Raw genomic sequence first — 72,089 nt, 5'->3', positions numbered from 1 at the left:
CCTTAGTTGTCTCTATTAGGGTATTTTTGTGTTCATAAGTAATTCCATTCTCACCTTCTGCTTTATTCAGAACACCTGGAACCTGTATTACAATTTGCTATTTCTTTTTATTCTAAATCAGATTCAAGAACAACATTTACACACCTCATATAGCCAGCTGGATACCAGTTTTCTATTTACCTTTTATCACATCAAGACACATCCCTTTGCAGAGAGGAAATTTAAACTCAAACAGTCCCTTTTCTTTCTACAATTATCTTCTCTGTACATGAGAACAGGGCACTGTACAGAAAGGGTATTTACAAAAATGTTGTAATTCAGACACTACAGTACATGCTTCTGGTGCTTGTGTGCACCCTTAAGACTGTTCCCAGTAGAATAGAGAGAAAATAATCTTAATTTATGTGGTATATGCAGAGTCCAATTATTATAGCAAGAAAGAAATCCCCTGCCTGCCATGTGTGGACCCTTCACATCATTTCAGTCTATGACAAACATTCAGTCCTTTGTTCTCTTGAGCAGGCCTGTGTGTTCATCACTAAGCCTAAGCACTTTATATAACTGGCTTAGCTATAAATAGATTTAGGTCTGAGCCATTGCTTATAAAGATACTGCTTCTATTTGTTCTTCATTCTTGCTTGGATCTTTATCATCGTGGTCTGGGAGCTGCCACATTATTTAGAGCGTGTATACAATCTGATTTCTTTTCTACGTTTTCCATGGCTCACATGGCTCTAGGATATATTTTTCAATGTACATTTAAGGAGCTGCTGAATCCAAGTTTTCCAATACTTCCACTTTGTTATTTCTATTAATAAATTAGAAATAACACTGGCTGATATGATATGCAAGTTATCTGGGACTACTAACAGATTGCATACTCTGACCCAGAGAAAGTCATAATCATGTATATTGTTCGACATGCTCTGAGTTGTTAAAAATTTTAACCTAATCAATAGTCCTTCCTGTGAGGCTTGGTCCTGTGAACTCTTCATTGCCTTTTGCACAATTAATTGCAGTGGATGACTCAACCTCAACAAAAGAACCAACTGGAATGTGAAGATTAATCATATCACAAGACCACCTGGTTATACTTCATCTGACAGCCAATACAGCTAGGCGTAGGATAATTAGGTTCTTCAAATCAGAGGAGCTTTTACATCTTTTTCCCCTGTTGTCTTGCTCTTCAGTATGTTTCTACTCTCTCTAGTTTAGATGTAAATTGTTTAAAGCAAAACAAAATTAAAAACTAAGTAAATATAGCTCTACTGGCAAAAAATGCCATACAAACAGTCATGGAGTCTAGAGCTCTCTGTTCACTGACAAATAGAAGTCTTTCCCTCAAGGGGAAAGGAAAAAGATGTGGGGTAAAAGTTGTAAAAGCCTTAGTCTCTCCTCTGGACCAATGTGCCCTGCTCAAAGAAGAAACGCAAATGGGCTCTAACTATAATTACCAAACAATAAGCCTACCACAAAACACTGTTATTAAAACAAACAAATAGGGAGAGGAAGATTGTAGAGATACTACTAAGCAAGCAGCACCAGACCTTAGGGAAAAGCTGGTCAGAGAAAACCAGAAAATAACAGATGGTGAAATTGCTGCAAGCCTAAGTGCCAGGGAAAGTCGTGGCCGCATCAGCTGTGATGGGGAAAGTTAGGCAAATAGGTGAGAAGCAAAAAGAAAAAAGAGTTCCTTTTCCTGTCTCGTTTAAGATATGTCTAATTTAAGAATGCTGGGGCACATCCACAAAGACAGTAAAAAATTCAGTCGTACCACTACCGACTGAAAACAATCTGAGCCAGTGACCTAGGGATGACTGCCTTACATTTCCCACTGCCAGTCTCCTGAGCTAAAGAGTCTTTCATGTCTGCTTTCTAGCATTGGTCAGTTTTCACACAGTGTTTTAGATTTTTTTCTATTATTTTTTTCTAGGATAAGGTCTTGTTTTCTGTAAAGTTAAGTTTATTCCATTTTCCTAGTACTTACAGTCTCTTGTGCAGCTTAATTTTAATTTCTTTTCATAGTTATTCCCATTGTTGATTGTGATTTCTTTCACTGCAAGTAGCATGAAATGTCCATATAGCTTTCTAGCTTCTCCTTTCTAATGGGCAAAGAAGCTTAACTAGAACAGCAAATATAACTCTGTTCAACCAAAATTCTTTGAACACAGTGAATCATTCAGGAAATGTTATGAACGTCATTTATTTTCTGGAATTATTTACACCAAACTAAATAGGGCTGATTTGTGAACCCCCAAGGCTACATACACTATCTTAATGAACATTTCATATGATAAAGGAAGGAGACATCTACTCTTCTATTCTTATTTCTCCCTTATTTCAGTCTGTCGTTGTTTAATTATTTGGTTTTTTTAGAAACATTTCCCCTAACACTCAGGCCATCTTAAGAAAACTAGCAGCAAGGGAAGGGTTACTTCTGATATTGTTCTTAGAATAACATTTACGAAAGCAGCATATGCCCTCTGCCCTCTACCCAGAGGATTTCATCCATGTTAGATACTGCATACTGCCAAGAAACCATGAAACAGCTGACAGCAACCCTGAGAGAACAAAAAATCTTTTTTACTAAATTGCACAGTACTTCAGTACTGGAACAGTAGTAGCTAAATTCTGAGTTAATTTAAAATCTGTATGATATATATCATCACCTCAAGCAGCGCCACATAGTTATGTTAGGTTCCACAGTGGCAGTATCATCAGTGGGTTACCCTCCAGTCACAGGCATAAGAATTACTTCAATAATTATTTTTTCAGCAATATACCCTACACACTTTTTGTGACAAAGGGATATTTGCCAAAGGAATGCTTTCAAGATATAATTCATGCAAGCTACATGAGTGAAAAAAAATGCCCCTTACATCTGGCTTACCAGAATTAGGGGAGCATAGCTGCCGATTAGTCAATGAAGCATATTTGGTCTCACTTTGAATGCCTCAGATTCATCTTATTCCTTTCCTATATGCATTCATTTGAAATGGACTGGCCATAAATCATCCTTGATGCCACAGAGCTCTATCTGCACTCATTCTAGATAGCACAAAAACGTGTTTAGAAAAAAAGTTTATTGGGATATGCAATAATAGTGGCCACACAGCCATTTCAGTATCTGCAGTGACTGCTGCCTTCAGGCTAGGACAGTCAGCAGAACCCAGACCATGGGCAGGATCCTGCTGAATAATATTTCATCAACCTAGGGCTTATTCTTTATACTAGGAATGAGATTTGGAGCCTGAATACTTATTTTGGTGATGCTGCCTTTACAATGTAGTTTTGTGTCTGAAGGCATTATAAGTAAAGTAGGTCACAAACCACTGATGACTTTCAGGATTGCCTTTATCTCCTGTACTAACTTCAGTTTTGCATTAAAAGAAAAAAAAAAAAAAAAGAAAAAGAAGTAGAAGAATCTAGGAAATGCATTCATGAATGTTTATTTACACTCTTCTTCAGTATTACAGATTATTTTATTCCTAAAGAAAATTCAGGTATAGCAAAGGGATAATTACTTGTAGCAATGAGCGTCCCAGCAAGTATTTAACTATCTAATACCAACAGGTGCATATTTAGTTTGTGGAAGGATATGTATGTTTATTTTTAGGCTAATTAAAAAATTACATGCGGCATTTACAATTCAGCTCCTACTGACAATGTTTAATTAACTCCCAATAATCAATTTATTTTATTCTATGACACTCCATCATCTGTGTATTTTGAATATGGCACTGACACTCTTCATATATCCCAGCATTAACTCATGTTTTCCATTTTATTGCTGCCAAATTTGATGCAATTGTTAGAGCTCCAGTTATAGCTCTTCAAAGCAAGAGGGCTAAGAATATTATTTAAAACACAGCTAGAGGTCACCGTCCAGATACATGCACCTTTGTTTTGAATTAGGACATGTACTTGAGGGGAGATAGGGTGGGAAAGTGGGGGGAGGAACTGCTTCACCTACCTACTTACATCAAGGAGCTTAATGGCTTCTTATAACTAACCACAGAGAAAGACACTGACAATACCCTTAGTCTCAAACAGCCTTAGCTCGATCAGGAACAATACAGTACAAAAGATTTTGAAACGCTTTCCTTTGAAAGTTGTCTGAAATGAATGGAAAGGGTTATAAACATACTGATATTTAGGGCAACTTTGCAAAGGAACTGAAATCCAGCCTTTAAATTATGCTCACTATTTTCTGAATGTAAGCCTTTGTTCCCTCTATCTACACATATAAGGTGAGGTTTTCAGCATAAATCCATGCTGCAAACAACATTAGTTACTAAAGAAACTCATGCTCCTAAATTCTTCAGTACACTTTGAAAATCCCACTCTCACTCAGCAGCACCCTCAAAAGTTAGAATGTTTACAAATACCTAGAAAGATTTCTGCATGCAGAGATGACTTCTGGTGAACCAAAAACAATTAAGAGAGCAAAAACAGAGACGCAAATTTAGAAGTTGTTTGACTAGTTTACCTTTTGTGACTGCACTGTATTTTCTGGGGCTGCTGATCATTAAACCATATGATGATTGGAATAGTTTCAAAAGCATAAGAGCTTATCACCAACTTCTACACCTTTGAGTATTCCATGAGTTTATCCCCATCTCACAGGGATCAGTTTCATATCAGTTCTGAACTTCGGCACTATTTCTCTCTAATTGCAGGATGAAGGGAAGTGCAGACCCCTTGAGGTAACAAAGCTGGAAGGAGCCGAAATTGGTGTTGATACTAGTTTGGGTAAACCATTTGTTTTTAAATGTGTACCTCAAAGTAGAAACAGAATTTTCTACTTCTGTGCAACTTCCAACCAAGAAATGAAGAGGTGGGTGGTCTTTCATTTTACAGGGTCAGTTTTATTATTCTGGTCTGGGGAGAGGTCATCTGATTTTTTGGAGGATGTTCACAATACCTGCCTTGATCTGTAGAAAGAAAGCCCAATCTGTCAGCTAGTCTGAAAAGATGGTGTTTCTAATTTTCATCTGCAGAATTTTCAAATATTATTTTTCAGCTTCATAGGTTTTTTTAATGAGAATTTTTTTTCATAAAGTCTTTAATATATGTGCTTTGCTTAAGATCCTCCTGAATTCTTGATTTATCTCCAGGAAAAAATCTTCGCCCATATTATCATGCCTTCTCCCCCACTGCTGTATTCAAATGGAATTGTAAATCTTTCTGTGGATATAAACTTTCTTATCAACCATTTCACATGAATGATCTCTCTTCTGCCCAGCAAGGACAATGCTAGTAATAAATACAGCCCCACCTTCTACCTCCTTGCATTTTAAAATGCAAGCATGCCGCAAAAGCATATTTGTTCTGCTAAGAGGCAATGAGCTTGGGTTTGACTCAGTTAGACTCAAAAAATATTCTTTTTGCATTTCCCAAAGCCTGAGAAAACAAAGAGACTAAAATTACTGAAAACACAAGTAAATACTTTCTAGGCTTCAATTTCAAAATGCACTAAAATCTAATCTTATTTTCCTTTTTGTTTTATTGTGAATTATCAAAAATATAAAGCTATTAAGTGGGATGACATTTGGTATTCATCCACTCATCTTTTTATAACATCATATTACTTAACATAGCACCCACCATTGTAATATCAGAACATTTTCCACTTCCAAAGTCTATACCAGCCATAGCACAAAAAGAATAACTTTGCCAACAAATAGCTTGTTTTATTCTGTAGTCTCCAATCTCAGGATCCGTTAAGTTTCCCACAAATTCCTTATCTACATTATAACAAGGACACAAGAAAAGTGATCATTTAGCCTGACATGTTGAACGATAGTCAAAATCTATAGATTCTCTTGTCTGCAATATTGCCTTAATGTACTACAGTGTGTTACACAGCAAGCTTTGAGACTTATTTTTCTGTGAGTTAGCAATGTTTATTTAGATGTAATCCACTGCTTTTGTACCTTGCTTTTGAAGCCTTTAATGTGTCCTGAAATTAGATGCTGTCTGTGTCAGCAAGAGTTAAAAGAGGCAGTGAAGCACATTTATTCTGCTCTACCAAACTAAGCTATTCTCATTTTTTGTAATATTATAGGTGGCTGGAGGCTATGGATAAAGCAGTGCATCCTGTCCATCAGGTAATTTTTTATTTATATGAAAAACAGGTGTTAGCAGATTGTGCAGAAGACTGAGAGACAGTAGGTATACTTGTACGTGGCCAAGTGCAGTCAGCAACATGGAAGCTGCATATGTTTGTTCTGGGCTGCTGGGACATGAATCTGCTCCAATCTAAAAGCCATATACAGACATTATTGTGACTCAGCAGATATGCCTTGCTGCCATGTAGTGGAACGAATCTAAATGGTCCCTCTCCAGATATCAGCAGCTTTATGCTGGTTCAGAAACATCACCTAAAATGAGAGTAGAGGAAAGGGAGACAAGACTCTTACAACCACATGTTCTGCCCTAGGTAATACTATTTGGAGTAAAGGGAGAAAAGGGCTGTATCTTCTTAAGTATTCCCTGCAAGTCTGCCTAGGTTGCGAGCTTTTTACAATAGAATATTAGACAGGGGAGGGGGAGGGGGTTGCTGAGTTCTTTTCTGTATTTTCAGAGACGAAGAAAGATAAGATAGCTGATAAACTTTGACTTCTCCCTCTATCTCTTTATAAAGCTATACTTTCTCCTACAGCTGGGAGAAACAGCCATCATTGATCTTGAGCTTCTACAGAGAGACCTTGCTCAGCCCAACATAATTTAGGATGAATAGTCCCTGGCTGAACCCTGAACTGGGAACTGCAAAGCTAATTTTAGTACTTCCCAGGTTGGAAGCATAAGGGTCAAAGCTACCCTAGGCTGCCCTTTCCTGGCCCCATGATTCTTATTCTTTCTTCCTATAGGCAGATCACCTTTATAAAAATATGCTGTTGACCTGTAAAATCTTTTTTTAAAAAGGTTTAGCTACTGAACCAGTTTGGTTTTTAGCAGAAAGAATGTGGCTGAAATGCAGATGAAATAAAATCATCAATAAAAAAATAAGAAAATTACAAGGTACAAATTATAACCTGCATTAAGGCATTTCCTCCTTCTCTCAACACAGGGTGCATGAGTGGCTCCTTCAGCAGTGTGCTTTAGTCATGAATTTCCAAACAGTTAAAGGAGGTGTTTATTTTTACTTTAATTCATTTTCCACTGAAATAAAATTGATCAAACACATATTTCCTTTGGCTTCAGCTTTCAGATGAACCTGTAAGTGCAAAACCAAATTTGTTTCCAAGTAGATTCTACCTGGCAGCATTTCTTAAAAGAATACAAAGGAATCCACAAATTTGAAAACAGCAAAAATCTAACAATTTAAAGTGTGTACCCTAGCCAAAAGAAGCAAAAAATAGCCTGAGCCAAAAGGGCAGATAAAGGCGTACATACACAAAAGAAAACACATCAGAAGAGTCATTCTGTAGTGTAACATGCAAAAAATCACTTGTTGGATAAAATGTTCCAACATTATACACACAGAAAAGTCTCTCATGCATTCACCCATTAACAACACAGTAAGCTGGCTCCTTTCTGTGCTACTGCATCTTATTTTTGACCGCTTTGCCTTTTTTAATTGTCTTTGAGCAAACAATATACTTTTCTGAAAGAGATGTTTGATTTAATATTTCATTTTCATTGCCTAATCTCTGTTCTTAATGTACACTCTATCTGTTGCTTCCTTCTAACTGGACTTTCCATTCAGTCGAATAGAAAAAGCTTGTATTTTCCCTCTTTTTTGTTTGCTTTACTGTTTGCAACTGACTTTTTGCAATAGCTAGTGTGTTACAGTAGGGCTCACAACACAATGGTACAACAGACCAATATACTGACACTATGACATCTTAATGAATCTACAAGGATAACTATATTACGAATATACCTAGTATTACTGAAGTCCACTTCTGTATTTTGTTGCAATAAGTCTCAGCAGGTTTCCCATTCATAACAAAGAATACAGATATCTATATTGTACCAGGTGATTTTTCCATCACCGCCTTGTCAAGGGTACTAAAGAAGTATCATAAATAAATACAAAAGAAAACTCCTGTGGAAGCAATCAGGACGCTATTAATATTGCACACATTCTTCCCATGGATTTCAAATGACAATGACACCAGTTGATGTACAATTCAAAATATATATTGCAGATAAGCAAAGCACGCTAGGAGAGGCTGGGTTCCTAAGGCTTCTCAGATTTAAAGAAAAGGAAGAAACGCTTTAATCCCACATTAGCAACTTGGTCTTATTAAACAACAGTTTATTTTTTCCTGACTTTCTTTTTAGATTCTCTTATCATACAAATAGCCTATACAATGGCAGTGTGCCATGGGTTAAGCTTTTTCTTCACCTGCAAATGTCAGTAGGATAATTCCAGTAACAAGACAGACTCTGCTTTCCAGAAGGGGATGGGAAGGCATTCATAAACATTTTCTGTGTGGTAGTGCTTCCATCCAAGTCTGACTGCTGTATTCTGGCTTCAGACACCACTACACTTCCTCTGAAACCCAGAGGGTAGTTGGGGAACCTTGTTTTGCCAGATTACACACTGCAAAGGCTGCTGAAGTCAGGCCATCAGCAAGACAATTTTTTAAAAAAGCTTCCTTATACAGCTTTGAAATAATCCTGTTTCTATCAGCAGAACTTGTACTGAAAAACAAAATAGATGCAGAAAAGCCAAGTTATTATTTTAAGAAGAAAGTGGAAGTTGGTTACTATTGCTGTCAAATATAGGTTTTTCTAATTGCATTTTCAGTGTTGACTTTTCAAATTATTTTCACAACAAAGCTAATCTCCTAGCAGGGGACTAGAGCTTGTGTCTTTTCATACTAGCAGGTCCTCCTTAATTTCTTACCAGAACTTTCATTACATGCTTACTTTACAGAACCATGTGTGGGTAGATGTCACACTGCACAACACTACACTTCCACCGTTGGCTATCAAAAACCCAGAGTGCCTGGGCCTCCTCCACCAGCTGGACAGAAGTAAAGACATCTGGATTCAGCACTACTGCATTCTGAAAGATGGCTGTTTGTACTTTTATGCCACACTCCGCTCTACACCTGCCCAAGGTAGGGACAGCTGCTGGATTTTAATTGATTGTTAAAGCAGAAATGTTTCAATGCAGTTTCCAAATAGAACTTTTACCATTAATAAGTGTTGTTTATCAGCAAACTCACTCTGTTCTCTGAAAGCAAGTGAAGGAAGACCAGACTTAGTCTCTTTTCATAAAATAGCCCCCTCATTCCCCCTCCCCCCATCTTCTTTCCTTTTCCTCCCATGGTCTGATATCTTTTTTCTCTGATGGAGCTAATCAGGGTCTGTTCATATTACCTGAGGAGCAAGTGTCAGAGGCAAGAGGCACCCTTCCAAAGCACTTCACAGAGGCTTGAGCCAGTCCCACAGATGGCAGCCTGATGAAAGCTGTCGACTCCTGCATATTAGGTACAATCCTTGGAGGAAGAGACATCATAAACTCGGACCAGTTTCTTGCTGCTACCAGGTTTTCACATGGCCTTGGCAAAGATAGTCCACCCACCGACAGGCAAAATTTCCCTACACCAGCAGACACTGGTACTCCAGGGTGTGACCACTGTCATCTGCAGCTAAAGCTGCCATCTAGCAGCTCACCCTGTACCAGAAGAGGGTGTCTGGGCACTCTCTGAAGGCAGCAACATGAGGCTACAGGGGTCAACTGCAAGTAGAGGAGCTGAGTTTCAGGCACTGAGGAGAGCCTGCAAGCACACCTCTATGAAACTTGGTATTTAAAAAAAAAACAACAAAAAGAGTTGCCCCAGGGAGAGGGCATGGGTCAAGACCTGCAAATGCACTCTCCCTGTGCTAGGGAAGCTGGCAGTCAGAAGAATCAGAAAGAAAATGCTGTTGTACTTTTGCTTATTAGTCAGCTTTTGGATCGAAAGGGAAAACTGTTTTCTTAGAGTTTATGCTATTTGCCATATGATCAGGCAAGAGGCATTCTGCTTTATAGTCTACACTATTTACATGACACTTTTCATCTGCCAAAGGCCATACATATGCAATGACCAGTGATTTCCTCTCTACATGAAACTGGCTTGCCCAGAGCTAGGCAATGTAGACAGGCAAAAATTGAGTATTATGTGTTTATGACACCCAAGCCTATGCTCATACTGCTGAATATGTCACTTTGGTGTTTAAATATTCTCTACATTAAAATTCTGGTATACGGTAGTGTTTTCTCTCTTGTTCTTGCAGCTATTATTTTTTCCAATTTCACTACATATTCTCACTCCCTCATACCATTCTCAATGCTATAGCATTAATTTGATGCTCTTGTCACTAAATGTGAGAGCCAAAAATTAATACAGACCCTGAAGACAATAACAGGAACATTCAGCTGCAGTTAATCAGCTCTGTGGGCCTTTTTGGCTATTCACCACCTATGTATAAAATGAATATATACATGGTTGCAGTGAAGTGACGCCTGGGGGGAAAAAAAAACCACAGCTAAAATGAAAATTAAAATGAAAATGTTATGAAGACCAAATTCTGTTCAATCACAGCTGGCTAGCGTGTCCTGCAATGATGTTCCAGTTACTAATGGCAGCAAGGGCAAAAAATGCTACACTAGGATTTTTTAAAATGTTGAAATTAGTATCCCTTTAGTTTTTAAAGGAAAGAACATGAAAATCAAAAGATAAAAAAAGTATTTTGCCACTTCTTATTTAATGAAAAGCTAAATAAAACTATACTGCTGATCATTTGCTGGACAGGAGGCATGTTTTACGCTATTTTCAAATCAATTTCAGAAAAAAAAAACCCTGACCTTTCGCATTTTTAAATACTTAACATGTAAATTCTGTACAAATCTGTCAAAACACCCAACACAAGGCATCTGAAATCCCAGCTTGCAAGAATTGTTGGTATGCTTGTAATTGGCCGTAATTTCATAAATGGTATCTGCAATATATATGATGCATGCTATTTTTATTCTGTCCAGGTGGTCTTTACCTACAGGGGTATATGGTGAGTGAACAGCCTCTGGGCTCCAAGAGATCTGTAATTGAACTTAAGCCTCCATCTGAAGAATTTAAAACTTTCTACTTATGTGCAGAGAACGTAAATGAAAACAAAAGGTAAACTAAACCTTTTTTTTATTTTCAATTTTATTTGCCAGGCTTTAGGAAAGCAGGAACATGGTAACTTGGGAAGATCTAGTGGCAACTTTTCATTCTGTTTTCACTTGTTCCCTCAAATCTCCCTTTAACTGTAGCTTTAGTCAAACTAGAGTACAACATGCTGGCACACATGAGTCATCCGTTCTGCTATTGTCAGTGTTGGAACTACAGCAAGGCTAGCTTGCAGAGGTTCAGAAAGAAAGCTGGATAAGGTGCCTTTCACAATCATGTGTGGGTGACTACACTAAACAGAAAAGCTATGGTACCTCTCATTACTGATAATGGAAAACGTATCCTCCTCATTCCCAAGATTTATTTACTTCCAGCAATGACAATTAGAACTAAAAAAGAAAATTGGCCTATGAAATCATTGAGCCAAATTCCATGGCTGTCAATGAGAGTTCTTCTTGTCTAAAACGTACTGATTACAGGATTTGGGTTTTAATTTCATTAATAAAGGACAAGGCTTTTCAGTATATTGGAAATTGGTGTTAAGATCTGTTGCTGTTATAGTCAGCTCCTCCATCTCCTGTGTCTCTCCAATCCACTTACTGCCAGCACACATAGTAACACAGCTGTACAAACACCATTTATAAAGGATGTGTTTCACAGAATATAAAAATGCATGCATAACACTCGATCAGAGACAGTTGTTAGTCTTTCATTTCTTCTAGGTGGATTACAGCTTTGAAAGCTTCAATTAATAAATGGTTACCCCTACACCAGGCAATCCAAGATTTCATGAACAGACCACTGGAGGAGACAAGAATGTGAGAAGAAAGCTCTTTTTTTTCCCTCTCAGTTTCTGTTTTCCATTTAAAATTCCATGCTATGTTTTATGATTCATCTGAAAAGATGCTCTAGCAGCAGGTAATCTTTAGCATTGCTATACATTCACAACTTTTGTAAGCATTAGTAAATAAACATAAAGCAATGTTGTCTTCTTTGTGGCTGTCTTTATTTTGTGTTTCAACTTCAACCCAGACCACGCATAAAGTCTGTTTTACAGTACTGAACTGATATCATTTATCTGATGCAGACAAAAGAGGAAGTACTGTAATTCAACACATATTTTGTATTCCCTTAGTGTTTTATATCTGTGCCCCAATTTTTGCAAATGCAGCCTTTGCAAAGACTTTGCTTTCCCATCCAGAAGTTTCATAAGTAGGTTTGCCTTTAAGTTTCTAGATGGTGCAGGGATTAACACTGGAACAGGCTGAGCTGTCTGAAGGTCTAGCAGCTACAGACCAGTACAGCATGCCTAGGGAAATTTAATAAATTTGTATGATTTAGATTAATACTTCTGTTCTTGTACATTCTATCTTAACATAAATTTTAATTTTAAAACTGTTTTGATTTGGCCATCTGCCATCACCACACAGCACATTTGTGGAGAAAAATCAATTTAAGAATCAAAGACACGTTTTCCTCCTAACTTAGCAGTAAGAGACATCACCATAAATCTTCATCAGGGATATCAGGGTTAGACATCTGTGGTTATTACAGCTGGTCATATACATAGTGTCTGACATTAATCTCTAACATTAACATAATTCCTCCCATGAATAAATCAGGATATTCTGTTTCCAAGCTTCCCAAAATACTAATTCAAGAAAAATAACACAGGTTAGTTCCATTTATTTATTGAAGCCACATGATAACTAAATATCTCATCCTAAAACATTTACAATTTAATGCTGCAGCAAAGTAGAGAAAGGAAAAGAATATGCACCCAATACAGGCAAAAGAATTGCCAGTTTGTGAGATTTTATTACAAAGCCTGTGATACTTGGTCTTCTTGTCATGGTCCTTAGACCCTGAAATCATTTGGACACACCAAAACCGAAACTACTTGCTTGCTTTGGTTATTAGCCTGGAAAATATCAATTGCAATGCCATAAAAAGCTAAAAAATAAGTGGTGCTCCCCTAGCCACCATAAATGTATTTTTTAGGAGACAGATTTATTAGCTATAGATGCTTGAAGCAAAGAAAGCTCTTACACAGTCCAAATGGTTTGCTACAATGATTTGAGTGATTTAATTCAAAAATAAGAAAGGTTAGTTAAACGGTGCATTTTTCTGCAAATAGGCACCCAACCTGAAATATGTTAGCACACTTGCTTTGCATAAATCTGTGCTCTGAGGTATTGTATTTGAAAACAAGCAGTCATCTCAGTCATATTCTACATTTACTGTTAGTGTTTTGAAATGTTCATGTTCAGAAATGAAATTCACACTTCTGCTACAACTCTGAGAACAAGTAAAGAAGTAGGTATAAATTACTTCTTTTTCTTACTCTTTTCCACATTGGAGAAAATAACACATGGGTCAAATACAAATGCTGTCGTCTTGAGACTAATAACAGTTAACATTTCTTAAGGAACAGTTATCCAATTCAGAGTAACAATTCAGAGCTAGGAAGCATCAAAACAAGCAATAGGTAAAACAAACGCAAACAATATGCAACAGAACAAATGTGCTTCCCATTATTAAAAAACCCACATAAATATTTAAATGAATAGAGTGTGTCCATGAGAGGATTAGTCACCCATGATAATTTCCTTATGCAGGCTCTGAACTGACATCCCTCTGAGACCCAGTTGTTCCTTCAGTTGTTACTAGCTTTCTCAGCACATTTTTGCCTTTAACAAGTGCACTTGAAGCCATCCTCAAACAGAATCACATGATCACCAAATATCTTGTTTTTATAAACCTATGACACATATGATAATATATGTGGCACAAAGAAGAGACAGCAATGAAAGATTCAGCATTCTCAATAGCAAGGTGCAAGAAGAAATGAGCTGTTCAACGTGAGTAAAAGGTCCATGATATGGTCTTGTCTTTTCTTACTAAATTTTCATCATTATAAAGTGCTTCATAAATTAGAATCATTTTTCCCCATACTTGCAATGATTTCCAAAGTATATTAGTGTTACAGTAGCAATATTTGCCTTACTCAGCGTTGTAAGTAACAAATACAAAAACTTAAGAATGTACATACTTCCTCCCATTTGGTGCAAGTCAAAAATGTATCCAAAATTCCTCAAGTGTACACCTGTAATAAATAGAATCAAATCTTATTTCTGTTGTAAAACTATTTATTTACACAGCAGACTTCTTGAGGCTCTTTGTTTAACTGGGTAATATATCAGCAGAGTTTATTGAAATCTTTCTGTTTGATAGACCCAATGATGTCTTTTTCTTCTATGATCTTATACTTCCAAAATCAAATAAAATACTAAGATGTAGTAAACTTACCGTTTCTAAAATGACCATAAACTTGGAAAAATCACAAAATTACGAATTTTATATATATATAAAACTCCTATCAGGCTTTGGAATCATCTAGGTTTTAACCCAGGAAAATTGAGGAAAAGCCAAAGGCAAGCTTGCTACATTCCTCTGAGCGAAGGCTGGTTCCTTTCTATTCTTATGAGAAGAGATCAGAGTAGCCTATAGGCTCCTCATTTTCCTGTGAAGCAGCTATGGTCCCCAAGGAGGCAGGTTGTCATCCAGCCACTCTTGTAACACACTTCATCTCTTCCTGATATTACCAGGACCAAAAAGACTTTGAAAAATATATTGAGGTTTTTCCTCCATATTTATCAATCGCATGAAAATTGTCAGCAGAGAAATTAGCAAGATCTCAATCCTAGTTATGATAACTGATTTTATTGTTATTCTTAACTGGTATTCACACCACTTATTGGACAATACTTCTATTGTAAGATATAGTTCACTTAGCTTGGCATACATATGACTATAGGACAAACATTAGTCATGATCATAAAGTCAGCCATGCCTTTAAAAAAAAAATATTTAAGTGGGCTTGTTAACACTACATCATTTCCATAACACAGCTAGATGGTATTTTTTATAACGAAGGACTAACGCGTCTCTTGTCTTTAGTGAATGGCCGTTTCTTTAGTCATGCAACAATATCTCCTGAAGGTAGGAGAGAGAGAAACAAAAGGATACCCAGCTTGTTCACTTTACCCTTCACTATCCTGAACAGCTAATCTAAATACCTTTATACTTGAGGAAATGTAATTACCATGCACCAAGTGTAGAGAAAAGCTATGAAGATGTTTTGAGTAAGGTTTTTGACGAAGAAAGTGAAAAACCCTAGATCTCTTGGGCAGGGAAAGAGTAAGATACTGGATAAGGTGATTTGATGGGGAAATTGCGTTGTTCAATAGCAAAAAAAACCACAAATGACCCAACTTTTTACTGTTAATGTAAAGAAAGTTGTGGGCTTAAAATGGGTTAAAATTTAGTCTAGACTCAAACTAATAATACCATTTTCTCACTATCATTTCATCTGTAGTTTATAAAAGATTTTAACAAAACCTCATGTTGAGTAATTTTTCAATATGAGACTTCTCCGATTTCTCAGACATATGATGATTAACCTGTAACATCTTATAAATCATCTCTGTAACACTAAAAGCATAAACTGAAGTGATTTGTTGTTTAAAAATTTCAAATGTAATTAACTGAAACACTTCTGGTGTTACCCAGAGCATGAACAGAAAACATGTGAACTTGAAGAGCATGAATGTTAAGTTTCTCAAACAAAAATGGCACATACCAACGTGCACATACCAATCTTGCATCACAATGTTGTATTTTGCTGTTGTTGCACCCTATCTCCAGGTGCAGCAATAAACTGCAAAAACTGTGGCAGCCTAGCTGTTTTTGCCTCCAGGTGCTTGTTAGCACCCTCGCTTGAGGAATAGGTACATGTGAAAGTGCCACATTTTATGAGCCAGAAGGACTGTGCAACAATTCTTGATTTTCTGTAATGCAAAATCAGTTGGCATAGTTTAAATGACTGCTGACAGCTTTACCTTTTTCTTCACATGAAAAACTGTTAGGAGAAGAGCGAGAAAAATATGATCACAGGGAAAACCCTACCTTCATCCTGAGAAATGGAAGTCTTTCTTGGCCTTCCCATGGGACTAAGAAGGAAATACACATTTTAAAGAACATGAACTAGAGTACTACTACTTCCAGTTTTCAAGTTATTTCAGTAATGTAAACAGAATACTATTATACTTATACTTAGAACACTTCGAATGGGAACTCAAGGAAGAAGGTTGAAAATATTGCTGAAGAATCATGAAAAGAATGCCCCCAGAAATTAGATACATCTTAGACAATATACATTTAAAAACAAACAAACAAAAAAGCAAACCAAAAAAACAGAGGTACGTACTTTCCTAGGAAATAGAACAGAATTTTGAGTTAGCAATCAAAGAAAGAGTAGTCAGCCATGACGTCTCCAAATCCAGATTTCTCCGAACTCCAGAGAGTTTAGATTTAAAATTTTATTTAAATTTCCCCTTTATAATCTAAGTTTTGGACCCATTTTAGCTTTCGTTGCAATTCCTTCAGAAGAAAACAAGGAAGGCAAAACTGGGGTATGCTGCTTCATTGCTGCCTCATGTCAGCAAGGGATCAGCACAGCTGTGCAATCACTGTATTGCCAGTATCTCACCACGGCTCATTTGATTGGACTGAAGACTTTATATTTATTGCTTGATACATCCTCCTTCAAGGCTTTCCTTCCACTGCCAGGAAAAAGATAACTATATTGAAACCAGAACACTTCCATTAGCAGAGTATGACATTTCGCTAAGAAGAAATTGGGTCAAGTACTTGAAGCATGATTTATTCAGAGGGTTTGCTGCACTCCAAATGGAGCTTGTTTTCTGCCCTGTTCAGCAGAAAACATGTACAAGGTTCTGCAGAGGGAAAGCCACAGTAGGTCACCAACGCATTTTCCACAAAGGGCTGAGTTATTTAGCAGGAAACACTTTGAGACCACAAAAACATATTTCTGAAATGCATAATTCCCTTTTGTAGCATGCTTCTGAAGGATAAAGATGTTGGGGTTAAGTTTTTTCCCCTTCTTTCCCCCAGACCCTGGAATCTTTAATTTCTTTAATTTATATTTTTATATATATATATATTTTTATATATATATATAAATACTTCTATTTTAATTATTACATCTATTCTATTTATAAAATATATATTCTGTTTATTATTATCTATATTTAAATCTTCAATTTTTTTACCAGAAGCTGAAAGTCATTTTAGTGGAAAATATTTTTTAATTTTCCAGTGTTAATCTACCTTTCAACTACAGCAATGATGAGATATGCACTAGCAAAATTTGAACCATTGAAGCACTCTAGGACAGAAATCTGACTGTCTAATACCCAGATTTTGCTGACATGTGAACACTTATGCCCATTCCCTCTGTTGGCATTGTGCCCATTCACAAGATGACATGCTAATTTTATCTGAGCGGAGAGGAAGAATTTCAGCGGTATGTAGAATTTGACATCTCTTATTCAAGATGATTTCTCAAGGGCAATTTATGCCAGCCAAGCCAGATACTTTATAATAAAAAAAAAAATTCTCATGCTGACAGAGCCAGGAAATACTTCATTTTTTCTGGGAAAAAAATGTTGCTTTCACCTAAAGCTTTCATCATTAAGGAGAAGGTCCTCTGTCAATGAAAATATGCAGGAAAAAGATGCAATGTGATTTCTTGATATTCTAGAAGAGCTAGTTTTGAAAATTATATTTGCTGTTTTTTCATTTGCATATTTATATTACATTATGTTATGTTATGTAATATTACGTATCATTATATTATATTATATCATATCACATCACGTCACGTTACGTTACATGATATTATGTTATATTATATTATATTATAGGATGTCAGTTGTAACAGTGTATAGTATCATACCTATTTTTATAATTTATAATTTAATGTTTCCTTAATTTTACACTGCTGAGAACAGCTGTTATCTAGCACAAGCTAAAATGTCTTGTTTTTATTACAATAAACTGCAGACACTGTGATTTAGAAAGAATGTTTGATAACCTGAATGAGAAGAAGGTATATTTCAATAAAAAAGTAAACGGTAAGCCTTTTCACACTTACAAAATAATTAAATATTTCAAGTATAAATTAATTTCTAAATTTCTAAATTAAAATAATCTGAAACAAACATTTCAAAGAAGGATATTCTGCAAGACACTTTTTAACATACTTGCACTTGTCTCATCCACAAATGAAAAACAAAATTTGAAATGTGATGACTGGGAAGTAAATTTATGAATTTTGAGTAAACACGAAGGACTATAATATCAATTACTGGCCTTTTTTTATCTTCTGTTGGATTTAGGTTGGGATTTTTCTTTAAATAATATCATTGCTCCAGATTCTGAAATAGGAAGACACACAACATTTTAGCAACACTATGAAGTCTTTAGCTAAATATTCTTTCTTTAAAAGCTAACCACAAATGTTAAAATGCAAAACCTGATAAACCGTTACAATTCCACAGGTACACAATAGCTGCTGAACTTGCAGTTGCCCTCAGGACTTTAGCAGGGGTACCATGCAGATTCAGCAAATTCAGTTCACTACTTCGACCTTCATTTTCACAAATAAAAAGTAAGATTTCCTGATACAGGACAAGAACAACCCACAGCAATGGGTATTCTAAAATAATATGATGACAGATAATTGTACTCAGACCCAATATTAACCACTTAGTCTACTACTTGTCAGCTGCCATGGGACCATTCTTGCAATTAGGATGTTTTTCTCCACATGGCGAGAAATAACAGAATTAGCTGTTGGGAAGAGGGACAACTTCCGAGGGCAGCCATTGAAGACTCCACAGGCTGCACCTCCCTGAGGTTGCACCTCCCTGTCAGTGAAGCATGATTCCCCTTTCTGCACACATGGATTCCTTTTGCAGAAAAACCTGTGCATGCACGACTCTGGCGTCCTCTCCCTCAGATTCCTCACCAGGCTAGAAGGTCAGATGAGCCAATACACCATACAAGGAAAACAGCATGCTCAGCCTGTTCTGGACTCTCCACTGACATGAAACAAATTCTTTTCAGTCAGAACAAATTATAACCACTGAGGCTGTGGGCATTTTGGTCTAGGACTCACATCAAGCCAGAGGCCATGTCTCTGATGCTTCTATACGACTGCAACTTACATTGGAAGTGTTATTATTTGCCAGTGATCAGCAAGCACAGCTAATGACTTTCCTATAAAGAAATTTGGCATAATGCATGTGTTGCTCAAATTACACACAGCAAAAAGATCACTTGCTTGTGGGCCAGCAAACAGGGCACTGAAAAAATGCTCATAAAACAGGTAAACTTTAATTAAGTAAAAGTCCTGAAATTGCTTCTCCAGATCAACAACTGCCGTCACTGCTGCAAAGATGGTTTTGAAACACAAATGGAACTGCTAATTGAAGATGAGGGAGTATGTTCATGAAGGGAAAAGCATGGATCTGAAAGGATATGTTTCTAAGTGCGTATCTATAACACACAAGGGAGCAGGCATCAGAGCTAGTAATAACTCACTGCTGGAAGTAACAGCACAGCCAGTGCAAGGCTGTATGACTGCTGGAAGCAAGGTCCAGTGTGCCTCTGCACAGCACCATGTGAAACAGCCAACACACCAGCCTTGTCCTTTGTGTTTCTGTGTAGGATAGAGATACAACAAGTTGTAGTTCACAAACAAATTTTAGAAACAGCCTAGATTTTGTCAATGAAACAGATGTCACTCTAAGGAGATAGTAGAGCAATCTGATGAGGGAAAAGACTGAAGTAGTAAAAGCCACCAGAAAACAAGTTTCCAAGCTCAGTCTGCAAGAACCCAAGAAGTAGCCCCAGATGAAACCACATTCATTATAATCCACTGTCAAGGAGACAGCGTGAAATCTGGAATGAAAAATATCCTGGCTAAATGCCACAGTGCAAAGGTAGAAGAAAAAAAAATTAAATTAGGTAGTCACCATTAACTAAATAAAGAGCAGCAGTACACATAGGGACTATGGATACACACACATCCAATGAGAAAGGAGGATTCTCACAGTGTGGTTATAGCAGGGGTAGGAAAATCTACCTTAGTTTGACTTTAGATATTACCAGACAAAAGACAAGCCAGCATCTATCTCTGCACAGGCTGGAAATGAGAACAAATGCAATCCAAGTACAGCATAATCCCTACTGTATCAATAAGTAGTAATAACTGAGTGGATAAATATGTCCAGATGCTTTCAAAAATCACTCAAGGGTCCATCTGTGGAAAGAAACATAGGCTGTAGATAATACAGGAAAATTAAAGGAAACGCTGTTGCTTTGAGCTGATGGCAATGGGTGGATGTGTAGGAGTTCCATCTAAAGCAGGGCAGTGCAAGCAAGGTTCAGTGTGAAAGAAGAGGGAGAGCAGTCCCTCTCTCTGTCAAGAAGAAAAAAGTAATTCAGATCAAGGATCTTGATTTGAATCAATTTGAGTGGACGAAGTGTAGTCAGTAAAAAACTCTTCTCCTCACAGAAGCACAAACAAATATGCAGGAGCGCCTGAAGGGTCATTGCCTGAAGAACCCTTACAGAGCGCTTTACAAGGACGGGCTGTCCCAGACCCTGGCTGGGGTGGATGAGCAGCCTGCTCATGGTGAGAATCTGGTGAAGCACAGCTGATGCTTACCCAGAATCCCAGAGCAGAGGAGCCATTTCCCACTGCAAACAACTGAGGATACACAGCTATTTTATCAGAGGGAAAGTGACTCATTGTTTCTGCTGTTAAGAAAGGTTCAGTTCTATCAAAGTAGATAAGCTGGTGCTGACAAGGCTGCTGGAGCCTCAGCTCAGCCCCTGAAGGCCCTCTGATGCAATCGTTTGTTGGGAAAGTGCTATGTGGCAAGCAACAAACATCAGACCATAAAACCAAACCCTGACAACTGCTGAGCAGATTTTATGAAAAGCTGAGGAGAACTGCCGTCCTTATATTTAATACACATTGTCCCTGCAGGACCCCAGTGAAATCCCAAAAGCTGTTAAGCAAATCATCAAACCCCATGTTATGAAAGGAGCTCAAAAATTTACAGGGATAGCCAAGAATCCTTCTAGATTCTTTGCATTTCTGTGGGAAACCTTGACAGAGTTCATCTTACAAAGGTACAGAGAGGGCTTCAGCAAGCGTTTGAAAAAAAACTAAGAAAGTTGATGTTGTCCTAAAGTCTTTTCAAACCTGAACAGCAGTCAGACTGCTGTAAGAAGCACTGTTCTGGTAAATCCAAAAAGCAGGACATGCCCAGCAGCACACAACTTTGACAGGGAAAGGATCAGGCCAAGAGGAAGCTATCGGCTGAGTTCTTGGGACTGAAGCATATAATTAGCTCATCCTTGATAAGTACTTCACAGAAAGCCATTAAAAAGCATCTTGAAAAAACCAGAGAATATTATGTATCAGCATGTACAGCACTAAGGAGAAAATTCACTTATGGCAGCAAGTGCATGAATCTCATTTATTCTCCATTGTGCAAAATGAGATCGAGTTTCACAACTGTAGATTAGAAAAGCTTCCCATTCCTATGCAAGCTTCCAGGCAAGCCAACAAATTACCCAACAAGCCATGGTGCCAAGGCAGCAAATAATCAACAGCTGGCCACATGACGATGAAAAAAAAATCCTTAAGAGTTGTTGCGTAGTACCAAAAGATTAAGATCTTTACTGAAGGCAATATTTTGTGTGAAGGAGAACAAGATATTCTCCTGGTACATTCAGAGCAGACGTCTCAAGGTGTGTGTGCTTCCCACCAGGATATTAAATCCTGCTCACAACAAGCAAGGGAGTTTATCTACTAACCAAATCTGATAGATCAGCTGAGAGTATTTATCTAGAGAGTGCAAGGAATGTATGGAGATGGGTATTAGAAAGACTGCAATAACAGATGACAGAGCATTTCATTCAATCCAAACCAACTATCAAGGATAGCCAATAGTAAAGGTGTCCTCACTTTTCCACCTTTCAAGCAGAGCTAATAATGCCTTTTGTCTGTCTAATCCATTTATATTTTATGCTCTTTGGAGCATAGAATCTACTTATTCACATGCAGAGAATCTAGTATGAAATACATATTCCTATTGTGGTAACACAGTAAGACAACAAAAATAAAGGAGAGAAAATGAAAATTAGTATGTGTTTATATCACTGATAGGATCGCCTCACATTGCCTAACGATTTCTAAGATTAAACTAAAGTTGACTAAAATACCTTCCTACCAATGTTGTCCAACGATCACAAAGGCCTTATTGCCAATGACCTGGAAGATGATGAGTAGTAAATCTTAGTTGCTCCTGAAGATAATTATGGGAAAAAGAAGGATTTCACACATTTGACAATCTAAATGACCTGCACTTTAAGAAAAAAGAAAAATGGGAAAAGCTCCAAATGCTGATTTGGTGAGGTGATGATTGGTTGCCTGTCCTTACGAAAGAGCCTGTAACTGTCCATTGCGATCCCCCAGTCACTTGAGTTGTCCCACCATGTTTCAGTTACTCCTGTGAAGTCATACCCGTCTGAGGGGGCACGGTGCTCCAGTTCCTCCTGTTTGTTACCTAGACTGTGTGCTTTCGTACACATACACTTGAGGTGATTGGTCTTCTGTTTCTCATCTTGGGAGAAAGCTAAGGAACCTTTATCACCACACTGCTTGGCCTGACTTACTACCCCATTGGATGTGCTGGTATGAGCGTTTATGCCATGGATCCCACCCCCCAGATCCTTCAGTTTAAAGACATCAATTTTGGACATGAAATTTTAGCACTCATTATCAGCTACTAAGCCCTGTCAGGAGCACCGCTCCAGCTTCAGAGACTTCAGGTCAGAGGTAAGGAATAAAAAAAGAATTTAAAAAGTAATGTTTCCAATTTTTTAACCTCTCTTTTCTTGTTTTTCAGTTAGAAAACTTCAGGTAGAATGAAGAAGGTATTGTATTGTAGAAGGACTTTGATACAGAACACATTATTTTCAGGTTCACATAGAAATGACATAATACATTTTTCTATTTTTATCTGCCAGAGTCTTGAGCTGTGAAACGTTGTGGGTTTTTTTAATTATATACTATTATGCATATCAGAATAGTAACCACAATACGTTAATTCTTTTCCACCAGTACAATAGCCTATAATTGCGACCCAGAGTTGCCTCCTCAGAGGTAAACTGACTGTGATCCATGAAGAATAGCCAGGTAACAGATTTGAAGAAGCAGCGATTTGTCAGTTCAAGTGGTACAGTCCACCTAAATATGCAAAAGGACCTACGGCTCTATACCACACAGCATGCTGCTATGCTGACCCCTAAGCCTGCTCCAGACAAGCTAGCTCAGATACTCAGAGCAGCATAGCTGGGTTAGTGCAGTGGTGTGGTTGGGTAGGTGGCAAGCTTGCTCATATATATCTCAATAATGGTGTGTTGCATGTGCGGGCTTTGCACCAAGTCTGCTGGTGCAAGGTTGAGCTGGGTCTTAGAGGTCTGGGACCTCCAAGCCCTTGTTGACATAAAATGAGTTTGCAAAATCTATTTTCCCTGTGCAGTGGATTATAGGCCTTTATAGACACACGCAAAATGTTTTCTGTTAACAGAAAGGAAGATGATTTCCTTTAAAACAGTTTTGAGATGCTGCATCTAGAAATTAAAAAAACTTGGATTCTTTTATAAGAAAAATTGGACACAGCACATGTTATGGAGCATTGCAGGAGCATTGACAGATAGTTAAAAAAAAAAACTTGTTAGTAGAAACAAATTGTTCAGCAATCAAAGCACATTAACATAAGGCCAGTGGGAAAAGGCGAGAGGGAGAGTTGTATGAGCTGTAGATGTTAATGCAGTATAGGCACAACTCTCCCATTATTTGGCTCACAGGCAGAAGGAGAGATGAAGAACAGCAGGAAATAATTGTAAGTAAATGTAGAATTTAATCCTGGATATATAAAGCCATCTCATCACATTCATCATGACAACTTAACGGAGCACCTACGTAAAAGGAGAGAACAGGTGAAATGAGTAAATCTTGGAAGGACTGACGAGGACATACCTTGACATATTTGTAACCAGATTTATTAATTCATGTAGATAAAAGTTAACTGCTACCAAAAACGTCCTTTATTTCACAATGTGTTGTAAGCTGTTCTGCTTGAGGTTTTACCAAGGCTATTTAAAATATTCACAGTCAACATTATACATGCACATGTGCACAGACACTCTGGAAGGACTGCACTGCTGTCACTACCTTTAGTTTGAACTTCATTCAGGTCACTCGAGACCCTGTGGGACTGCGCTGTTGTTTACTGTCTAGCAGCTCAGACGTGATTTTCTCTAGAGATAGCTGCCCAGAAAGAGCCTTTTGACAGAATGGAAATGCTCTACCAAGAAATCTCCAAGGGAACAGTCTGAAGATCTCTGTACTAGCTGCTGAGAGCATAAAAATGTATAATAATAGAACACCAGACCTCTCCTAATTGAAACCGTGAATTTGTTTGGTTTCAGCTTATTTACTTGCTTAGAGTGCCAAATCGGCATTCTTACAAAAGCAGTGAACCCAGAAATTTTGGTTCAGAGATGTGCATCTTGATAGAGGGAGTTGCACAGGGAGAGCTTTTCTTCTCCTGCCCCTCTGCAGCTTCAGTCTAATTGCTGTATCAGTGGAAGAACAAAGGCTCAGCAGCAATATCTGTATGTATCCACAGTGTGCAGCTGCTTGCCGTTAACATCTTGTAGATAGCACTGCAATGAAAAATAAAGACTTCACGTTGTAGGAGGTAAGATTGCAATGTAAAATAAGGAGGGTGTTGGGGTTGGTCACTGAACAAGTAAGTATTCAGCGGTGACAAGTGATGTAGTGTAATTATGCAGATCTGAGAAGAAATTTTAAAGCATTTCACATCAGGAAGGACCTGCTGGAGATGTTGCAACTTTTTATACATGCTAGTGCTCACCTCGCCAAATCATAAGTGTGTCCTAAAATACTAAAAGGACTCTCAAACTGCACTTACTGGCTGACAGGAGGAGAAATTTCTTTCCTAAACTGATTTATTGTTGCTATTCATGATGAACAGAATTTATAATTTAAGCATTTATTTAAGATTTGAAAGCTTTCAAAAGTTGTCCATGCTAAACAAATTTAGAGTGGGAGCACACAGTGTGATTTTACCTATCATCTATGAAACAATCTTACCAGAAGTCCATGCCTCCAGGGGTCTTTTTCTCAGCATCACTATTCACAGCAGTGGTCATATAGTATCTGATCCCATGATATCCACCAAAATCACACTTTTTGTCTGTACTAGCATAGAGAATAATTTTTTGTTTTAACTGTATACTACTTTTGCTGGTTCTTTCAAATCCACATCACTTTTCTTCCAATTACTTACTCTTTCTCCTCAAAGAGAAAATTAGAAAGCATTCCACAGTAATTAATACCTTAAAATAATTTATACCTATACAAATAAAAGCGCTCATGAGCACCCCCACAGGATTTTTCCCAGAGCTTCTAACCAGCGGCAATTTAACATTTTTCTCTTAAGTATGCAGAAAAAGGATTAATCTCAGAGGTGAAAAAAGTCAAATGTGGGGCATATACAATGAATGCCAGAGAGAAAGAAGTTCATGAAAATGCTTATGTGTCAGTAACATAAATGCATTCAGACTGTAGGACAGGAACAAATAACTTCATACAGCAAAAGCAGCTAAACTCAGCTACATGCTAAAATCAAAAAGCATAATGTTTCCACAATTTGAACAGTTCTAGGGTGCCAGTCTCAAAGGGATAATATGCTGTCTGAACACATACTGTGTACACAGAACCTCACGTACACCATTGAGAGTGAAATCTAAACATAGGCTTTATTACCATTAAGTCAGCTTCAAAGAGTACAAAGGATTTGCTAGGGGGTATGCAAAGAAACAAAGGTATCTTACAGAGGCAGTAAGAAGTCTTTCAACTACTCAGCTGCAAGTTTTCAGCCTTCTGGCCCCAGCAGCACCTCCACCGCCTCCACCCTTGGTGTCCCAATATGGGAACAACAAGCTGCTCTGGCCCTGTGCGCTGAAAGAGCAAGCAAGAGAGTGCGAGGAGGAAGCAATCGTTAACGGACTTTACGTAACAACTTCATCGGAGTCAGGCTTAGACCAATACATTTCTCCCTGATGTCTTTTTAATCAAATAGCCACTGGTGACAATGAAAGGAGTGCTATAAATATGTGTGTGGCAGCTTCTCTGTTGGCCAGCTGACTGAACTGTCAGAATTAAAAGCGTGAAATATTGACTGGAGCTATAACAGCTTTGTATCCTTGGTGGATCAAGGGCAGAAAAGGCACTGCGACACTGCCACAGCCTTCAGTAACATGCATATGATCCACAAATCCAGATCAATGTGTTTTCTGTGCCACACGCTGCCTCAGCATACAACAAAGATCCAATTGAAAAAGGGAGAGGACAGACACCTAAACAAACCAAGAAAGTGAGACTAAGGTAAGGCAAATAGACCAGAACAGCTTCTTGGAGGAAATTAATTTTTGGAGTTTCAGTGACGACTAGGACACATGGCAGATACCGGGACCTATCCAGGACTGTAAAAGAGAAAGTACAAGCCAGAGACTAAAGGGAGACAAAATGGACAGAAAAATGGGAGAAGCATCAGGAGCAGAAACAGGTGAGGGAAGAGAAGCAAAACAAAAGTAAATGGTGAATTTGTGGAGTACAGGGAAACATGGTACTAGTGAAGTACAAGTGAAGAGACCCAAGAAGGTGGTGGGGTAGGCTGAGCCGCAGAATGGAAGTCCTTTAGCAAAGCTTCTGCTTCATGTGGGCGAGGGACCAAGGTTGACAGGAATGTAAAGTGAGCAAATACATATTATAATTCTTGCATGCACAGTAGAGACATCTTTAAACATTTCAGACAGTGATGAGGGAGGGAAACGTTCTGCTTTGACAGATCCTCCTTGCGTGAGACACACTGTCATCTTTGTGTAACGGTGGATACCACTAAAACCTGAAGAAACTGGTAACCTAGAAAGTCTTTTCAAACCTTCCTCTGTACAGCAACTCTGAAAAGAGAGCCATTGAAACTATAACCTATTTAACTTAAATAGGTTAGCACACTTAAATAATGTCTCACAGAATAAATGCTTGAATTCTTATTTCAGCTTCTAGATGACCTTGGAGTGTCAGTGTGAATACATGAAGGTGACAGCAGGCTACATGCTGCAGAATGAACAATTTGTTCCAGCAAAACGTGGTCAACAAGCCTGGTAAAAGCATATGACCTGCTCTACAGAGCAGCATTATTCCCAGTCCCCAGCCATTTATATCTTTCAATCAAATCTGTGTACATTCAGACTTCTTTTTTTCTTCCTTCATTGCCAGTAGCGATTATCAGGAAATGCTTAACTGTGATACCTCAGATCTATAGATTATCTCTGGCGCTACCTCATTGCCTTGCGGTCTCTCCCAAAACAAATACGTTTGTGTTGTGTCTCTCTTCTTAATGGTGAAACACAAGATTAATCCCTTTTAAAAAGTAAACAGAAAGGGGTGTGAAATGTTAAAGGGTTTCTATATCTGTCATGTCACCAGAAAGATTTTCTTGCCTCCTGTGGCATTTTATACTAAATGCATTTCACCAAAAAGCTAACGCAGTTACTGTACCTATTCCTATCCCTATATAGGTATCTACTTACACAAATACCTGTTCTTAAATGTGGCAGAAAACAGTAGATCTGAGCTTCACCTTGGAGCCAAAACCAAGCTAATGAAATTCAACAAGAAAACCGTGCTACATGCTCTAGTGATACGTGGCATTTCACTTGCCATCCTGTAACCAGAAAGACTAGACTGCAATCAGGGAACACTCCTTAGTCAACTTTCTTCAAAAGAAATCATCATTAAAATCCCACATGTCAAAGCACAGATACTTTGATGGTGTCCTGCAGGGGTAATATCAGAGGCAGAAGAAGGTGAAAGTAAAACTATGCCAAAACCACCTGTCATTTGTGTACAATTCAAAATGCAGATAGCATTCCCTAGCTACTGAAAAAGTATCTTGAGCTTCATGATCCACGCAGCTGACCTCGTACTACAGGGCTATACTGTCCCTGTATGCTTTCTAGCAGAAAGCTTTAGTGCAGTGTTCACTTGTCTGGCAGACATGGAAGAGAATGATAGGAAACATTGAAAAAAGTTTCCGTAATTAGAGTGCAAACATGCAAGGCAATAAGCCTATTCCACAGTGTGTTGAAATCATCTCCATTTTCCATGCACTTTTCAAAGGTCACCCTCCTTCCCTGCAAAGTTAATGAGTTATAGCTAGCTTAGCTGAAGTGTCTTACCTTAGATTTGGATTTATAGCCATGAGCAGAGATATAAAAGACTAGATGTTTTCCCCTGTCAATATTCTTTTAATAGGAAATCCAAAATTTCCCTTCCACTGAAGCAAGGGATAAGATAATCTAGTTCAAGGCAGGATACTCTGCATACAGAAATATGTGATAGACTTTAATGGTCTTCAAATTAGACACGGTATGTACTTACATTTACACCATTTTAATACATTGGCATCATTTTAATACATTCTGATTAAAAGTTTCAGACAGTATTTTCTTTTCAACTTTTTCTTCCTTCCACTCATCATTGAAATAAATTTATCTTAAATAATTTCTTGCTGGGATTTTTTTTTTTAATGGGTGAGGCAAGCAGTATGGAAGGAAACAAACTGAGACTGGGAAAAACTAAGAAACCTCTTGTTTCATAAAAGATCTTCAATTTACATAGCTCCTTATCACACCAAAACACATTGTGCAACAGCATCATCAGTAATATCAGCAGAGGTCTGGAAGGAGTAGCATTTGTTCATTAACAGTTCCTGCAGAATTGTAGGAGGGCAATACATACAGGTTGGTTTTTTCTAGGATCTACTGAGCTGATGGCCAACACTTTTCTCCTATTCACTTTCTTCCCAAAGAAGCAACGGCTGTTTCAAAGATATCCGTGGCAGACACTTAGAACCAGGTTTTCAGGAGTGCTGAATATCCACCCCAGCAGAAACCAACAGGACCTGGAGGCACTCGGTCTCTCTAAAAAGCAGAGCTATAAATTTCAGTCGATATTCTCACTGTGCTATTATAACAAGTTAAAGTAGGACAAAATTTCTACCTACATTATCAGTGACTTTTATTATTATGTTTTATTTTTAATCTGGGCATAACATTTTTTTTTCCAAAAAGCTGAATTTACATCAGTTAACACAGAGAAGATATATGCATATAGTGAATTTATGTAACTACTGAACATATAAATGGTGGAAAAGAACCATAAACCTCAGCAACCCTTGCTGGAGAATACATGTGCCTCACAAAAACTTAGTTATCATATACCCAAAATTTTATTTATTCTCAGGGAATATAGGAAACTAATAATGAACTAAACATACATCCCAACCAAAGCTAAACTGGCTGTTTTCAAGATATAGTGCTTTTCTCTGTAGGCACTAATTCTGAATAGTGACTGAGATATGATACTGTTAGTCAGTAAAACCTATTCATCAGAGCACTCGCAACTGTGAAATGTTGCTCTGTGTGAAGAGATATCAGTAAAAAGGTCATGAACGAATTCATTCAAATGTGGCCTCAGTCATGCCTGAGGCATCAGAGAGACTACAAGGCACTGCAAGTTTCTCACAAACATTGCCAAGTCTCAGTGCACTAGGCAGGTATCAGCTGCCTGTGCAGACAATAAGCAGCAGAACTGAAGCCAAGACTTTGAAGGTGGAACAATATGTTAAATTCAATGGTAAATCTTCCTTCCATTTTTGACCATCAGAGAAAAGACTTCAGTTATGAAGCCTATAATTCTGCACCTAGTAGCACCTGACACCTACCTACCTGTCATGTACTTTGAGAGCAGAGTTATGTATTGTACGTCAGCTAAAGTCTTCCATTCCTCTCTGCAGAACTTGTTTTATCCTTCTTTTTCTGTTTATAGTTATGATGAAAGCAGGAAAATCCTGGTATGGGCAAGAACATATGTTTGTGTGAAATCTATCTAATTAATTGCTTCAATAGCTGTAGGTGGAGTTGATGAATACTAGCAGAATAGATAGGAATTAAATCCAGGGGTGAAGGGATTATTTTTGAGGTAATCAAAGTTTCATATAGATATATCTTCAGGCTTTGCAGCTATTATTTGTGAAATGCATTTAAAATAGATCATTCACAATGTGTTCAGATTTAATTCTGTGCTGAGTAATACATTTTAAAGTATTATGGAGGATATTTTTTTAAAAATTACAACTGTTGTACTCTGCTCTTTAGGAGAGGCCATATCAGCAAATAAGTTCTCAGCTACAGAAATGAAAAAATCTTTACAAATGTCAGTAGTTAACTCTACATTTGTTACAACTAGATTTAGAATAAATTCTGCAGTGAAACAATGTCTTAAAATGTTAGAGATAATTGGACAATTATTTATTATTTAATGGCAGGTCTCCCCACACTAACAGCAAAAGTAACAGGCAAATAAAAAATTCTAAAATGCCAAGGAACAAGGTAGGAAAGGAAAGTGTCCAGAGAAAGAGAAGAAACTAGCTCCCAGGGAAGAGATACCTCTTCCTCCATATGCATTTTAATTCTAAGGATTCAACAGGGAAGAATGTTAGTTTAATCCAGAATCCTCATTACTGTTAATTAAAACAAAAGAAAATCAAAAAGGTGGATAGGCGTGTAACAAAAAGAAAAGAAAAGAAGCTTTTTTTAAGAATAGAACTCCCTGGATTGTTCAGAGATAAACTGAGAGCTCTGCAAGCTAGCAGAATCAACTGAGCAACAGAGAATGATTTTTTTTTCTTAAATTATAACTACATTTTAGATCTGTAAATCAAGAGTATAACCCTTCTTGCTTGTCATCAGAAAAAGTTGTTAACATCTTAAGCTAAGATTTAGAGTAGATTTAAGGGAATTCAAGGGGCACAAACACATTTTTTAAAAGAGAAGAACTGCTGTTGCAGGAAAACATTGTGAGGAAGGTGGGACAAGTCCCATTAAAGACCACTGTAAGTAGCACCTTACTGAAGGTTAAATACAATTTCTTATCATCATACATCTGCAGGCTCCTAGACATATCTTTATCCCGGTTTCAGCTGGGATAGAATGAATTTTCTTCATAGCAGCTACTATGGGGCTGTGATTTGGATTTTTGCTGGAAACGGTGATAATGTGGAGATGTTTTAATTGTTGCTAAGTAGTGCTTACACGGGTCAAGGACTTTTTCAGCTCCCCGTGCTCTGCCGGGTGCACAAGAAGCCGGGAGGGGGCACAGCCGGGACAGCTGACCCCAGCTGACCAACGGGATATTCCATACCATATGACGTCATGCTCAGCATATACAGCTGGGGGAAGAAGGGAGGGGGACGTTTGGAGTGATGGTGTTTGTCTTCCCAAGTAACCGTTACGCGTGATGGAGCCCTGCTTTCCTGGGGATGGCTGAACACCTGCCTGCCCATGGGAAGCAGTGAGTGAATCCCTTGATTTATTTTGCTTGCACACACAGCTTTTGCTTTACCTGTTAAACTGTCTTTATCTCAACCCAGGAGTTTCCTCACTTTCACTCTTCTGATTCTCTCCCCCATCCCACTGAGGCGGGGGTGAGTGAGCAGATGTGTGGTGCTTAGTTGCTGGCTGGGGCTAAACCATTACAATCTTCAAAACTATGAAAAGAGGAACTTATCCAAATGGAAAGAATGAGTTGCTTCATTTCTTCCAAAGCATCAGAGATCAGTTTTGTTTTGATATCATTGCTTATAACCTTAACAAAGCTTAAACATCTCCTGATCACATACTTATTTTTTAAATTATGGAAGTTTAGCTGTAAGTCTCCAAACACATAAACCATAAGTATTTTTCTTCAGAGAGTATCTCTGAACTTTGCAGCACAGAAATTTCAACTTACATGCTGTATCTATGTTGTAAAATTTAGGGGATAAAACAATATACCTCTGTGCTTGTTTTATTTACACTCTGTTTAGGAAAATGAATACTGCAATTTATCCACCCAATACCAAACCCCAATATTTTAATACACAGTAAGAACCCAATAAGTGACAAACCTCCAGAAGCAGTTGCATGTCGGGAATCACTATTTCCAACATTGTTAGTATAGGGCCAGAAGCTGTTCAACAGTTGCATGAACTACCTGGAAGAAAAAATATACAAGGTGTGTGGATAGACAAAGACTGGCAGAGTGGTACATACTGGTGTACACAAACAATAGAACTTCAGCAGAGCCAAATCTAGGACATGCCAGAACAGTGACACCACCACCAGGATCACAGTAGACAAGAACCTGAACACATACTTTCTGGTGCAAATCTGAGAGAGGAAAAGAGAAAAAAAAAAAAAGAAGAAGTTGGGTAGTACACAGCTGGGTAATATACAGGAAGGAACACAAAGGCTTTTGCCTTTTTATTGTGCTTTGTTGAGATCAACAGCCAAATAATGCATTCAATCCTTGCTCCATTACTTAAGATGAAATACCACAAACTGTAGAGGCCGCAAAAATTAAGGCAGTACTTGGAAAAGCGACATAATTGTAACAGAGTTCACTTCATCAAAAAAAAGGTTATGAAAATTTATTGAAGAATTATTTGCTTTTAAATAGCCAGCCTGGAGAATGGCATGTACAGCAGGAGGTCCTCAGTCTGCAGGATTCCAGTCTGTGGGAGATACTGAATTCTCTGTAGTCAAATGTCATGTGGATGGCAACATAGTGCAGAAGAACTTTACAAAGTTAAGTGAGATTAAAAGTGACAGAAGAGCTTCAGCAAAGATAAATTTAAGATTATGCCTATGGGGAAAAATAATCTAGATCTTGCCTGCAATATGCTGAACTCAGTTTTGGCAATTACAGCTCAGGAACAAGATCCTGGAGTCATCACTGAAAGGTATCTGGAAGCTTTGGCTCTATGTCTAGTGGTAGATAAGAAACCCAAGAAAATGTCACCCATCCTCGCAAAGGATGTTGAGCAAGGGCACACATGGTCCTGTTCATCTTGCTGCTATGCAAAGCTTTGGCACAGTCACATTTTGAGTACTATAGGCTGTTCTGGCCTCTGCAACCTAATGAGGTGGTAGAGGAGTCAGAGGCAAGGTGCTGAGGTTGGCGGCTAAAGAGATCAAAGAAATGGAGCAACTACTCCTCCAGGATTAGTTGCCTTGCCAGGCAAGAAGGTGGAAGAGAGATATGATCAAGGTTTAAAAAAATGATAAAGGCAGCAAATAAGGTGAATGCAAACCTCTTACCAAATGTCACAAACCACAGTCAGGGGACACCCAGTGAAACTGGGAGATCAGCTTAAAACACACATAAGAAACTTAATTTTTTTTTTTTCATTAGAAGCGTTAGTGAGTATCTGGAACTTGCAGATGGTCAGGGAGGTGAACAGTATCAGCCAGTTCAAAGAGAGACAATGCAAATTTGTGGACCACAGGTCCATTGAAGAGCTACTGTTGGAAGAGGCAGAGGTATATCTCCTAATATCCTTAATATGGTGATTATAGATATTGGGACTGCAGAGAGCAACCAAGCTTGCACTCACTTGCCCTAAAACACAGGCCCTACCATCTCCGGAAACAGAGTGCAGGTCCAGATGGATCCGTTGTACAACACAGCAAGACTTTCTCATCTAGCCTTTAATAAGCTTTCCTCAGTAAGGTTTATTCTAACTTTCCATGACATCAAAACTGCCATATAATATCCAGTGATAAAAAACTCAGTCTGGTATAAGATTTTTTGTCTTCTAAGTATGGAATTGCTAAACGTCACTCTACTACATGACCTGAAACAGTAACACATTTTCTAAGAATGGAAAAAATGCAATAGCCTTAAAGTCAGCTGTTCTGTGGCTTTGCCACAGTGGAAACCTATGCCTTATGCAGTAGCACTGGAAAAGACAGCAGAAGATTGCTGCCTCCAGGTGAAGCTCAATGTTTTATTCTTTACCAAAGGTAAAAGTAAAACATCAATCCTGACATTTAAAACATATACTTATTATAATTATCAGAAGTACTTGTCATAAAAATTATCGTTTTAATATTACAAATAACATACATAATATGTACACATGGCCATTCATAAACACTGGAAGATTATCATTCCAAACCCACTGATAAAGTTTTATAAACATATTTCATGTTTCTATAGACACAAATACAATAATGGAGGACTAATGCCTGTCCATCCACTTCCCTTACCTTTTGCTCTCTTTTACCTAATAGAATTTATTTAATTAGCAGCACTAACCAGCAGACTGCTGACAACCAGGTAGCACATCTCAGATAAAAAGCAGAAATCAGCTGCCAGGCAATGGCTCATTAAATCACACTTCAGTGGAAATGCAAATAAAGGCAAATATCATTTGAAAAATAATTTTTAAACCACTTCAAGACATACCCCACAGAGACACCATTTTAAAATTACATGTATCCCATTCCTTTCATCAGTGTCAATACTGTTAATCTTCTACATCAATGACACACTTTCATGAATATTCATGTTAATATATGCAACATGTAATGCATTTTATCAATCTGATAGAGAAATCTTTGAGCAGCATGACTTATTTCTTATGTATGCTCTTATCTCAATGCTAATTAAAAACCTAATCTAAACCAATTTAATAGCAAACCACAAATATGTATTTCAATCTAGTGAGGGAAATATACTTTCAAATAGTTCTAAAAGCAATTAATTTCTTGGCATGCTTTACAATCAACTTTTTTCTGTTACATACCCAATTGCCAAAGTCCTTGTTCTTGCAAGATATTTATAGTAGCTTTATTTATTAATATAGTATTTGTTCAGCTTTATAAGAAGCTCCTGTATGGATGTAAGTTATAGAAAAGCACAGTAATTATGCCCCAGTGTATATAATCGTGCTAGTCCTTCCCATGTAGGATGCTTTGCAGTGTATTGTCATTTTGAGAGTTTTATTCCTTTACATTTGCTCTCTTAATGTGAAATATATTATTTTTATGGTAGCTATGTTTACACACAATGTAGACACTGGCCAGATATTTCTTCACATTGTCTCAAACAGACACAGCCCCCGCTAGTGCTAATCTCCTACAAATTCATCAAATGGATTTTAAGATTTGACCTAACAACATGCAAAAAAGCTTTACTCTCCCAGCCCCATTTAAACCTCTATATATGTCTTGGGTCTTTCCATGATACATTTTATATTCACTGTTCAGATCTTTTTCCTGGTAAGATCACCTGCTCAGTGGGAACAAAATTCAGATCATAAGTACATGCACTCCTATTTATGTGCCTGGATTCTTGCCTTTCAGCAGTCAGGACAGGTCTGTTTGTCAAATCTGCATCTGCTGGTGTTAATGTAGGTGTGCTCCAGACCTCAGGTCCTAGGGTAGGTGACTATATGGGTGACAATAAACCACCTAAGGGATGACCCAGACCGTTAGGCCAGGAAGGCATCACATCTCCCTGTGGTGATAGCACAACAATAAATTTCACATCCATTCAGGATGAAACAAATGCTGGGCACAAGACAACAGTCCCAGCCCTCAGTCACGCTGTTTGTGCACGAGTGGTAAGAGGATAGATACAACCCTCTGTGGGCTCCATGCTCCTCTAGTCTCCTGATATAGACATATCCCAGTCATTTCAACCTGGCTGAAGCGTTTTGAGTACATACCTGCATCAAGAGGAAAAACAAACTTATATAAGTCCAAAGCAAACATATTTAGTTCACTATCCTTGCCTTCCATTCTTTAAAATTTATGTTTAATATGTTAATATATAACAGAAAGAATACAGGAAAAATTATAACCTGAACGCAGAGAAATATATGGCATTTTCACAGAACAGTTTATTAACAGATTAGTGAAGAGAGCCCTACTGTATAGGAATTTTTTCAGTTGAAAAGATTTTTCAATGAAATTTCTAATTTCCAAAATATGTGGATTTAACTGTAAAAAATACATTGAAAATTCATTTGGATTCCAGTTGTACTGATTCAAAAGTGACATTTAAAAAAGAAAAAAAATGCCTTTACATTTTCAATTTTCAGCTGGAAAGCTCAGTATTTAATTTATAAAACTTTTAAACGTTATTTAAAAATTTTAAGCAAAATTATCTGAGATTATCGATTAATCATATTTTTTTGTCTAGTCTGTGAATGGTAAAGAAAAATAAAAAACCAGCCCTCTTCTGGGATGTTACAGGATGTGATTTATATCCAAAATATTCATTACTCTATGAATCTCACACTCAGCCTGCTGTTTATCAAAATCTGAGAACATGCCTTTAAGATTTTATTTCAGCTCTTCATTAACTGCTCCACTGGACTTTGATTTAAATCAGATAGGAAAACCTCTGTTCTGGGGATCCTTAATGGAAGCAGGCAATCCTTACCTAAACATTTATAGGCATAAAAGAGTGCCTGGCAAAAAGCTTCAGGTTAGTTTAACACCTTACCTCAAATCATAACAAATATTCAAGATTTTCTGAAACGAACACGTAAATTTTCTGAAGATATGATTTTAAGCAGCTCCGGGCTTTTCATCTAAAGCCACTGCATGTCTCACCCTAGCTATACACATGGCATTTATGATTACTTATCTTGCCATGGTTCTGCCTGCAGACCCACACTTGCATGCCCCACTTCTCCTGCGCTGATGCGAACAAGGGGCCTGAGTGCTGAAAGCTCAGGTACACTGCACATGTCCAGGAGGCCTTTCCTTTTCCCTTTTCTTCCTCTCTTCCAGATTCCTTACGAATCTTCCAGGCACTTCATGCTGTTTTTGGAAATTCCCTGCAATTCCCACATGATGAGCTCCCTACCAGGGTTCAAAGCTGGGGCTCAAAGTGCTTTGTTGTCCCACTTTCAAAAACCATTTTCCTCCCGTTTGATGCTCATTCCCACACCATGGGCTCTATAAGCTTCCTCTTTCTTTTAACCAGTACTTACTCCTGTCCTGCTCACTTTTTCTCCTGTTGCCAGGACGGTATTTGTCCCCCTGTTCCCAACTGTTCTGTATTTTGTTCACATACAAGTTCTTTTGGGCTTGCATTATATGTTTGGTCCTATGCCCAAGGTACCATTTTCTCCCACGCCTCCCCTCTCACTGTTGCCACCGGTTTGGCTCGTGCCTGAGTGAGGACTCCCTGGGCACAGGGCAACATGCTTCCTTCCCAGTGACAGATTTCCTGCTTCCTATTTTACACCTTATCTTTCTACCCTGGGCAAAATCAACTAAAGCCTTTGTGGTGCCAACATTTCAGCATGGGGTCAACACTTATTCCGGACCGCAGAGGACAACAGGGGTGGGGAGGAGGTGGGCCGATCAGGCACAGTGCGTCACTCGAGTTCTGTTTTCCGATTCCTGCCAAAATCGACAGGGTCATCCAGCCCGCTGCCATGTCACATACATAAACAGCCAAAAGACATTAGACTGACTGCATCTTAGGTCCTCAGCCCTTGAACACAAAGCAGAACGTGGCAGCTGATATCTTAAGCATTAGCAGATATTCTCAGCTAGTAGATGAACTAATTCAAAGGTCATAATTGAATAATAATAATAAGGTGCTTTCTTTTTATGACAGCAGCCTGGAGTAAAAAAATTTTTCAATGTGTCTTTTTTCATGTTTATCAGGAACAAGTCCATCCTGACCAAAAAACCCTCGGCTTTCAGGCTCAATTCTGATGTGTTTATTATCCTGTGAAGATGGAATTATTAACAATTTACCAGGATACCCAAGTTATGATTATACAAAGAAGTCTAGTAATTACATCTTTGGAGACATGATTGGCCTAAAAATAATGGTGATATTTTAGCTGGAAGAAATGCTAGATTGAAGAAGCCAAATTTGTTGCAAGAGGAGTAAATTTGAGTATACCATTTTGTGCAATGTACCCGTAAAGGCACTGTAACACTGTGAGTGAATAATCACACAGCAGTCTTAAGCAATAATTGATCAGGGAAATAATCTAAAAATTAATTGTTTTGTGGGAAAAAGAGTGACATCTATTATAAGATAAAATAATTCCTTTTGGCTATTTTTAATTTAACTCATTTTTTACCATACTGAGGATTTTAATTCTGTTCATGCATGTATCTTCTGTCTGTTAAAAAAGAGATCAAAACAGAAGTGCCACAACTGAGATGAGAAACTATTATTGTTGAAAACAAAAATTCTTGTTTCTGATATGCAGGCCAAAATACTTTAGGCCTTTCTACGGAAACAACTTTTCACATCTAATCCATTAAAAAAAGCTTGATCTTATTTGTATGTTTCCTTAATGCTCCTGATCTCCAATTGAACAGGTGAAAGAGAAAACTGAGCATCCATCTCTGATACCTGAATTGGAGATTCAACTTCTTACTGCCCAGCCAGGCCATGGCATCTGGGTTCCCCATCCCTCCAGGTTCCCTCCATAGTTTTGAGAACAGAAAAACATTCATATCAGGAATTCTCTAGCCTTCAACATCTCCAGCCTTTCAACCATCACAGGAAAAATGTTTCAGCTCATGGCCAGTAGTCCATCTAACAATCCTTCCAAATTTCCTTTTTCCCAAGTCCTAACAGAATTTTCATTATATTTTAGATATTGTCAAGTCACAACCAATGAGACTTTACACTGCCTGACACATAGCTGATAGAAACATTTAAGGAAGAAAGAGGAATAACTGCATTCTGGCATGAGTTTCATGCTGGAGTAACACAAGCACAAAACACTACTGTAACATGTAACCAACTTAAACTGCCTTCATCTACATTTCCATGCAGCTACAAACGTTACAGAGCACTGACGCATTCAGCTGAGTGCACACGCACAGAAATCGTGCAACTAAATCTACACCAGCATGGTTTCATGCTGTGCAACACCTCCAAGAGTTTGGTTTGGGTCTGTAAGTGAAGATAGAAAGTGTCAGTTTGGAGTATTTTAACTCATTTCATCTGGGAGGGCCTGGAAACTTCTACTCTGTAAAAATAAACTTCACCTTCTGGTCCCAAACACAGACAAAAGTAAACATCCAAGGACAGAAACATTGATCTTTTACTACCTTTGTTTATTCTAGTTATTTTAAAAAATGCTTCTTAACAACCTTGAAATTAATTAGCTACATGTGTGAAAACACAGGTCAGCTGCAGAAAACTCATATTTAGTTATTATTATTAAAAATAGATTCCCACCATTGCATTTTATTCAGCCATTTAGACATTGGCCTTTTAGAGCACAAATGCAGAAACCCAAATCCCTTTCATTCAATGACTGCCGATGTGGAATGGTATACTCTAACATACTTAAAGCGACCTCATTGCTTTTGTAAAGTGCTATCCTGCCTAAATCAGTTAGTATTTGTACAATTAGAAATTCCTAGTACAGAAAAAACAGCAAGAGTTTACTTTGAAAAAAGAAAAGTTCACTTTCTAGGGGAAAGGAGATTTCTTATAAAGTTCTCTAAATCCTTTAAAAAGGATAGCTACTAGCATTAAACCAATAAAGCCTCAAAGTTTTTTACCCCTCGCCTCAATTGGTATCTTTTCTATTAAGCTGATTACAGCATTGCACACCTCCTGCCTGTAGTTATTCTGCAACTTACCTTCAGAAAAAAACCCACTATAGAGTTCAAGGAAAAAAAATAACCTTTCCATATTAGTATGTATAATTCATGAAAGAATGTCATCAAGGTGGAAGACAGGATACACCTGGAAAAACCTAGAACCGGTGCTACCTGAGAATGGACCCTATGATTTTAGCCAGATAAGTATAAAACAAGTAATACACATCAACTTCTGAGAAAGTGGCCTTGCTGAAACAATCGGGTTTTGACTGAACTCTCTTACAGAGGGCACATTCATTTTTTCCCTAAAAAAAAAAAAAGGACACATTCTATAAGGAAAACTGAGTCTTGTATAAAGCAAACTAGACAATATGCCAAAAGAACTCTCTCCCTTTGAATTATCAAGATATTTCCTTCTTACTCACCACCCATAGCAATATCATCAGGTACCCAGAAAATATATCATTTAAATAATATCAAATAGTTATAAAATAATAATAAAAAAATTACACCCTTTTTTGAGCTGCTTCCAATTCTCTGTCCTCCAGACAGAAAGCTTATTTTTGCCCAAGAAAGAAAAGGAATACATTCTTCAGTTTTAAATCTGCATTTGCTTCTGCTAGAAATTCTAAGGAAGAGACAATTTTCCTCAGTCCATGAGGCATGGTTCCCTTTTTCTATCCAGGAAGATTTCATCCTGTCCTTAGAAGGACCCTCACCGTCAAAAATGGGAATGCTATTCTTCTGACATAGAAAGAATGTCAAAAGTTTTCACACACATAACAGGGCAGGGCATTTATTACTTAGTCTAAAGCCAAGTTTATAATACCTTAATATAAAAAACAAATATATAATCTCAGCCCAGGCATAATTTAGAAAAGTTGATTAACTAATTACACCAGCTAAGAGAAAAACTGTAGGAAAAAAAAAAAAAAAGCACAAATGAAATTAAATTATCTAGGTGATTTTTTGGTTTTTTTTTACTGCTATTATTGTCTTTAAGCATCACTATACCCCGAGTCCTGAAACAGAAGAGGTGCTGTACAAACATGTCAAAAGAGATAAGCCCTTTAACCAAAAGGGAAGTTATAACTTAAGTGTAAAAGAACAAATAGTAAAGGAGCAATAAAGCCATGCAGTTGACAAAAGTGAATTGGCTCTGCCCACCCTTGCATGGACTAGATTTGCAATAAGTAACTACACGTGTTATTTCAAGCACAGAACTGGAATAACATGATTAGGTTGCCCCCACACTTGATGTAGGTATTGTAGCAACCTCTCCATCATGCTTCTTTTTCACACCTCTCCTGCAGAGAGTATAATTTTAAAATTCATCTCAGCTGCTTCTTAGAGATTAAAGATATCCACAGAAATATCACTGAAGAGCAACAGAATTTTGTGTGTGCGTGTGCCTTAATAAGCCTACTGAAGCTGTTGAGTAGCTTGACAGAGCAAAAGGGACTTTCACAACAATGTATGTTTTGGCCTGTATTTTTGCAAACAACAGGGAGGGATGATAGAATAACGGAGAGACAAGTTTCATACTGTCAAAGCAGGGAAATTTTGCAACTAAATTCCAATTAACAGAAATCATGCCTGCTTTGGCCTACATTTTTGTAGCTATCTCTAGGCATTACTTGCTCTTAATATCAAATTACTTTACAAATTTACTGGAACAACTGAACACACAATCTAAAATAGGAAGTGTTACCATAACTCTATATCTTCTCACAAACTCTGGTATAAAAACAGCCTAAGGTGCTTTTTGACGTTAATTAAGTTCCAGTTCTGCTGGGTGCTACATGAGGTACGAAACTGGTTATTCAGTTTATTTATTTTATAGACTAACCAGTGTCACTTAAATACAGCATTGAGAACAGAGTTCTATCGTGAAGAGTTTAAAATTCAGGCTTTGATCGTGCAAGATGACCTGTGCATGCAAATACTGTTGCTCTTAAGGAGCTTGTTAGTGGGTGAAAATGGAGCACTTCTTCATTTTCATAAAGGATTACTTTCAGCGGTGTTGTCATTCAAAACTGTTTGGAAACTTCAGGCTGATCTCACAAACAGCTTGGAGAATGGCTAAAGGCAATTAACACTTTGGTTGAGATCTTTCAAATAATTTTTTCTTGTCTTTAATTTCAATTCAGAAATGTGTTCCTTATTTTACAAACATCAGCTACCATGCCTAAAAGCAAGAGAAAAAAAACCTCCCGTGAGCAGATTTCAGGTCATCTATATGGTTCCAAAACATAAGGAGGACTCAGAACTCCAATTCTGCTCTGAAAGAAGCAAAGTTTTTCAGCTTAAGACAATTACAGTTTTCAGACGTGAATGCCTGAAGTCACCTAATCTGCACCCGTGCTTTGTATTTGAACCAGCTGGCTTCAGTAGGAGCAGCAGGTATTAATATCTTTAATAAAAGACCATTCACATTGAAGGATAATGGCTAAATTCACATACATTTAAAGTGCTGGTGCTTAGTTTCAGAGCACTTTGTTTTTCATAGGATATGGGAAAAATTGAAAGCGAAGCAATTATTTCACTCATTATTTAAAGAAAGAGTTGTGACATTTAATTTTCATGTAAGCAGAACAAATTACAATATCCTCTGAAACCAAGTAGGTTGGCTGCTAAGGCTGCACTGAAAATAGTAGGCTTTTTCAAGTTCCCTCCAAATTTATATTTGTCAAATGATAAAAAAGATAATGCTGGTTTGGCAATAAAATCATATCAAAATGCACATTTCTACCAGCTTCACAGTAAAAAAATATTTTGTTGGTCCTTGTAAAAAATTGTCCTCAGTGAGCACAATTTTTATGAAAAGGATCAGAAACAGATGTACCACTTTTAAGCAGAAGACTTCTGCAAATGTACTTTAAAGATAATAATAACCAGATATCAAACAGAAGAAAGAAATGAAAAGCAAACTCATTGCACTGACTGTAGTCCTCTCTTATTTCTCTGCTATGAATAGGTGAAATACTGTTTCCTTTCCACAGCTGCTATTGTAAAGATCTATGAAATGGTTACATTTTACTCTCTTTTTGCAAATGCTGTTCTTTTTTTGCTTTGGATTCCTATGAAATCACACTGTGAATTATAATAAGAAGCAAGATGACAGAGCTCAACATTTTCCAATTTTAAGCTAATTTTATTCTGCTTAAAGCATTTCTGCTGTCAGCAGGACTAAAATTTACTGCCACAGAAAAGTATGGAAAAGTCAAATATGCTCTTCTAAAATTCAGCATAGCTTGCATATAAAGGAGGCCGCACCTGTGAAGGCCTCTCTCTTTCTATTTGTTGAAGTAGGGGTCAAACACCCGTCATGCATCGCTACAAACCACAGGGTGGAAATGGAGTGCTGTTAATCATCCCTTTGCTCAGCAATAAAAAAAGAGAAGAAAGAAGGGAAGAAAGAAAGAAAAACCCTCTGACCTGACAAAGAGAAATTCTTATACTCAGCATTCACAAATAAAGCTAGTTACCCTAGCAACTGCCACATCACGTGGGACTCAGTTTGCCTCCAGGCTCCAGAGCATCTTACAGACACTTACTGGCTTTTGATCTTGAGAAATAGTTTAGATTCACACAACACAAGCACACATGCACAGCAAAAGATTAACACCCATGCAAGAAGCACATTCATATTTCTAAGTAATGTTCTGTGTACTTTCTAATTCTGCTACTTAGTTCTGAAACCCTATCTGAGAGTTGATTGCATAATTTGTTAACTCTGAATATGACATTAAATTAGCACTGTGTTGATGCAGAATAAAATAGCACTAACTGAGACCATTAGGGTAATGGGAAAGCAAGAATTCCAAATAAACTATGGGAATAATATGTACAGGGCTATTCCAAGGTGCAAGTATAGGACTGTGCCACTTGGTCCAGAAGAATTGAACCATAAATCCATTTCTCCCCAGATAGTTCCATTAAATTACAGTGAGTAATTAAGATTTTATGATGCAAAATCAGTAACAGTTTTTCCACTAACTTTTAAAAAAGCACTCCCTTTTATTTACAATTTTGTTGTTATTAAACTTACTTTACAGGATTCTTCACTTATGGGGCAACAGCTAAGACTTTAGAGACAGAACTTTACGTCCATCTACTCCACTCCTGCCCAATAAAGCAAAAGTTTTAAGATACTTAAGCACATTAAGCAAGACAACATTGAAAAATCTGCTTTTACTGATTCCTTTCATCCATTTCTGCATTTGTCTTAGTTTTCATTAGATACAGATGTATTGAAGGTACTTTGAAATCATTAACTTACATTAGCTCATGTTTAATAGATCCATTCAACAACTTTTTATAGCGTGTGTATTGCTGATAAGAGAGTAGGAAGTATCAGTCTCTCCCTTCAAGATATAACTTAATTGCAAAGGCTAATGAAACCAAAAGCAGAGCAACTGAAGAACCCATAAAATTATTTTACAGTTGGCACTAAACTTGAAACATTTATAAAATCTGCTAACAGTCTAATGTGGTACATTTCATGTCCAGAATCTACACAGAAATTAAAGGAAATAGTGACAAGCTTAATTGGAATCACCTATAATAAACTCAAAAAACTAATACTTAATCTAAATATAGAGTTGAATGAATACAAAATATATCTCAACTTCCTTTAGCTTTTTATTCAGTGCAATTGCATACTTCAGTATTAATGCATTTTTTCCCTCTGTGTCTTAAGGATAATATAATTAACTTCATTATATGGGAGAAAATCCAGATTCTTTCTTCGGTGACTAAATATCGAAGTGAAAATAGCACTAAACCAGAAGGCCACCTGGCAAAGCAAGTTATTGTATTCTATCATCTCTCACTCTAAAAATATGTGCCTGTGCACACATACCTCCAAAGAAAGCTCTCTCTTAACATGAACATTTCCTTTTTCAGACGATAAATAAACAGATAATTCCAGGATTTCAACCCTGGAGCGGAATAACTGAATGTGAGAACCAAGTAGTGGAGTGACAGCAGCGCTTGGGGTGCGGTGAGCCAGAAAAGGAGACCTTTGCCACCGCAGTGTTGCCAGCTGCTGTAGGAGCCTGCAGTGCACTGGCTGACACTCCAAGAGGTGTTTGGATGACACGATGAGGCACTTGTAGAGTAAGAAGTATAGCATTACATGGCAAAATAAAACAATATTTTGGCACCAGGCCAGCTGGATTTCATCCCTCTTTCTCCCTGATGGTCCCAGACAGCAAGGATTAGGTAAAAAACACCACAATACATCAAAGTTTTTAAGGACATCAAAGCTGAGAGTCACATGATAAACAAGGTGTCAGGACTGCAGCTTGGCAATGCAGCAGCCAGATGTAGTGTCTGACCATGTTTTCCAGAATTTGGGGTTCCTGACAATAACTACTGCTGCAGTGATGTGGACAGCTGGGCTGACCTGACAGCTTGCTGCTGCGGCAAGACCCCGCTTCTCCTTCCCAGCTCCCACTAACCTTTGTCTTCTTGCACTAATTCTGACTCTGGTTGGACTCTACTGCTAGCTGATTTAAGCCACCAAAAGAGCAGAAAATATGCTGTTTTCATCCCTGGATCTATTTTGTGTCATTCTAGGAAGATAAAGCAGCTCATAGATGATCAAGCAGTGTGACACGTAACACAAAGTGAGTACTGGGAACAAAATGGAAGGGACATTGACTTAAAATTTTAATTCATGAGACATGCTAACCTAAAATAAATAGCAAAACTCAATTTTCATGGTTTTGGTAGCACAGAACACCACAATTTTTGTGCTCTAAAAAAATTGTTTTTAAGCAGATGCATGTTAAAAAACCCTTTTTGAATTATTACAGTCAGCAAATCAGGTGCTGGCTTTCACCTATAAGTATTTAGTCCAAATTTAAATTAGCACAGAATACACTATGAAACAATGTTTCACACAAGAAATGTTTTTTTAAATAAAGCTGCCTCCCCACAGTAAGCAGAATGTGAGCCTGGAAGTAATTATTAGCTGAGAATTAGCCAGAAGATACTACCTTGTATCTCAAACTTCATCCTTAACTCTATGCTGTAATAGTAGTTTTCATATAATAGGAACAGGAATGTTTTGATTTCGTGTGATAGGGAAGTGCACTTCTAGCCACTTAGTATGCAGACTGCACTACCATGTAGCAAACTCTTGGCTACATCCTGCTCTACATAAATACCAGCACAATGATTCAAAGAAAACTATTTAAGTAAACCAGACCATGTGCAGTCCCCTGTTCAGTCTACGGCTGCAGCTTGGGACTTGAAAAAGATAGGAAGGCTTTAATGCAGACCAATGTCTTGCTCAGGAATATCTAAACCCTAACACTCTGCACTGCTGTCTACGGAAGCCCTGGCAACTGCACGTTATAAATTTTCTTATCATAAAAAGAAAAATACTGTTTTAATCAATAAAAACAGAGGTTTCAACTGTAAAAACCCTTCAATATCTGTGCTTTAGTATGCCTAGTGACAACGAAGTGAAATAAGATGGCACAAGGGCACAGTGGCTAAAGATGTAGTTCAGCTGAACAGGCAGTTCAATCAGAAGTTATGGATTTGATACAGATATTATTGGACGATATATTAAGACCAGACGACACAGTCTAAAAACTTTCATTCTGAGAATTGGGAAATAGCAAACATGATCTTAAAAGTGCACTTTCTAGACTTTCTCAGAGCAATGGCACTGTAATATAAGACTTCAGTCATTTCTCACATCTTTATAAAAGCCTTCTCCTTTTTAGGGTCATCCAACCAATTTCTAGGTTTTACTTATTCTTATATATTGGGACAATCCACGAAAACACACAATATTAACTTTCTAAAATGTAACCATAGACTTTACTTTCAATCAGATATGTAAAAAAGCCTGTGTTTACACTTAGCAGCCGAGTCACATACACCCTTCATGGACAGCTACCAAAAAAATTATTTCTTTCTAAGTACAGCTGAGAGTGGCCAAACTTAGCTCAAAGTTTCCAATTGTAATTACTTTTGGACTGGTAACACAGCAAGATGAATTGCAGTAGAAGAGAGAAATAATCTAACTGAGAAAGGACAAAGGAAAAGAATATAGAAATTCAATCTTCACTAAAACAATTTCACCAACCCAAGGTTCAACCCAATAGAAAATACATTTCAACCCACAGACATACCTTTAAGGCCATCAAGATAATTATAAAGTATTCTAAATCATGGATTTACTTCAACAGGGCTGCTTGAATTAAGATGTTTCATCCAATGTGTGTAATAACAATTATTAATCGCTCACTCAAGAATATTTCCTGCATCTTCATCCATTACCGGAGTTCAAAGAGGTAAGTGTAAATAAAACCTCAGGATGTTGAAAGTAATTCAAGTTGTTGAGACTGACATGAGACAAAAGGTACAGAGTAAGTTTTATTTGTCATTTTCCATCAAAACCTCCAAAGGAGATTGCACCTGACATTAATAATTACCTCTTTCCCATAAATTGTTATAATTTTATTACAAACAGCCATGAGGATGACAACTACATTTCTCAGTATGTGAGAACTGCCAAAATATAGCTCTTCTGGGCCACTGATTACTTGAAGGTGTCCTATACCCTTTATACCCTTATACTTTCAATTTTAAAATACACCTATGAACACATGGGGCTTCCTTTCATGTTCCACCACAAATAAAGATTTCTGTTCTGCATTTTGTCCTAAGGGCAGCCACCAAAACCCAACCAGCTTCCAACACCTTCCTCACTCCTCAAGGTCCCCTTCTGCCTCCCGTGCATTGACCACCTCTCCTCCAACCCTGTGGCAGCTCACATTGTTTAATAACCTCAGGTGCACAGCTTCATCAAAGGCTTTCTGAAAACCCACTAGACACCTTTAACTGTATCCTTTGTGACCCACTCAGGGAACACCCACAGTTTAGTCAGACCGGATTTCCCTTCAGACAAGCCAGGCAGCCCAACAGACCACGCTTATACGTGTGCTCATTTCCCTCGGGTGAATGCCACCCAGTCCAAGCAGCTTATTTGTATTGCATTTCCATGTGGTTCAACATTTCCTTCAAATCAAGCTGGCTCCACTGTCCTCTCTCTTACCAAGAGGATGCTGGAGATGACTTAGTCAAGCAACAGTCAGAAGCCAGTGTGTCATACAGACTTACCCTGCAAGTGTACTGGCTGCAGACAGATATTTCTGCACCATCTAGTTGTGCTTTAACAGCTGCTGCTTGATCTGCACATTTTTAAATGCAGTCCTAATCAAGAGGACAAAGAGCCACCGCAAGACACCAAGACACCGCAAGCCCGGCACCACCTCAGCTGCAATGGGGAGCCACCCATGTACCTCTGCTCTGAGCACAGCAACTTGTGCATGGCTGGAACATGTTTTTTCAGAAGGGATTCTACCCCTATCTGAAAATGGGACAACGCCCTTACTAATCTGATTTTGCAACCAATTGATGGAATAAGTGATCTAAGGAAGGGAAAAGAGGGGGAAAAAATATTTTAAATCAAATTTCCTTGGGCTGAGATTTCATGCAGTTTTTTCTCCAGTGTCTAAATTGAAGAGCCTTTTAAATACCCTTGATTTTCAATTACTTATAAGCAAACTGTTCATTTTTTTGATAACCACAGTTTTGATCCCTATGGTACAAAGTATTTGTTGTGTGCATGAGACTCCCCCTCCACATCTTCAGCAGTAAAAACTGACGCAAGGAATTCACGGAGTTTCTCTGTCATGGTTTCATTACCCAAGCACCCCTTTGACCCCTTTTCCTTATGTGGTCTCACTGGTTCCCTAGATGACTTTCTGCTTTCGATGTATTTAGAGAACTTTTCACTACCGCCTTTAGTTTCCTTAGCAAAATGATTTTTCAAACCATCTTACACTCCTGTTTGCGATTGACCATTCCATCACATATTGGCTGCCTTGCCCTCTGCATTTAAGCAGGCTTTTCATTTCTTAAGACAACCTTTCCCCTATGATAGCTACCCAGATTCTTCTAATGAGTTCAACATGGTTTTCTTGGATCACTTTGTCTGTAGACTTCTTGGTTTTGGACTGCCTCATTTTTACATAATTAAAACACATACTGGATTCATGTAGATAAATTCTGCATGTGTGATCTACCTGACCTCCTCTTTCCTAGTACAGTTATAAACCTAGCTGTATTGTGATTGTTACGCCAGAGGTTTCCCAGTAATACATCTTGAGGTAAGTCTTCAGTGTCACCTGGGGCCAAGTGCAGAAGAGCATCTTCCCATAGATCATCCAAGAATAGTTCTTCCAGGAAGCAGTTGCCTACTAAGTAAAAAAAAAAATTCTCATTATATTTAACAGACATTCTGATAAAGTTATTTTTTTCTTCAGCTATAGCATTTAGCTATGGTTCGTATTAACTAAGGGTGAACACAGAACTAAAAAAGGCAGTCCTTTCATTTTCCAACTTCAGGATTAAGTATGCATTTGATAGTGGGCATTTAATCTTTCAGAGTTCATAGCATCCTGGTGATGTCATCTTATCTGGATGATTAAGGACAGATTTAGTTTTCCAATCAGAGAAAACATTCAGTCTCAAAGGGCGCTTTAATCGGAACTATTACTTGCTGTGTTGAAATTGCCCCAGTGAACAGCATTGCTGACCTTCCCTCTGCAGGAAATTTAAGCTTCTGTCAATTGATCAGTCAGGATTCCTACCATTTCACCCCAGATCAGGATCACATATGGCTTTCCCAAATCAAAGATACAAGAAAATTTCTCATTTGTGCAAGTAGAATACTGCAGATACCTATTCTGTTTGGTTTGCTTTCCTAAGCTGTCTGTAAAAGATGCCTTGGATATGTCCTGTGGTTCCAGTCAGGGTCTGAAGAAATCATTGCCATCTCCCCTCTGGTTGATCACATATACCATTATTGCCTTTTGTTTTTTTTTCCCCAAGAGGATTTTTATAAATTAGTATTAAAGCATTAACTGCTGTCAAACTAAGGTTTCTGCCTTCCTTCCACAGCTCACTGTCAAATAAAAATAAAAAGCCACCAGCACCACCCTGTCCCCAGATTATTTCCCCTGAGAAAGGCAAGTCTCAACTGAGAATATTTTTCAAATATACAAGTCAAGTAAGATTTTTCCTCTTGAGAATTGCCTACATGAGACAATTTCTTAATTACAAAAATGTCTTGCCTTCTGGCTGAAGTTCTCCTAAATTAATCAATGAAACCTCCACAAAATACCAGATGGGGAAGCAGGCAGCTGACTGGAGGTTTGACATCAAAATGGAGTGTAACAGCTTTGTTTTTCTCAAGTCCAGATTCTCTGTCATTAAGACCAATAGCCATTTTCCATTGACTTGAAAGCTAAGCCATACAAGTAGGGAACATGCCATCATTTATAAGCATTTAAAAAAAATTATCCTTTTGAGGCCAGATAGAAAAGTTACCAATGCCTGCAATAGTGATTTTGATACTGATTAACATCTTGGATTACTCTGCAGTTGGTGATATAAAACATATATTATATTTCAAGAATACATAAAAATAAGCAATATTTTTTCTCTAAGTTTTTCTTAAAGCTAGATCTAGAAGTGCAGAAAAAGAGTCGTATGAAGTGCATCACTGATTTTCTGAAACTGGAAGGCAGATAAAAACATTCGAACATTGTAACAATGAGACTAACATTTTAATAATGGTTTGAATCCAATAATCAGGTTTTCTCACTTTCTAAATCAGGTACATAACCAAGTACAACATGCGTCACCTTGAAAAATACAGCACAAGGACCTCAGTGAACCTTTCCTTTGGTTTGCTAGTTGCAGTTCAGGTGCCAGTACCACCATTCCAGGGCATGACTTACCTCAATGGGAACAGCTGTTTGCTTCACTGTCAACACTACTCCCTACAAGACATGGACCTTCTCTGGAAGCCCAGGCTGATAAAGGAGGATTTGGTTAAAATTGTAAAATTAATTTAAGAAAGAATAAATTCAGGCCTTTGGTTTTAGTTTTTTTTCATCCCTTTACAATTTTGAATACTCATTCTGCAAAATTACCTTCCAAGATAAAGCATCCTAAAATTCATATCTCTGATCAGTTGTTACAAATCCCATAATTCACCATAAAAATCTCTCAAGTTTTATGCTCCTTTCCTTTCACAGCCAGCCATTTAGCCTTTGAAGAAGTTTTAAAGAGGTCTATTTTTAGTTCACGCTTATGGCGGCTGAAACACCCTGGGTACCATCAGACTACCTTGAGATGCAAGCATGTGGAAACGGATCTAGTTGATTATTGCATTCTTCAAGAAGGAAATCTCAAAGGCACAGGGGCATGTTGTCCCTATATGCTGATAAACGACCCAGCAGGGGATAAGACTGGCCTGGCTGAATAGAGAGCTTTGGCTGGACCTCAGGAATAAAAAGGGAGAGTTTATGAACTTTGGAAGAAGGGGAAGGCAACTCAGGAGGACTACAAAGATGTTGTGAGGTTATGCAGGGAGAATATTAGAAGGCCCAAAGCCCAACTAGAACTTAATCTGGCTACTGCCATAAAAAAACAACAACAACAACAACAACAAAAAAAAAACCACAATAAAAAATGTTTCTATAAATACATCAGCAGCAAAATGAGGGCTAAGGAGAATCTCTGTCCTTTATTGGATGCGGGAGGAAATATAGTGACAAAGGCTGAGGTACTTAGTGCCTTCTTTGTCTCAGCCTTTAATAGTAAGACCAGTTGTTCTTGGGGTACCCAGCCCACTGAGCGGAAGACAGGGATGGGGAGCAGAATGAAGCCCTCATAATCCAAGGGGAAGTGGTTGGCAACCTGCTACACCACTTAGACACACACAAGTCTCTGGGACCAGAGGAGTTCCACCCAAGGGTACTGAGAGAGCTGGTGCAGGTGCTCTACAAGCCACTTCCAATCATTTACCAGCAGTCCTGGCTAACCATGGAGGTTCCCTTTCACCAGAGGTTAGCAAATGTGATGCCCATCTATGAGAAGGGCTGGAAGGAGGACATGAGGAACTTCAGGCCTGTCAGTCTGACCTCGGTGCCAGGGAATGTTATGGAGCAGACCATCCCGAGTGCCATCACATGGCACATACAGGATCAGGCCCAGTCAGCATGGGTTCATGAAAGGCAGGTCCTGCTTGGCTAACCTGATTCATTCTATGACAAGACAAGCCGCTTAGTTGATGAGGGAAAGGCTGTGGATGCTGTCTACCTGGACTTTAGTAAAGCCTTTGACATCATTTCCCACAGCATTCTCCTGGAGAAACCAGCTGCTCATAGTCTTTGCCGGGTAAAAAACTGGCCGGCTGGCTGGGCCCAAAGAGTTGGGGTGAATGGAGTTAAACCCAACTGGTGACCAGTAACAATTGCTGTTCCCAGGACTCACTACTGAGGCCAGTTCTGCTTAATATCTTTATCAATGATCTGGGTGAAGGGATCGAGTACACCCTCAGCAAGTTTGCAGACATAGTGACTTGGAGATGCAAGTTGGGTGAGAGTGTTGATCTGCTTGAGGGTGTAAAGGCTCTACAGAAGGATCAGGACAGGCTGGATCAATGGGCCAAGACTGACTGTATGAGATTCAGCAAGGCTAAGCACCTGGTCCTATGCTTTAGTCACAACCCCACGCAATGCTACACACTTGGGGAGGAGTGGCTGGAGAGCTGCCTGGTGGAAAAGGACCTGGGGGTGCTGGTTGACAGCTGGCTGAACATGAGCCAGCAGCGTGCCCAGGTGGCCAACGGCATCCTGGCTTGTATGAGGAATAGTGTGGCCAGCAGGAGTAGGGAAGTGATTGTGCCCCTGTACTTGGCACTGGTGAGGCTGCACCTTGAATACTGTGTTCAGTTTTGGGCCCCTCAGTACAAGACAAACATCGAGTTGCTGGAGCATGTCCAGAGAAGAGCAGCAAAGCTGGCAAAGGGTCTAAAGCACAAGTCTTATGAGAAGAGGTTGAGGGAGTTAGGGTTGATTAACCTGGAGAAGAGGAGGCTGAGGGGAGACCTTATCGCTCTCTATAGCTACCTCAAAGGAGGTTGTAGTGAGGTGGGTGTTGGTCTCTTCTCCCAAGTAACTATCAATAGGATGAGAGGAAACAGCTTCAAGCTGCACCAGGGAAGGTTTAGACTGGGTATTAGGAGAAATTTATTTACTGAAAGAGTGGTCTGGCATTGGAACAGGCTGCCCAGGGAAATGGCTGAGCCACCACCCCTGGTGGTATGTAAAAGACACATAGATGTGATGCTTAGGGACATGGTTTAATGGCAGTCTTGGCAGTGTTAGGTTTACTGTTAGACTTGATCTTAAAGGTCTTTTCCAACCTACAAGATCCTATGATTCTATGACAACTGGTAATCCAGGCTTCTAAACACTCTTCTGAAATAATAGTTTTCATGAAACAAGTGATCACCTCTGAAACATGACTGTGTCTCACAGAATCTACAGATTGGAACAGTCTTTACAGATATTGTCCCAGCTCTGCTCCCTGGAGTGATGAATAATTTTGCTGTGTTTGCAGTTCTACTTCAACATTATTAAACCAACAGGACTGACACCATGTACATGGAAGTTTATCTACAATTTTAACTGAACCCCATCAGCGTTTCTTCCTCCAACACTGGTTTTTTCCAATCACCTTGTTAACAAAACTGATTCTGAAGTAATATCAGCTGAACATTGAAACAATCATAATTAAATAAATTCTGTAGAAAACATTTATATAGACAGATAGGGAGAAATCTTGCATACAGTCAGTTGCTTGGAGCTGTAGCTATTCTGACTATCTTTCAATTTTCCTTCATAAAAATTGGAAAACTTTTGCCCCAACTAAAATAAAAATCATTAAATCATTGAGCTAAAGCAGAAAAAAAATGAATTTACATTTACTGCATTCTTCTCCCCACTCTATCTCATTCATCTAGCTTAAAATGTTGGTGGTCTGCCACCCAATATTCCAGTGCACTACATTTTCTCTCCCCCTGTACTTTTATCCATTTGCAGACTATAGGTCACACTGTAAAGCTCCACGCTGCAGTATTTCTGGCCTGAAATAGAAGTCTAAAAGCATCTCAGTACCTAACACTTTTCTTGAATGTATTTTGAGTTTCTGAAAAATAGGTTAATGTAAAGCACTACAGTGAATCCTGCTTGCTCCATTTTTCATAGCATTCAAGCTGTTAATGCTGTTCTCAGAGTTCTTGCGTACTTTAGCATTTGTGTCCCCTTCACCTTCACAGAAAGGTCATCAGGAGCTTCCACAGGCAAGAGTCTGGCAAAATTAAATGGGGCACAATCCTACTGGACATCATAGTTTTTTATACTGGAATACATAAAGAAGCTTGAAGTTGGGGGAGTCTATGTTTGGTTGGTTTTTTTGCTTTGAAGTTTTTTTAAATGACCCCTGATCTAAAGTTGTATTTTTTAAATGTCCTCATTCTCCTACACAGCAAAAGACTCCACAACAATAGGTGTTCATACCACCCTTTTTATTTTTCAGCCAGAAATACAGTTTCATAGAGTGTTTCAATAAACGGTGGTGTTTATTCTTTAAACAACCCCTCCACCTCTTTGGCATCTGACTATATTCTGTTTTTCAAACTAAAGACTATATAGGAAGATTTTACTTTCAAGATCATTGTTCAATACATTAAATTTACACAGGTGTAGTTAACTTTTAAAAATACACACCAATTTGTTGCAAAGACTAATAAACTTAAAGGATAACCAAGCCAGCAAAATGCAGACTACTGGGTTGCCTTCATGTACAACTGTGGCGTAAGTGACAGAATGAGAACTCTTCTTTTTCCACAGCGCATGCACTAACTAGTGCTTTCTATTCATTCTAAATTATAAACAAAAAAAATCTTAATTCTACAAGAAACAACTGATCAAATAATTTATGATTCAAAACAATGCGATCTTATTTTTTAACTTCTGCAGAGGTCATTGGCCTAAACCAAGTTGCACCTTAAAAAAATCTAAACACTTTTTCATTTTCAAACCTTAAGTTACTACAATGTTTTAAATACATCTAGGAATACAGCTGCCAAAACTGCACTCGATGTCATGTTTGGATAACAAATCCTTAAGTAACAAAGTAAGCCAGTGTCTTCAGTTTAGTCTGTTGAATAATCCAGGTTCATTTCTTCAATGCTGATACACAAATACTTCACTTGTACTCCATCACCAAAAAAAAAAAAATCAGCCTTTCTGATCACAAGTGTTCAGTGCTTCAAATGAACTGAATTTCCAAAGGAACACTGAAGTTATATGACACCTTCCATTACTATAGATGATACAGAAATTGTAAATTAAAATAAAAAAATGTTACTGACATACCAATGCAGATATTCCAGTATATTTACTGGAATCTGAAGTGAATCCTTGTTTGTGTGTTGAGACAATGTAAAACATAAATCCCACTAACAAAAATCTTTACTCCCAAAAAGACTCGTTTCTCATAACTCAAATACTTATCCTGAACAAGTTTTATAGAACAGAAGAGGCAAAACAATTACTTCCATGCAGAAATTAAAAAAATAATAGCATTTAAGTAGCAAAGGTTTGTTTTATGAGTGAATCTCAGCCTCATCATCAGTGCAAGCGCAGTTTGCAAGTGTTTGAACTGAACTGTTTAACTAGCAAGTGATCCAATTTAGACAAGCTCACTTTCCTCTCTATGGTGTAAAAAAAACAAAATAAAACAAACCATACATTTTACTGTAGAATATAGGGACAAAAAAAAGTAAACCCAAAAAGCCTCTTAAACTCTTAAACTTGAGTACTTATTGCAGATCAGTTTCTAACATCAAGCCAAAATTAGCAACAACCAAGCAGACATCACCAACTTTTGTGTTAAATTACTGTAAATACTAGATCTAACTGTACAAAAAAAAATATCCCAAAGCAAAAAAAATGAAAAGCTTTTTTTTGTTGAAAGGTGTCCAAAGAAATATCCACCAGCGGCAAATTTGCATCAGAAGCTGCTTGCAAAGGACATATTTGTCCCTCCAAGTATGTGTAACACATTGCCATGGTCCTATTCAAATAAATTACTTTCTGATAACATTTAGCTGATAAAGCCACCTACAATGTGGACAGTCTTGTACTCCGTACAACAGTGGATTTTTGCAGCAACAAGAGAAATAATCAGAAATTGGTTCTAGATTCGAGACGATGGCTCATGTGTTATTTCTTGTAAACATACGGTCCCCCCTAAGTGTAAGATGTTGGAGCTGGTATTGTAGCACTTCTGTGTCAGCAGGTTCCTTAATGCTCATTTTGTCTAAATTGAGGTAGTCCAGGGATTTTGAATGAGCCCTTTTACCTTTTAAAAGGCAGAGAGGCAGGGGACCATGAAGTGCCTTGTAAGGTTCATACGGTAAGGCCTTAGTGCATTTATCCCCTGAGCTGGGCATCCGTCTCCTCCTCCTTCCATTTACTGCTGGGATCTCATATGGCTGATAGTACCTACTTCTAGTTTTGTACAAACGGGAAGAACGTCCTGAATCGAGCTGTTTGGAACGCAAATTCGGCCCAGATTCCCCCTTATTCTCTTCACTTCCTGTACACTTCTGGGCTAATTTTAGCAGCTCTTCTCCAGTTGTGAATCCAACCAGGTAGTTAGAATCCATGTGAAGGATCTGATATCCTGCAACTGTCCGTCGCATTGGTGAGCAGGGGGTACTGGAACAGCGGGGCTTCTCTGCTTCCATCCTGCCCACAGGACTCACCTCTGCAAGAGGCACAGGGAGGGTAGATAGGGTAGTTCTGGACTCTCCATTTATGTCAACTTCCATTTTAAACACAATGCTATCCTCCTAAAAATAAAACAGAGCTTGGTCAGAAACAGAGCCTTTATGCAACATGAGGCGCTGAGAGAGGATCACAGAAATGAGATTTCATATCACCCAGAAGTCATGACCAGTACTCCTCTACTCAGCCTTGTCTCATGCTCTGCAGGGTATCACATAACAAAACTACCCCTGACAGCTGCCTTTTAAAATTATCTCGGGTGCTTTTTTAATAAAAGACACCATAAATACACTCCCAATGTTCTTAAACATTAAGAACATTCTTGTGTAGTATTGTACACTAAACAGAAGCATCTCTCCATTTTTTCCTCCTTTTAATCCATTTGATTCCTTGTAGCCTCACCTCTGAGGCCTTTTACATACATTAGCACATTCACAGCAACTTCTCCCATATTCAGCTGAGTATGTTTTCTATTGACAATAATCTCAGTAAATAAAGCTTTTTTTAAAAAAAAAAAGTGTGTCTAACAGCTACCACCTCAGTCAGGCACAACCACAGACCAGACCTGATCTACCGAGGGTACTGCAATGCTTCTTTCTTCCAGATATGAAAACAGCTTGCTTTAGATTCAAAGAATGGCATCCTGGCTGTTAAACAGCTGTCTTTATAGTCATCAGCAATCCTGCCCCACCAAAAAACCCCTACTGTTTTATTCACAATCAACCAAACTCACACTATTTTATTCTAACATATTTCTAACAAAGGAAACAGTATTCTAGTGTTTAATGAACACAGCACGAGAGTCTTATAAGCATCTTAAGAACAACCAATATTCTGAATTCTATGGTATTTGTTTTTCTATTTCTTCTGGAAACAGACTATTTTGCCCTGACCTTTCTTCCCTCACAAGTATTCCAAATATACAGTTGGCTGCCTTTTACAGATACGGCTTCTGTCCCAGGCCATTACCATCTCTGACATGGAAAGATAAGGTCAATACCACAGCAAGTATACACCAGTGGATGCCAGAACACAGAGAAGGCTTAATTATTTTCACGTCTGTTTTCAGTACCATCTACATCATCTTGGTGACACCGCTACTTCACAAAATAGAAAGCTCACATTTGTTTCCAAATCTATGCTTCCCTCATTGTCAGCCTCACCTTTGCTCTAAACAGCCAATATAGTTCACAAAAAATTCAGCATAGCTTGGTAATGTTTAAAGGCAACAAGACTCAAAGAAGGAAAGTTGGTACGCAACTGTCAAGAAGAATCACAATTCTGAATTTCATTGTAGGTAACTGCAAACCACATTCAAAAGCTCAATAATGTTTCACAAATGAAATTGACTTAAAACATGCTATTACCAGTTTGCTAACTTTTAAAGCTGCTATTCTGAGGCTTAGGAGGCCACAGGCCAAGTAGCAAAGATGCAACAATCAAGAGAAGGAAAATGCTCCCTCCCTTTCAATACTTCATTCAAACTTTGGCAATTAGACACTCCCAAAAACCCCACCTTAAAATAAGAGGGAAAGCTGTGTGCAAATCTCACTTGCAAAAGAAAATAATCTAGCCTCACACAACGTTTAAGCCTACCTTGTTTCTGTTCAGGATCTGCAAAGGAGCAGTTTAAGTAATGTTCCCACCTGCTGCTCCTGTCCTATGATATTTAACTGGGAGTAAACAAAATCCCCATAGTTTTTTCTGAAGAGGACTTTATTTGCCATTGATAAACTTCTATCATGGAGAGACTATTACTAATATTTCTTTAGTCTTAAACGTCCTTTTTCAGTTCTTATAACCATTGTCCTTAGGATTCTTCATTAGTGGTTTTGGGTAGCACAACTTTTAGATACACAGATATACTTCATCCAGTCAACTTTTAAGCATTTTGAATTTAACAATACAGGTAACACAGCAAAAACTAAATAAAGAATTAAAATACTGGAGCAAATCAAAAACCAAAACTTTTCACTGAAAACCCATCCATGTAAAACGCAATAATGTTGCCCATAATATTTAATTGACTTTGGAATATATTTATGGAATCAATTAAAACTTTCAGAATAGCAGAAGCAGTCGTTGTTTGCTTCTTTAGCACCATATCTAGCAGTGAGACATTAAATATGGTGAGGTTTCAGCCACTGAGTTAAAGATATTAATGACAATTCCTTAAGTTGAAATTATAGTTCCTCACAACCAGGAACCATGGTTACTGGAGGCTTAACACAGAAAAATTTTACATTAAAAATTTTGGTTACCCTGTGCTTTTAGCCAAGAAACCTAAATATTTAACTGTTCCTGTCCTTTTAATTCCTGATTTTTATCATGCAGTTCAGAAACCTTTCTAGTAATCTTCTAGAAAGACACAACCTATTCTGCTAGACAGCTGAAATTATGCTAGAAAAAGTACAAATAACTGCTAGAAAAAGTATAAAATAATCATACACCGCAGTTAGAAATTAATATTAGCTAGTCACATATTAACAGCAGAAAAAAACATCAAAAAAAACCACAGAACACCACCGCAGCAATAAAAAACCAACCCACCCAAAAAACAAAGCCAACAATCACTTGCCACAGCAATATGTGCCCTGAAGAAAGGGAGGGGGAAGAGGTGTCTTCATGCACTTTTTGAGTTAAAAAAAGCCTTGAGAACTTTAAAGCAACACAAAGTCTCTTCTCAGAACACAGCTTTTAAAATTACTTTGCTTCTGTTTAAAACATGGGTGTGTACCCTGGCAACAGAAGGCAATCAACTTTGAAGAATAAATATAAGTAGGAGGGAAGGAGGCAGGAGTTCACTGCAGAACAATTACCCCTCACTGGTGAAAATCGGTTCGAAGGAAAATCGGAGCAGAAGAGCCTTCAAGTCAGCAAGCTCCGGCCTAGTACTTCAGCCTGAAACTGCAGAACTTCCATTTCTGTGTTCCAGTGTGAAGAACAGCCTTAAAACCAAGAAATCTGACTGACACTCAAGAGCAACAATAGCATCAGAAGCTGGTACCATAAACATCAGAAGCTCAAGGGAACAGCACCGCTAGCTGATGAGAGGAATGACTGGCCAGCTCCACAGGCAGAGGTCCAAAACTCAGCATGCATTTATTCAGCTGTTCTTTACCAAGACTTTTAATGTGAGTTACTCAAGCTGCCATATGGTTTCAGCATGCTTTGTCTCCTTATCTAGTAAAAGATGAGAGAAAAACACTATTTAGAAGAATTCTATGACAGAAAATAATTTCAAAGATTCACAGTATCTGTGAATGTAGATAGTGTTACCTACAAATACTTATTTAAAACTTTAAGACTGCACTTTTAGGCCATTTCCATGGTTATAAGGCACTAGATGACTATTTGGTTTACTGCTGTGTAGTGGTGTGTGCTGCTTTGGCTGAGAAACTGTTAATTCTCTTCATAGTAATGCCTGTGGTGGTCAGGGACCTTTCCAGCTTCCCCTGCTCTGTGAGAGGCTGGGAGGGGCGGTGCCACGGCCGGGGCAGCTGCCCCCGCTGGCCAATGGCACGTTCATTCCGTACCACGTGATGCCATGGCCAGTACATTAATGGGGGCAGTTGGTGCACCAGGGGCGGTTGCGGCTCGGGGACTGGTGGCATTGGGTTGGCAGGCAGCGAGCAGCTGTGTCACATGCCGTTTGTTTCGGTTGTTCACTCCCCCCGCCCCCCCCCCCCGCCCCTAGTTTCGCACCTGTCATTTTCCATTCCTCTGCATTTTTTGTTGTTATTGTTGTATTTTCATTATCAAACTTTTCTTATCTCAACCCACGAGCTTTACCCTTCTGATTCTCTCCCCCATCCTGCCGGTGGGGGTGTAAGCGAGTCGCTATGTGGAGCTGAGCTGCTGGCTAAACCACAACATGGTGTAAGCTTGTCAGTTATTCTCAGCATCAATTATAATACTGAAAAAACCAAGTACTTCAGTTCAAAAGAGAATATTTCTTCATATCACAGCTGCCTTACCTTCTTGCTTCTTGAGGAGAATGACAACAAGAGAATGACAATTTATAATGGAATATTTACTATAGAATCAAAACAAGAAGAGGAACAAGACAGCTTATACTTTTCTTTGCTGCTGCTTCATATATTTAAATAGTATGGAAAATAACTGAAAGTGACAGTTACCAAGAGGATTTACTTGACCAATACACACCAGAAGTGCTTCCAGAATACAATTCACTTCACTAAGATTTTACAAGATTTTACCAATTATCTTTATAATATAAAGCAGGCTCTGCATATAAATTAATCTGGCCCAATCCAGCTAAATATTGAGGAAACTAAGACACAGAGAAAGAATAATGAACAGAATACTAGGTTAACTACTATAAATCATTGTATTGCCTCAAAGCATACAGTAATATGCTTGGGATAGTTCTTCAAGGGTAAAAATATCAAAACCTCCACATTTTGTGAGCATAAAGGCTTTCCTATTATTGAATCTTTCATTAAGGTGTCAGGTATCACTCAAAGATTAGCATGGGACAAATGAAACACAGACATGTATGGCTCACTAACATCTAACATCACACCATGCTAATACACACACTGTAGATCATTTGCTGTTGGAATGTCCTCTCGCCATGTGCTCTTATGGCACCCAATGATATATTTTGCTTGGGGTTTTTTACTGATTTTTTTTTGTCCTGTTAAATGCATTACTCATTGTCTTTCTGAGGAGAGAAAGATAAGTGACTCAAAAAATATCAAATTTAATTACTCAATATTTAAAGAATACAAAGAAAGAGGAAGAGGGGTTTCCCTTGACACTACCATGCTTTGTAAAAAGGCTGCATTATTTTGGAACCACTTCAATAAGCTGCTCTCAGCAAAAGAACTGGTTCTCAGTAAACTGGTATTTCCATTGTTACTTGTCTTCTCAACTAGAATATGAACTGATTTGAGAAGATGCCTTTTTTAGGATAAGCATTAAATTTCTGTCCATCCAACTACTGATTTTATTTTCTTTAAGATTTTTTTCTAGATGCCAAGCCTGCAGGTAGTACCATTTGTTAAGAACTACAAAGATCTACTTCCTTGATAAAATGCTCATAACTGCAATAAGCAGAGGGCAGAATGGAAAGATGGCAATAGACTCAGTGATACCAGCTCTGTAAGAGTCCATCATATTGGATAGAGATAGCAAACCAGTTTTGACACTTCTTTGTGCTGCAATTACTTAATATATACAATGCACTGAAAAGATACAATGGTTGTCTATCAAGCATCAGGAATACGTAAAGTCACCCAGCACATGTGAAGCCAGCACACATTTATTTATTTCAGTTATCTCTGTGAAGGGGAACAATCAGGTCTACATCCTTCCCATTGCAGTCTGAAATTCACATACATATAGTGTATGCTCTTGGAAATACCATATTGTTTCTCCATCACTAAAATACGCTGATGCAACTATGTACTTGTAGAGCAAAGTTTTCTGAAAATAATTATTTCCAATCTGCTTCTAAAACAAGTGAAATATTTAGTTGAGAGGAGAAAACTAAGCTAAAATTCAGCTACACAGGAATATCCACAAAGGTGCCACGTTTCTTTTTCTAGAGCCACAGAAAAAGAAACAAAGTCTATGGTAGCCAGACCATAGACTTTGAGAAGCTGGCGATACTGCTGCATGTACTGTCAGAGCCAGGTGGCTGTTTTTAGCTGTGCTCTTTACCTCCAGATGAAAGGACTTAGGCTAATGTTGCTTCACCACACTCTTAAAGGTCCACTATATTAGTTGTGTTATGTTTTACAGACTGTTAACATGTTTGTAGAGACAGGAAAGGGGGCTAAAAAAAAAATAATCACAGCGAACAAGCTCATGAAAGGTATCAATAAACTATACACATTCTTCACCAACTCTTGCTGCTCCTTAGGAGAAATCCTAAACTACTGCAAGCTAAAGAAAAAGGCCAATGGAGGTAGTATTAAGTTGTTGCACCACATGACACAACATTCAGAATGAGTAAGAAGAAAGTTTAGCACAGATATTTTTTATCAAAATTAAATGCAAGAAAATGAAACTATGCATAAAGCTTGTTATGATCCTGCAAGCCTTAAGACGACAGATGAATGGATATTACTGAATCGATAAAGCCAATGCAATAACTTTAGGATATGATGGAAAACAACAGTCCACAAAACCAGTAAAAATGATAACTCTAGAATAGCGTGTGTGTCTGTGAGGAGGTTCTTGTCAACAGGTAAAGAACTAAGCCCTTCAGCAATACAGTATACTGGACAATAAATACTACGCGGTTTATACAAAACAAGGAATTATTAAATGCTTTGCTAAAGAAGATGAAATAAATTTTTAATAATACACTCCTACTGCAAGAAGCAAGAACTGTTTAAACAGTTTGTTAGTTCTTGTTATTAATGCAGTTTTAAACAGAAAACAATTATGATCCAGGAAACTACCTTTTAAAAGTGAAGATGATCACAAATGAACTACCGATGAACTACAAACTGGGAACTCCAGTGACTAGCTCAGACCAGATCAGCATGACAGGGCATACAATTTGCACAGAAAAGAGACAGATGGAATTTCAAGAGTTGGTCCAGGCTAATGAATTTTTTATGAGCAGACTTAGCAAGCATGGAGAGTAAAAGAAAATGGTGGGAAAGAAGGCCATTTAACTTCTAACAACTCTTTGTCAAGCAATATTAGATTGAAATGTTTAACAGAGAGTAACTTCCCTGAAATATTTAGAGTCCTTTACAGAAACAATGTAACTTCCATGCTGGATGGAACCACCGATCAGTGATTCGCCCCAACTCCATCACTAAGCTTATGCTGTAAAAAAAAACAGTATTACAGATTTCACTGAATAAATACTGATTTTTTGCCTTTAAAAAACAAAATGCTAATTGGAATAAAGGTCTCCACTTCTTTTGAGTCAGACAAGAAATGGATGTTTGGTAGTATCCTGTGTTGCCACATCAGAAAATACAGCTCTGCAATATTATTTTGAAATGATCAACCTAAATAAACACCATGTTACATTCAGCCTTTGACTACGAAGAGCTATTCAAAGAAAGATACTGGTTAAAAATAAGACCTACTCAAACATATCAGGAAAAATATGTTTAATCAATGCAATTTAGGGTTTTTTGGTTTGTTTGTTAACTGAAGCACTTCTAAACTTCATCTGAATTGCACAAAGGCTATTCTTTGGCTTAACTTGATGCAATCTGCTGCAGGTATTAGGTGTTTTTTGGAAAGGTGTCTTATTAATTTATACCATTCACATTGCTAAAGGTCAGTTCCTCAGTGCTTTCCAGAGTCGTGTATATAATGGCTTTAAAGTTTTGTTTTCTGCCTCCTTCTCAAACGATCCTTCTGGTACTTAAATGCTACCTGAAAAAAGTGTTAAAGTATAAGGCAAGTATGAAATAAAAAAATAATAAAGGCCCAACAATACATGCAGGTACAGTAAATTTGTATTAAACTTACAATTAGTGCGAACAGAAAACTTTGACCTGGAATACTCAGTTCATCTGACTTTACCATAACATGCTGCATTTGAGTACGATTATGCAAGCCTGGTGGCCATGCCAGCAGCCTAAGGCTGGTCAAAGAAGAAAAGATTATAAAGCCGTGCTACAATGTCGGTACTGTTACACAAGAAATTCATTTCAGTGATCACACTGACATTGCCTCACTTCCCTCCGTTTCAAAGTCACTGTGAGAACCACCCTCCTCCATCTTCATTATTCTAAGAAGTGCTCTTCCTCAAGGGGGAAAGAAAAAATATGGTTTTTCTTAATATGGTTTTTTATGTACATGGTTCAAAATACAGCAAAAGCAGCAGGGTGGTGGGAGGAGAGCTTTCAGTAAGGGAGACAACTGGGTAAAAGTAGAAAGCAGAATGAGTGCTGCATACTTCTACTCCTCCTGGCAAAACAAAGCATCGGTGCCCTAACCCTCACTAGCTGTGGAGGGCTCCATGGGCCTCCTGGTTATGCTCCAAGGACTCTTACTGTATTCAGGACAAGTCATGCCAGCAATCAGCCAACTACTGGTACAAGCAGCAAGTCCTGGTCCCCATCACAGACCCTCTCCACCACTCCCGCTGCGATCTGTGTAACTGCTGGGTTCGGCCATCAATTCGTTGCCACATGCAGCTATGCAAGCGTGTACGTACGTGTGTGTGTACAGTGATGTACTGCAGCACTCTAAAGAGCATGCTAACAAGCAAAGTTATGTTCATAGAGGACACCTACTAATGCACATCGTTTGCTAGAGTCTTTGTAATAGGTACATAACTGCATTTATGTCAGCTAATCCCCCCATGTAAAATAGCATATAAATAACTTTCACGTAAGAAATTAAGACCTGAGACTATTTTCCTACACATCTACAGACCACTTCAAAAAGCACTTCAACTGTTCAGACACACTCCCCCCAATATCTTAATTTGCAGAGCCCAAATTGGCAAAATACACCTGCCAATAAAACAAAGCAGCTTAGCAAGCTTCACACTCTGTAACACTACAATGCATGCTAGGGTGCACAAATACAGTCAGTGAATATCACGGACAGTACAATCGACATTTACACAGAGCTTTGAGCCCCTGTTTGCCCTTCACTAAGCAAGATTTATTACAGAAAAAATACAGTTACCCACAGAAAGCTAGGCACTAGCACACTTCGGCACTATCTGACTGTATAGTAAGGTCATGTTCAGGTTTAGCACTTACCTAGGAGTGTTAAGAAGGGTATGGGGGCTGCTGACGGTTACAACTGTAGAGAGAGCTACAAACGGTTATGAACAGATACGGGTGCTTACAGGTGAACTCCGGCTTTCCCACCGTTTACACTGTTACTAACAGCTGGCACCCAAAGGGCACTTGAGCAACCTCACGGCAGGCTGCAGGCCCGACACGGCAACTCCCAAGCTTCCTTCTGCCGGCGGGCACCAGCACCCACACCCGGCCGCCCGCCCAGACCCGCCGGGACAGGTCCGCGGCGCTTCTCCGCTCCGGCGCCGGCTCACCCCCCACCTCCACCCGCTACCGCTGCCGGGGGAAGCGGGGCGCCGGGGCCTGCAGGGAGCCGGGGCCTGCGGGGAGCGCGGGGCCGCGCTCGCCCGACGGAAGAGGCAGGCGGGGGAGATGCGCCAGGACCCCCGCGCCACCACGGCAAAGCCCGTCGGACGCCCCTGGCCCACCGCCGCCACGCGGCTCCGAGGCCGGCGGCGGCACAGGCCCCGCCGCCGCGCCCGGGCCGGGCCGGGCCGGGCCGGGCCGAGCGGCTCCCCGTGGCTCCCAGCCCGAGCCGGGGGCCGCAGGCGGCACCACGGCGCTCCCCAGCGGGCCCCACCGCGGGCCGCGCCACCGTCCCCGACAAGGCCGGCCGCCCCCTCCCTCACCGCACCGGTTCCGCCAGGACGCCAGGTTCGGCCCGGCGCCCCCCGCCGGCCCCGCTCCGGCGGGCAGGGCCCAAGGCGGTGGAGACCGCCGCGCCGCCATCGCCGCTTCCTACCTATGCTCCACGGCGACGGGGCCCAGCGCGGAGTGCCGAAGGAGCAGGCAGCCGCCGAGTGCGGAGCGTCCCTCTTCCCTCCTCTTTCTGCCCGGCCCGGCGCGGCCCGCCCCGCCAGCCGGGTCTGAGGGCGGGGCGCGGCGGCGGGGGGCGGGGCGCTCCGGCCCCGGCCTGAGGTGGGAGGGGTGGGTCCCGGCGGCGGGCGGCCGCTCTGCGCAACCTGCAGCGGGGCGGGCTCGGCCCGGCCCGGGTCCGTCTGCCGCCGCGGCCACCTCCGGCCCCGTCCCTTCCAGTCTGGCGCCCCACGCCTGCTGGTGTCCGCGAGGAGGCGGCCGCGGCCCCGGCCCCGGTCCGGTCCGGTCCGGTCCCCGCGCAGCGCAGCCGCTCCTCCCGCAGAGGCGATCCTTGGAGCGCTCGGTGGTGAGCCGGGTTGGCACAAGCCTTGTCTTCCACACATGCCACCTATTACGATATTCTCTGGCTTTGTCTTATATATCTTTTCTCTGAGCTTTGGTCTCGTGTCTTTTCACCTTGTACGCAACTCTAAGAAGGGATCAAGTTGTCATCATCCCGTGGTGACTTCCTTGTCACTGAAGTACCGCCCATCTCTGCCTATAACCTCTGCGGTATTTCCACATCTACGAAGTTTGGACGCTGACTAGATACAAACTTCTAGTAATGGTTTTGCCAACAACCAGTGAGATCTTTTCTGTATTTTATTTTGCTACTCAAAGACTGAGTGAAGATGCTATTACTGTACCGAACCTTGCAAACGATTGCCTAACTCCTCCTGTCAGTAAAAATAAAACGGAAGAGAAAGTGTATCATCATAGTCCCCCTTTTTTCCCCCCTCTCAATAATAGTTTTTTGGAGCTGAATCACACAACTGCTATTTCCAGTCCCCCTTGGGGTGGAGTTGAGCCAGCTTTTGTTCCTAAAACTGAGTCTTTAAAGACACATAGATAAAGTTTATTACACTCCTTGGGAATGCATAGATGTCCTCTGTACAAAGGCCATAATCTGGCCTCCCTCTGGTCCCAATGGTCAAGAAGACTGCAGGTCATCTGGCCTTGAATTGCAGAGAAGGATGTGGCCATTAGGTATGCACCCAGATGCACCTGGAATCTGCATTTCTTGGAAATTCTCAGCTAGAACAAACAACTGAGAAACAAAGAACAAGTATTTTCTAAGGAATTTTAACTACAGTCTCTTTAGCTCTGCCAGCCCTTAAGAGTCGTTGGTTTTGCAAGTTCACAAAAGTCTTCTAAGACCTAAGTCAGTACTTTTAGTACCAAACGTGGACAATATATCTAGTCAAGCAGCAGTGTGAGAAAATGAATTTGGGGTGTAATTCAGAGTCGTTATGATGCTCTATGTTGCTTACAGTACACAAGCTCCTTTGCTTCTTGTGGCATCTGCAATACCAGTTTTAGCCTGAGTCAGAAATGTCATCTTCCCATGTTGTCTTGCAGTATAAATAAGCCTATAAAATCCTGTGCATCAGCACGTCACAGCTTTCCCCCCACAACTTTCCCCCCACCCTTGCTATTGACTGAGTTGTCAGTCAGTCTCTGAGATGGACTTCCAAAGTTGGTGGGGGGGCAGAAGAGGGGCGCACAAGTGGTGGATGTCTTCAGGAGATAACAGATGCTTGTGAGTGATCATAATGTGTTCCATCTAAGTGACTTTAAAGTTAAACATGCTTTACAGATTAGTGTTTTTTCCCCCACAAATGAAGTATTTTAATATTAGTAAACTGTAATAAGATTTATCACACCAACAGAATTAACATGGTGCAAAATTGTCTTTTAAATTTCTAGGTACCAAAAGAAAAGCAGATCCTGAAAACTCCTGCCAAAGATAGCATCTGAACTCCACACCAAATATTTGAAAATAAATCTAGATCTTCCTAAAACTCCGTAATTTTCAAAGTTCCACATTTTATATGCAACCAGCCATTAAGATTTTCCCAAGACTGACTACTGTATTTCACTGTTTGTTGCAGTGCTCTTAAAGTCATCCAAGATTTTACATGCAGAACAAAGATACTTTGAAGTGCTTAGGCTTAAGGTCTGGTTAACTTTTTAGTGCTGCTTCAACACAGATAAAAACACAGACCATTACAGACCATTTCCTCTGCAGCATCACCCTGACCAGAACATGAAGTACCCTACATTTTATGATGGCTGTGCTCATCAGCCCATTCCTGCATCAGTGACAGTCAATTAGAACAATGATATCACTCAGTGTTAAAAAAGTAAACATAAATATTACGGGTAGGGCACACAGAAAAAGGGCTCAATTTCTTCTCTGTAAGTTCTTCCTTATTTATTATCCTTAGAGAGCTTTTATCAAAAGAGTTTTTTCCTTGCTTTTGTATATTCCAGGCTTGTACATTGGAAACTGCTATGGTGATTTGAGCATTAATGAGGTTGCTAAATCACAGGGGCTGAAAGCTGAGCAACTGAAAGAATATTTAGACAGTGTGTTGAATTCTTTGGTTTCATGCACATGGATGATTAATTCCAAAGCCTAATGAGACAAACATTTTTCATTAACTACTCAGGGTTTGTTCCCTTATTAAGGATTGTAGCCATTATTCTGAAGATTTTGATTTTGTTGGAAATCCAAAATCACATGGTCTGTTGTGTGAACCTAAGTAAGTTCATCAAAATAAAAATCTAAATCTATTAAATAAGCAAGAGAAGTTGTGAAGACATGTTCATGATTGGACTAGGTTGCTCACAGAGGTGGTGCAGTCTACATCCTTCTAGGTTTTCAAGCCCAAACTGGATGAAGTCCTAGGTGATATGGTCCAGTTGTCACGGAAATCGGGAATAAACCTTCTAACACCAATGTAGTGTTAAAAGGCAGGCATTCTTTATTTATGGTGCTGGATGCACCGTCAGATCTCATTGTGCCAGTTAAGTACATGCTTTATGTACATATTCATTAGTTTTCCCGATAAAAGATATACATATTCATCATACACAAATGTCCTTTGCGCATGCCTGTTGGTGTATCCGGGTGGTCAGCAGGGGTCTCTGGGTGAAGGACGTACTCTTCCTCACCATGTCCTCTAGTTAACCCTTGCTTTCCCGCAAACTCAGTTCTGAGATTACGTATGTACTGTCCTTGAGGGATGGTCTGTACTGGTTCAGTGTTTGCTCTGCAGTTCCTTATCTTTATGGTTCTGTACATCTGCTTTTCTTAAGGTCAAATGTTATCATAACTTTGTTATGCACTTCTTTATCTTGAGGCCTTTCTGGCTCCCCCAAAGCAACAAGTTTCAGTCACCGTGCAGGCTGTTACTGTTAAGGCTATCTCATTATCCTGGCTAAGTTTTGGCTCCGGGCCCCAACATTTGTTGAGCTGCACTAGATTGCATTAGTAACGCCCAACTATCTATCCCCTGAATCACTGCTACCTGAAAATGAGGCTTTAATCCTTAAAATAGAGGTTTGGACCCTAAAAGTGAGAGTTTGGGATCTAAAAATTAGGCTTTGAGCCTTAAAAGAGGGGTTCTGACAGAAACACCTTGTCTATTGTTTCATTCGCATTAACTAATGACTAAAATACAGATCAAAGAATACACTGATTGTCCCCAGACTTGATGTCCAGTTGGACAGGGTTGTACAAGGAGTATAGCAGCATCCATGCTTGGTTAACTTCATCACCCTGGTTACATGGTGTCACAAATGACCCTCATTTGAGCAAGAAGCTGGACTAGGGACCTCTTGAGGCTCTTTCCAGCCTGAATTATTCTATGTTCCTATGATCCTTGTTTAACCTTACTGTTTGTAGACCAAATGCATAGAATATATTGGGTCAAAATATATGGGAATTATTAATGATTCAGACTAGGATAGACTAGACTAGACTAATTTCAGTTAGAAGGGACATACAATGATCACCTAGTCCAACTGCCTGGCCACTTCAGGGCTGACCAGAAGTTCAAGCATGTTACGAAGGGCATTGTCCAAACACCTCTTAAATGCTGACAGGCTTGGGGCATCGACCACCTCTCTAGGAAGCCTGCTCCAGTGTTTGACCACCTTCTCGGTAAAAAAATGTTTCCTAATGTCAAGTCTAGACTTGCCCTGATGGACGCAACTTAGAACCATTCCCAGGTGCCCTGTCACTGGATCCCTGGGGAGAAGAGATCAGCACCTCCCTCTCCACTTCCCCTCCTCAGGAAGCCTCGAGAGCAATGAGGTCGCCCCTCAGCCTCCTTTACTCCAAACTAGACAAACCCTGTGTCCTCAGCCACTCCTCACAGGACATGCCTTCCAGCCCTTCCACCAGCTTTGTTGCCCTCCTCTGGACACATTCAAGGACCCTGACATAATTTTTAAACTGTGGGGGCCAGAACTGCACACAGTTTGAGTCACCATTTACACGTTAATAATTAGTATTCAACCTACAAAAGGCAGGAATTTCCAAGCTTTTGATTTTTTCTCCTTCTATTTCAAATACAATGTCAGTTCAGTCTTTTGTAGTCTTTTGATTTTCTCCTTTGCAGACCTCAGTAGTTGGTAACTCTTCATGTATTGTGCAAGTGCTATTTAAAAATAACTATACTCTCTTAATTATGATTCATGAATAGTTCAAAAGATTTCCCAGAGTAGTCTTTTAAAATAATTTATGGAGGCTTCAGAAACAATATTCTAAGTCTAAATATATTCCCAGCCCTCACCCAAAAGAGGAACTAAAAAGTTCTCAAGAATCTGAAGACAAATGAGAAGGGAGGTCCAAATGGACTCATACTCGGATTTTAAGAGTCACAAACATATACAATACATAATAAATAAAAATAATAATCTTATGAAAGGAGCAGTTATTCCCTCTCTGGAGAGACATATTAGAACAGAAGGTTTAGTGAGACACATGCATCCAGACCAAACAGGCTTTGTTGGAAGCAAAGGTACTGCTATTGTTTTAGGAGTATTCTTGATCTGGTATGAAATGTGCATCACCCAATTACCTTTTTTTCCCTTTGTTGGTGACTTGTCCCTTTTACTGAACAGAGTGGAGATCTGTAAGCGTGGTGCATCAGAAAATGGCTTTGATGGTATTTCCATTCTACCTGGACATTAGATTATATAGATCAAGAATGTTACACAAAAAGTGGATTTCTCAAAAGCATGTTGGATAAAAGATGCATCCAGTCAAAAATGGCCTAACACAACTCCCTTTCACACTAACCTTGAGAGACCCATGTAAAATATGAGATTTTCCTTTCCTGCAGTTCTCATTTACCGCTTGATTAAAACCAAAGAAGTTCTCAGTAGAACCTGTCAACTGCATAATGGTGTATAGATCAGAACAACTATCACCAAATTAGGCTAACTCTTTTGAAAAGGGAGTACCCCACTAGACATTGTAACTTCCACAAAAAAGTTCCTCTTTTGCAGCAATGATAGAAAAATATACATTTATCTCAGTATAGCTTGGAGAAAGACAAAAATGATTTCCAGTCATGTTCAGTGTTATTTCAGAAAACTGATTTTTCCCTTAGTAGCTCATCACATGAAAAGTTACTTATGGGTCTATCAACAACATAATTGCTGTAAACTGATAAAGCAATAAATACAGGAAAAATAAAGGAACATCATGCTTCTGTCTGTGTTAGATGACAGAAAACAGCCTTAAATCCCTACTTTCTGCCACTTGAATAGTCTATTGTATTGACACAGCTATTAAGCCTTTGTTACATCTCTTCTGCCATCTTCCGTTGAACTCTGCTGGTTTTGATGCTATTGATCAGTGTACGATCACTGGTTTTGGTATGCATACCTCCCTAGGCTTGTTTATATGGATTCCTACAAAGCCGAACTATGAAAGCACATCTGCTTTCTCTTAACAAATTTTACTTCCTAGTATAATTATATAGAGAACTCAAGTTTATGTCTTAATATAACAAAGAAACACAAAACAGGTGACAAGATTTAAAAATAATTTTAGGAGTTACTGCAAACATTTTTGTGTTTTGCTCTGTTTGGTAATAAAGGAAATGCTAAATGTTTACTTAAAGTACGTTTCAGGGTGGTAGTATTTCAGGTGTTGCAGCCACTGATTTTCTGTGAACTTACTCTTTGACCTCTGTCAAACCTGGTTGGAATAGGATGTACAGTTCAAGAAGTTTAATGTGAGAGATCGCAACTGCATAAAGAAATTGGACTAAAAGTAGGTTCAAATCAGCTCA

General features: G+C 38.9%; 1 protein-coding gene across 5 annotated transcripts; it reads right to left on the bottom strand.

Moving 5' to 3' along the window:
• Nucleotides 1-54,097: 54,097 nt before the first annotated feature.
• MACIR (macrophage immunometabolism regulator) lies at nucleotides 54,098-66,012 on the bottom strand. 5 transcript variants are annotated; one of them, XM_064438204.1, is made up of 5 exons: nucleotides 65,885-66,007; nucleotides 65,101-65,155; nucleotides 63,642-63,757; nucleotides 59,391-59,566; nucleotides 54,098-56,448 (listed from the first exon to the last, which is right to left on the bottom strand). In XM_064438204.1, exons 4-5 carry the CDS (start codon nucleotides 59,397-59,399, stop codon nucleotides 55,810-55,812), a joined length of 648 nt encoding a protein of 215 aa, XP_064294274.1. In that variant the 5' UTR covers nucleotides 59,400-59,566; nucleotides 63,642-63,757; nucleotides 65,101-65,155; nucleotides 65,885-66,007; the 3' UTR covers nucleotides 54,098-55,809. The 5 variants fall into 5 exon arrangements, with proteins under 5 accessions (XP_064294274.1, XP_064294276.1, XP_064294278.1 ...); XM_064438206.1 differs by lacking the exons at nucleotides 63,642-63,757; nucleotides 65,101-65,155 and having other exon boundaries at nucleotides 65,885-66,012; XM_064438208.1 differs by lacking the exons at nucleotides 59,391-59,566; nucleotides 63,642-63,757.
• Nucleotides 66,013-72,089: the final 6,077 nt, after the last annotated feature.

The sequence above is a fragment of the Phalacrocorax carbo genome, chromosome Z, assembly GCF_963921805.1.
Source record: "Phalacrocorax carbo chromosome Z, bPhaCar2.1, whole genome shotgun sequence".
Classification (NCBI taxonomy): domain Eukaryota; kingdom Metazoa; phylum Chordata; class Aves; order Suliformes; family Phalacrocoracidae; genus Phalacrocorax; species Phalacrocorax carbo.
The sequence above is the reverse complement of the archived record's forward strand: the minus strand, read 5'-3'. Positions and strand labels throughout refer to the sequence as shown.